General features: G+C 29.4%; 5 protein-coding genes across 11 annotated transcripts; 3 read left to right on the top strand and 2 right to left on the bottom strand.

The window, feature by feature from the left end:
* Positions 1 to 16,594: 16,594 nt before the first annotated feature.
* Positions 16,595 to 19,657, top strand: LOC107405404 (probable aquaporin TIP-type RB7-5A). The gene is made up of 3 exons (XM_048464442.2): positions 16,595 to 16,925; positions 17,987 to 18,237; positions 19,127 to 19,657. The coding sequence occupies exons 1-3, from the start codon at positions 16,799 to 16,801 to the stop codon at positions 19,499 to 19,501; spliced, it is 753 nt and encodes a 250-aa protein (XP_048320399.2). The 5' UTR covers positions 16,595 to 16,798; the 3' UTR covers positions 19,502 to 19,657.
* A 15,427-nt stretch (positions 19,658 to 35,084) lies between these two features.
* LOC107405401 (VAN3-binding protein) lies at positions 35,085 to 38,246 on the top strand. 4 transcript variants are annotated; one of them, XM_060818190.1, is made up of 7 exons: positions 35,085 to 35,242; positions 36,003 to 36,409; positions 36,494 to 36,836; positions 37,294 to 37,470; positions 37,561 to 37,610; positions 37,720 to 37,774; positions 37,853 to 38,246. In XM_060818190.1, exons 2-7 carry the CDS (start codon positions 36,146 to 36,148, stop codon positions 38,089 to 38,091), a joined length of 1,128 nt encoding a protein of 375 aa, XP_060674173.1. In that variant the 5' UTR covers positions 35,085 to 35,242; positions 36,003 to 36,145; the 3' UTR covers positions 38,092 to 38,246. The 4 variants fall into 4 exon arrangements, with proteins under 4 accessions (XP_060674173.1, XP_060674172.1, XP_048319325.2 ...); XM_060818189.1 differs by having other exon boundaries at positions 36,494 to 36,872; XM_048463368.2 differs by having other exon boundaries at positions 35,111 to 35,134; positions 36,494 to 36,872.
* A 420-nt stretch (positions 38,247 to 38,666) lies between these two features.
* Positions 38,667 to 42,177, bottom strand: LOC107405403 (formyltetrahydrofolate deformylase 1, mitochondrial). 2 transcript variants are annotated; one of them, XM_060818191.1, is made up of 8 exons: positions 41,885 to 42,177; positions 41,593 to 41,705; positions 41,092 to 41,245; positions 40,925 to 40,998; positions 40,666 to 40,825; positions 40,232 to 40,330; positions 40,030 to 40,116; positions 38,667 to 39,040 (listed from the first exon to the last, which is right to left on the bottom strand). In XM_060818191.1, the coding sequence occupies exons 1-8, from the start codon at positions 42,038 to 42,040 to the stop codon at positions 38,894 to 38,896; spliced, it is 990 nt and encodes a 329-aa protein (XP_060674174.1). In that variant the 5' UTR covers positions 42,041 to 42,177; the 3' UTR covers positions 38,667 to 38,893. The 2 variants fall into 2 exon arrangements, with proteins under 2 accessions (XP_060674174.1, XP_024924826.3); XM_025069058.3 differs by having other exon boundaries at positions 41,092 to 41,242; positions 41,885 to 42,111.
* A 129-nt stretch (positions 42,178 to 42,306) lies between these two features.
* LOC107405400 (uncharacterized) lies at positions 42,307 to 43,110 on the top strand. Of its 2 annotated transcripts, none has more exons than XM_048463963.2 (3): positions 42,307 to 42,461; positions 42,575 to 42,727; positions 42,873 to 43,110. In XM_048463963.2, exons 1-2 carry the CDS (start codon positions 42,456 to 42,458, stop codon positions 42,725 to 42,727), a joined length of 159 nt encoding a protein of 52 aa, XP_048319920.1. In that variant the 5' UTR covers positions 42,307 to 42,455; the 3' UTR covers positions 42,873 to 43,110. The 2 variants fall into 2 exon arrangements, with proteins under 2 accessions (XP_048319920.1, XP_048319919.1); XM_048463962.2 differs by having other exon boundaries at positions 42,308 to 42,461; positions 42,575 to 42,723.
* Positions 43,111 to 44,200: 1,090 nt separating this feature from the next.
* Positions 44,201 to 50,558, bottom strand: LOC107430284 (phosphatidylserine decarboxylase proenzyme 1, mitochondrial). Of its 2 annotated transcripts, XM_016041116.4 has the most exons (12): positions 50,281 to 50,558; positions 49,606 to 49,694; positions 48,887 to 48,940; positions 48,696 to 48,761; positions 48,195 to 48,255; positions 47,943 to 48,052; positions 47,588 to 47,841; positions 46,921 to 47,027; positions 45,978 to 46,045; positions 45,379 to 45,456; positions 44,786 to 44,908; positions 44,201 to 44,451 (listed from the first exon to the last, which is right to left on the bottom strand). In XM_016041116.4, exons 1-12 carry the CDS (start codon positions 50,522 to 50,524, stop codon positions 44,296 to 44,298), a joined length of 1,410 nt encoding a protein of 469 aa, XP_015896602.3. In that variant the 5' UTR covers positions 50,525 to 50,558; the 3' UTR covers positions 44,201 to 44,295. The 2 variants fall into 2 exon arrangements, with proteins under 2 accessions (XP_015896602.3, XP_060674171.1); XM_060818188.1 differs by lacking the exons at positions 44,201 to 44,451; positions 44,786 to 44,908 and adding an exon at positions 44,927 to 45,060.
* Positions 50,559 to 50,939: the final 381 nt, after the last annotated feature.

Raw genomic sequence — 50,939 nt, 5'->3', positions numbered from 1 at the left:
ATTTTTGTTTTGTTGTTTTTTCTTTTAAATGAAGTTTACATTTGATATTATATTTCTATTCAAATGTTAGGATTTGAATATTCCTCAATTACTGCATCCTACAAAGGAAATTGTTTGAGTGGGCTTTCCTTCTACAAGAGTGGATGCAAGGTATTTGTTTAGTTAAATATTAAAGTTTCATCTTAATTGTAATATGTTTATATTTCAAATGTTGATATAAATGTTAAGGATTTCAATATGGATGAAGTCTTTTTTTTATTTCATTTCATTTTATTTTATTTTTTTATGTTGTCAATTTTTATTGTATTATAAAATCAGTTTGGTTGGAAAATATAATAATTTTTTGTCATTTTTATTGAATCATTTGTATGCTTATATGAGATTATATAAATTGCAAAACAAAACATAACTTGTTTTATGTAGTTAACATCTTTGTAGGCAAACAATCTATTAGTTATTTTGAAGTCTATCTTTGGTCTTATCCCTTGATAGCAAACTAATTATGAATTGTTTTTGAAGCCTATCTTTGGACTTATTCACTAAGAACTTTTTTTTTTTTTGGGTTGTATGTAAGACATAATTGCACAACCCAATGATAAGTAGTAAAGTAGCACTAACTTCTGCACTATATTGGGTAAGGCAATTATTGTCAGATGATGCATGAATTTTGTAAAACCTTTTGAAACTTTTACCATGTGAATTTCTAATATGTATGTTATATCTATATATTTTGTTATGGTAGTAAAATCATTTAGTGACAAGCATAAAATAGAATATAGATTTTCTTGTCAATATTGAATATTAACTATATAACATCTTTATATTCCTTTTAGATTTTCATATGATATATTTAAGATAAGAGTTAACAAGCCAAAAAAATGTTAATATCTAAAATATTAATTTTTACGATGAAATCAAATAAGCTTATCATACAACAAAAAAAAATTGAAAACTTGTAGCTTCAATGAGGTTATGATGACCATCTTCATTCTTATATAAATATCATAATTATATTCACTTTAAATTGCATATATTCATAATTATATATATATATATATATATTATATGCATAATTATATATATATATATAATATATTTATATATACAACAATCATTTTCATTAGCATGAAGATATTCTCTTTTAAGTTATTCCATATATTTTTTAGAATAATAATTATGATATAACTCAATAAAATTCAAAATTCAAAAATTTACAAATTAAAATTATATTTTACGTAAAAAAAAAATTTATGTAACACTATTGAACTATGGTCCATGTGCAACGCACGTGGCCAACACCTAATATATATATATATATATATATATATGTATCCATGACCGTTATATTGCTAGGCATATAGTATCATAAATCCACATGTCAAATGAATCATATAACAAAAATATTATTTATCCCTTTAAATTTATAGTTGGAAATACAATATAAATATGGCATATTATATGTAAATCATACATATATATATATATATATATATATATATATATATATAAAAGATAATATGAACAATAAAATAATCAAAACATAAATATTGATGCAAAAATGATTATCATATAAAGTTATATAGCAGTAAACCATTCATTTATTAAAACTTTTCAAATATCAAAATTCACATCTTCACCATGAGCAAGTCAAAATTTGGAAACATTTAAAAATTTGCCAAAAATCACATAAAATGATAACTTATATATATATATATATAAACATATATAATTTTGTAGCCATAATTTATCAAAATTTTCAAAACCATAAATTGTTAATTTAACATGCCTAAAAATATTTATATAAAATTAATCCACTCATAAATCATAGCTTCCATCATAGTGTCTAACATATAATAAAATATTTCTTAAGTTTTAAAAATAAACCAAAGATATTGGTATATATCTAATGTCCTAGAATAACTTTACAGCTTTTTAAAATTATTAAAGTTAGATAACAAGAAGTCCAATTATACTATAAATCATTTGGACTAAGTACTAAAACTTGGTTTTTTTTTTCTCACTCAAAGTCCAATTTTATAAAATTAAAATTTTTGTGGGTTATAATAATGTCTAAAAACACAAATCCAGCTCAATTTGGTATAAGGTTGTTTAAACATAGTTTAATTTTATCCAATATTAAACTAATTGACCTAGAATAGGAAATTAATCAAATGATGTCTAAAATTCACATATTTTATGTCGATGGAGGGCTATGATATGGGAATTATATTGATCTACTCACCCTGTTCTAAAAGTATCATCGGTGACTGAAAATCTCCTTAAAATTTTGATCAAACTTGATATTGATAGATCTCTTAAACGATAAAGAATGTTGATATGCAGAGATCATATTTGAGCTTAAAGAGTGTAAGATAGTGGGGATAGAGGTCTGATTTGAGCACGATTGGTGATGACTGACTATGAAATTTTGACCAAGGTTGCAGTAGCGGGGGGGGGGGGGGGGGGTGACATAGTGGACTGGTGCATTTATCAATGCATGGTCAGGAAATAGATGAAAGCTGGTAAATCCAAATTGGCTATAGTGGTGGATTAGGTCGACTGAGCTCATGATTTGCTAGGATTTTGGGATTTTTTTTGGGTATTTTCTTAATTATCTATTGTTGAGAACTTTTCTCCATGTATTTATAGGCTTTTGGGTCCATTACATGACAAAATCTTGAATTGGTTTGAACATATATATATATAATGCTGGTATGCCAAAATTTTTAGAACCTTTTTTCTTTGGTAATTCAACAAACAGTCACCCCTCTAACAAGAAAAGATATAAATATGGAAACTTCTCTGCCATTTGGATTGAAGTTATGGGGTAAATATAACTTAGAATTAAGCATATTGTTAGTTAACAAACTAACATTGACAAGCTTTACATAATGGAATAAGATTAAACGTCAAAGTTCATCTTTAAAGAAAAATTAAACTTGATCCTATATAAAAGTCCAATTTAATCAAATTTGATTAACCCTAGTCAAACCGCTGAAAAAATATTCAAATTCAGTGTGTTTTTTTGGAATCAGTCATCACATAAATATAATATATATTATAATATAATGTAATTTCCAAATAAGTAATTCATATACATATGATATGTCAATTTTAGTAATTGTAAAGTTTATGGCGATTCAATTTAATAAGTTATAAACACATATTTGTAACATTTACAAATTACAACATTTTTATTAATATAAATTACCAAACTCATTATTGATTTCTTTTAGCACAGTAGAAGCTTATTTTTTATTTAGCACGGCTACAGTTGAAAATCCAAACATTACCAAACTAAGTTTCAATATTTTTCTATGCTCTAGTTTTTCACATAAATGCTTTAAATTGATTGTTACTTCAATATAGTTTTTGTTCATTTTTTCATAATTTACCATAACCCAAAACCAAGCCATAAATAACTATTTGCTTTTTGTTTCTAAAATAATAACATCAATGTTGTATATGCGTTGCAAAAAATTAGCATGTGCTTGAGTTTAATTTAGGAACAAAGAAAAGGTGTATGACTTTATTCCACATTTTCTAGAAAAGTGCACATTAGAATTGAGTAAATATTTCATTAGTATGTCTTATGGAATTTTTATTTGTTATATATATATAAATTTTTATATTTAATAAATTATTAATTTATACATCCATTGGATCATAAAATTTTGTTATAAAAAGTTATTATTTTATGTAGTTTGTGAGGTTATTAATTGAGTGTAATAGCTTAAATTGGGAACATAAGGGTCTGTTTGGCCACATGTTTTTAAAACAGTTTTCTGTTCTGTAAAATAGAAAATTTTTCAAAACAAAAGATTACCTGTTTGACCATCCGTTTTTAAAAACAGTTCTAGAAAATAAATGAAAAAAAAATATGATATTTTCACGTATATTGAAAATAATAAAATACATATTATTTTAATTTATTTTGTTTATCATTTTTCTTTAGTCTGCGTTTTTCTATCTTATAGAGAGAAAGTTGTAGAGAGAAAACATTACTTCAATTCTTTTGAATATCTTAGAAAAAGAAAATTGTAGAGAGAGAAAAATAAAATATTATGCTTTGATAAATGTATGCAATTAAATTTTCTTATTCTCTTATTTTCTCTTTTTTTTTAATAGAACAAAAAAAAAAACAATTCTTTTTTTTTTTAATCCTTTGTAAGTTACATCAATTATTTTTTATTATTATTTTTTATTTTCCTTTCCTTCGTTATATATCTACTAGTTTTTTATTTTTTTATCTTACTTCTTTTATCAATTTTTTTTTGGGGCAAATATTTCTTATATCAATTATTTATTTTTCTATTTTGTTCTTTTTCCTTATTTTCAGTTTTTTCCTTATCAAATATTTTCTCTCTCTCTCTCTCTCTCTCTCTCTCTCTCTCTCTCTCTCTTTTCTACTTTGTTCTTTTTCCTAATTTTCTATTTTTCTTTTATTCCATTATTTTTTTCTTATATCCCATTTCTATCCGATTTTTTTTAACTTTTACTTTTTCTTTTTCATTGTTTTTCTGTTTTTCTATAAGTTATTCTTTTTTTGTCCCCCTTATCTCCATTTTTTATTTCCCCTTATCTCCCATTGTACTTATTTTTTTTTTCCTTTTTATTATTTATTTTGGTTTTACCTTTCTTCTGTAACAGTGTTAAGAAGGTCTAAACATATGGCTTGACTATGTTGGTAACATATAAAAATTAGTAGTTTTATTATTATGCTAATATGAGATTTTATGGATGTTTATAGTTGGAAATATTATGTTAGACATGTAGAATTTAATTTTTTAATTAATGAAACTGTAATCTTTATTTTTATTTCCTATTATTTCATTCACACCCCTCGAAATAATTTCATCTACATCCCCTATAATAGTCCCATTTGTAATTTTCAAAATCTGAGAAGTTACATTGAAATTAATGCAAACCTATAAGTTTAGATGAAATATTCCCAAAAAAATATATAACTATAAATATTATATATATTGTTAATCAATTAATAATAATTAAAAAAAAGTTCAATAGAAAATAAATGTTACATTATATTTTGATATATATTTTTATATATATAATTCATTAATATGTGAATGCATTAATATATATATATATATATCTATAAATATTATAGCTATATATATTATATATAAGGTTCCTCGTATGTAAAAAATAAAAATAAAAATAAAAAACAAAAAAGTTCATTTTATGTTAAAAAAAAAAGTAGAAAAAATGAAAACTTTTTAAAAAAAAATTTAAAAATTGTTTAGTCAAACATCTTTTCTGCTTTTTAATTTGAAAATTGTTTTCAAGTATTAATGGCCAAACACTCTTTGTTCTCATTTAGTAGCAGAAAACAGTTTTCTATTCTTTATTTTGAAAACAATGCTTCGCAAACAGAAAACAGAAAATATGACCAAACAGGCCATAATATTTTATTATTTAAATGAGATTACAAAGTGCATTTCTAATGAGGCTTATGTGGGTGAAAGATTGACAGTCATAGAGATTGCAATTAGTTTGGTGTTGCTTTGATTAAGAAAGAATAAGTAAAAACTCTGCTAAAGCAACAATTAACATTTCAAACTTAGCTTGAGGTTGTTGTGAATTATGAAAGACATAAGCAAAATCTTTGATGAAGTAAGAATTAGTTTTTCTAACAATCTGATTAGTTTTTGATAAATTATTATTTTAAAATTGCTAAAAGTTACAAAATTAGAGTTTGAGCACCCTACTTAACTGTTTTAATTATGTATAATGATTAAAATATATATGAATGATTATTTCTTAATAATGTATATATATTTTATTACTATATATAAATGGATAAAAAAGAATTTTATTATTGGTTGAAGTAAATAATAGTAATTTTAATTTTGAAATTCTGATTATGTTAGAAGAAGAATTTGAGAAGTTATTCTTAACTACTTCACAGATTCTAGCTTTTAGCAGGGGTATATTATTAAAGAATCTAAAATATGTAAGTTTACTAAACATTGCATTTAATGAAAAATCCTCCTATAAGTCAAAAGTGGCAATTTAAAAGCAACCTTAAATATACACTAAATTGAGGTGATATAAAATCTAAAGTTAATTTTAAAATTTTTCTTCAATGGTAATATGTAAAAAAATATTTATAACTGTTAATTAATTAATATATATTTTATAAAGCTTTTTTTATTTCTTTTAAAAAAATTGATTTGTTAAGAAAAATTTTATTTTTAGGAAACCTGAGAATGTTTGGTAGTGCTTTTATAAATATGTATTAACTTTAATAATGTCTATTCCATATTAGCTTAATATTCATTCTAGACATTGCCATCGAAAGAGCAATTTTCTTAAATTACCATTGATATTGCTTATCCTCATCTCCATTAAAGATGCTTTAATTGATTGAACATTCCTTTTTTAGACGAGAATCTTCTCCTCGTCTAAGTTTTACTTTAACTTTTGAAAATTTAGGAACAAATGACAGTTACTACATAAATGGTCAAGATTTATCTTTTCTTTCATAATTCTATTCTTTTTTCTTTTTCTATTTACACAATCTAATGACACATGGAGGCTTGTAAATTAAGGGCCAGGATTTATTTATTTATTTATTTTTTAACTTTAAGAATTTTCAAACACCAGGAAACTTGTTTTAATTAATTAGGATACACTATATCCTTTTTTCTTTTTTTTTCCAAGAGAGTTTTCTTCCTAATCTTAACAACATATTTGTAAAGAAAATTTATAGTTGAAAAAAAATCAGAATTTCAATAAAAAATTTACCCACTAGAGATTTGTTTTCTTCCTGTTTTAAGTTCTTAACATTTTATTCAAAACTCTAACAAGTATTTTATGTATCAAGGTTAAAAGAACCTAAATTATTCTATCAATTAATTAGTTGTTTGAACCTTTATTTTTTTCCCCCTAAAAACAAGACTTTCATTATATAAAATGACTACAAACATGAAGTTCTCTCAAAATTACCCATGGTACCACTTTTTTAAGTGGGCATGTGAAACTCTAAAGAAGAAGTTAGAAAAAAAAAAAAAAAAAGAAGAAGAGGGAAAGAAACTTATGGTTAATCAAGGAAAAGAACAAAAAGAAAAAGTGAGATAAAAAAAACAAGTTTTATATATTAATTGTTTTGGTTTATTGAAAAAAAAATTAAATTGAAATCATAAATATATGTATTAATTACAAACACTTATTGCAAAAAGAAATTTATTTGGAAGTTAATGAGAATCGAAAAGTTCAATTTTAACCATACAATTGTTGAATTGACACGTCACCAAATTCTCAAAAACTTAGATAAAGCTTAGATTTGGAGCAGATCTTGCTATCATTTTTTGAGATTTTTCATTAGTTTTAGTTAAGGATGTCAATTTGTCTTGTTAGCCCCAATTTGGCAGGGACCCACCTATAATGAGGCAAGAATTACACAATTAAATGGGAAATCAGAATGGGAACAAGGCAAAAAGCTTTGCCTCGGGTCGAGGTCGGGGTAGGGCATCCCCACCTTGTTTATCCTGGCAAACCCAAAAAACATTGAAAAAGAGGGTAAAAATCTATGAAAGAGGTTTGAGAAAGAGGCTCTTGCTAGTTTGCTACTCTTTAAAACCCTTAAATATGGCAATTTGTCTGACAATGGCGTGAGGTTGGCTTGGTCTTCTTTCTTAACATTTTCTGATCAAAGTTTTGGCGATTTCAACTTTGTCAATTCTAAATCTAGTGGGTAACGATTTATGAATTTTCCCTAAACTAAAAAAATCTTCGAATTTTCCTAATATCTTCCATCACGTCATCTATTAATATGCAATGACTCTTTCATTTTTTGTCAAGACCTATCAAAATTCTTACTGGAACCTTAGATAAGCCCCAAATGAGGGAATCTTATCAGACTTTCCTATAGAAAATTCCGCAGCATCTACCCTAATGGTTAGACATATCCCAAAATTCCCTATATAGAAAGCACATTCCAAAAAAATACTATCTTATTCCTCCCACCTTATTACAAAGATTTCCACAAAAATAGCACTTCAAAAATAAAATAATAAAGGAAACAGGTACAATATTAAATAAATAATAATCATCCAACATACTATACAGAGCATACTAGGATTTATAACAAGTACAGAATTTAATACAACACAGATATAAGAAAGGAATATTAGAATAAAAGAAAGGAAAGGGAAAATATCTTTTTGGGACTCAGCAGTGGAAAAAAAATGTTGAGCTCACCCGCAAATGGTTAACACCTACTACTCCTGGACTTACGAAAACAGATTTAAAAACAGAAAAATAATGAGATGCTAATCATTTTGAAGAGTGACCCAAATTACTACATAAAATATAATATAAAGAAATAAAAATACATGATAATAAATAAATAATTATATAAGTAAGTAAATAATTTATAATAAAATAAATATTTATTTTCTTCACTAAAACCCTCACCATTTCACTCCGTTTGAAAAATTTCTCTTTTTAAAATTATTTTCACAAAACCTAAATTTTTACATACCCCAAAAATCAAGAAAATAATATAAATTGGTAACAAATTATTAAATTTAGAAAAAAATATCATAAGGTAAAATAAGATCATAAAAATTTTTTTTATTAGAAATATTTAGTACAAAACAAACTTGACATTAATATATAAAATTTTGATTAAATTAATTAAATAATAAAAGTAATATTTTAATTAATTTGAAATAAAAATAAAAACACATTTTAAAACATTTGTTTTGAAAAACATGGAAAAACAACATGATGCACCGCACTATATATCAAATGGTTTAAAGTAGTATCTGGCATCCTAAATACAATTCTGATGGAAAGGCTAAAGAGAAAAACCTATCTCAAGGCTTTGATGCTAATAGTCAGTCATCCCACTGCTAAGGGGGGGAGGGGGACAACTGATGCTCATTGTATAACATACTTGTCAATTCTCAAGCCTATAGCTATTATAAAATGGTCATACATACATGCGGGTTAATCAACAAATACAATATAGAACAATAATATTGCATGATGCATCTAAAAATCATAAAAATTTATAATATCATAAATACTAAAATTCACTAAAATACCATTGGCTTTAGCACTTTTTTCCCAAACCCCGTAAAATTTCACATTTTCTTTTAAACCATCATTATAAATCCAACAATTTAATTAACTCAATTTTTACCATAATAAATCCAAACTCATAAATATTCAAATATACAAATATATATTCTTAAACACAATAAATTAATATAATTATTTTTCTTAAAACCTCAAAAATTAATTTTTGCAAAAATTAGATTAAATCACAAAACTGATTTCACGTAAACATATTTTAATTTGCATAATAAATTTAGCAATAATTTAACACAATAATTTTTTCTTAAAACCATAAATATAAAATTTATGCAACAAATATATTAAAATCACATAAAATCTAACAATAAAATTAAATAATAATTTAAAAATTTTAACATATACACAATATTTTTCAGAATTTTAAATAACACAAAAATACATATAATCAACAACACGAAAATAATTTTGGAAAAGGACCACTCACATTGAATGCATGGATTGCTCGAGATCCTCCACAGATCAGTCTCATGGTTCACACGAGTGCCAAAAATATCAACAATATGATCAGTATTTTACACATGCATAAATTGGTACATGGTAAATGCAATCTCAGAAAAGCTTTATAGGTCCATAACTTTTTAACCAAATATCCAAATTAAATGTACTACTAGTCTATGAACTCGTATTGATAAGTACTTTACAACTATATATAAGTTAAAACCAAATTTTACAAGAATAAAAAAGTCAAACACGGCACCACTTGGATAATTTGAAATGCAACTTGTTTCGCTTATAACTTTCAAACCATAGCTCCGTTTTCTATTTACTACTAGTCAACGAACTCGGGTCGACGCATACTTCGCAATGATGTCTCGGTGAACATGAAAATCCATCCACAGCAAAAAGTCAACTACAGTGCCTACTCGATCAATTCTTGTCAACTCCATCGAACTCAATCAATGCATGAAAAATTTTGGTGTACTTCAGGATGGGGTGTTACATTTTTATTCTAATTCAGGTATTCAACTTGCTTACCAATGAATTTACCAAAAAGAAGAAGAAATTTTTTTTTTCCAGGTGCACCAAACGACAAACCAAAAGATATATGAGAATTTATAGTGGTGAAACGAGAATTTTAATCCGCCCTGTTTCCCCACTAAGGAGTCCTTATCCCACCCAACTAAAAAAATCTGAGATACAAGGTGGTTACGGTTGAGGGCACCTCAACCCCGCTCCACTTCATTGCCATTCTTAATTTTGATTAGAAATGTTTATAAGGCTTGAAACACATTTTGAAAATTATTTAAATGCTCTTACAAACAATTTTTGAGACTTAAAAATCGCTATTAACTTTTCGAAAGCAGTACAAACAAAGTCTTATATACCAATTCAATAGCCAAAATAATTTGTAATTATTTATAAAAAATTATGGTTTATAAAAAAGTTCCAAAAAAAGAAAATAATATAGTTAAAAACATAAAACTTTTTTTCTTTTGGTTAATGTATAGTAGGAGACATGTCCATAAATAATAATAAGAAGGGTAGATATTACTATAATCCTCTCTATTTTATTATTTTCAACACTATATTCCTGTTCTGAATATTATTAGTACAACCCAAATATTTCACTTTTTTTTTTCCAATATAGCATAATTTTTTAAATTCTTAGCAATAGAATTAGAATTTGACCCATTTACCTTAACTAGAACTTTTTTTTTTTCACTTCTATAATTTTTCTTCTTTTTAATTTTTTTTTATTTCTAAGTAATTTAAAGAAAAAGACAAAACATACACATCTAAAAATTGCAAAATCTTTAAAATAGAAGTGTTAAAATTCCCTCCCCAATATATCAAAAAGAGAAAAAAATAAATAAATTAACAAGCTATATATATAACTATGCTTGTCCCCAACACAATTTCAAAAAGATATTCTAATTAAATTCATATAAAACTATCTCTTTTTTCTTGAGAGAGAGATAAAGTAAGAGAGAGCGGGAAAAAAAAAAACCAATTTACTATGAGTTGCTTTCTTTTTTTTTTTTCGGTTGAAAAGTCATTATGAGTTACTAACATTGAATTAACTGAAAGATAAATGGGTAAAAATCTAATACCATCGCTAAAAGTTTTAAAAAGTAGTACTATATTGAACCGAGAGTGAAATTTGAAGATACTTATATTTTTTATAATAAGAATGTAATATTGAAAAAATAAAAAAATAATAAAGGCTTTAGTGATATTTATCTTGTTGAGACCTATATAAAAACCTTCCAAAGAAAATGAATCGCTGTACAGTCGTCAAACATTAAAGCTGTAATACTAAATTTTTGCATAATATGAAATCCTATACTATAATTCAAACTATTATTAGCAGAAAAAATCAACTAATTTGTTATCTTTCCTATACAAAAAATTTACTAAAACCTTAATTTCAATATTTTTCTAAAATTTCTATACAATCCTCTACAATACCGAAGCAGAGCCGAAAAGAATTTTTTTTTTTTTGGGTGCAATGAAAGAGTGAAAGATGAAAGGTTTAAATACCCTGTGAATGCACCATCCAAATAACTTCCTAAAACAACAATAGACTTTAATCTAACGAAAAAGAGGTCTTATTTAATAAATTAATAAAAAGAAAAAGCTACATTTTGTTCTACTCGTCTGCATGGTTAATGTACGAGAGGATTGAGTCCTCAAATTGCACACTTTTGTCGTCGCCCAGGAATGGCAAAATGGCTTGCTTGCCTTGAATTCCGTGAGCATCCGTCCTAAATGGTGCAGAAATTCCCTGTGAGAAGAGTTTAAAGAGGGAAGCTTAAGGCAAAGAGGCGGCCTGTATCCCCCATATATATTTATTTAAATTTTTATACCAGAAGATGTAATATCCTTTTCAATACTATCACTTAGAAATAACATTATAAATATATATAGATCGTATTTTTATTTAAATATATTAATATTGATATATATATTATAAATTATAAAAAAAATAAATTTAATAAGAAGAATATGTGTATTTGACTTTAATAAAATTATTATTTTTATTAAAATATATAATATTTTTTAAAAAAATTATTAAAAAAATAAAAAAATTAGGGATTTAGGTTTTCCCACACTATCCTGTTTTCTCCATGGAGAATCTCCATTCTCACCCTTTTTAAATATAAATTGAGTATAGGGTGGGAGTGGATGAAAAATTAGCTGGTGTGCCAAGGTACGAGGGAGGCCGGCCTGATTATGCTCCATTGCCATTCCTCTCAAGCTTTTAAAGGCTTCTTTTTTTTTTTAAATTAATTAATTAATTTAAAGAAAAGAAAAGGCAAAAAAAAGAAAAAAAGAAAAAAGAAATGCAGGAGGGAGCAATTATAATCTTACCCAAGATGTTAATTGACATTTTTAGGATCATAATAAACATGCTAATGGGCATGAATCATCATTCAGCACTAGATATATTATCTGACTTTTTCTCTCTCTTTTTTTTTTTTTTTGGTATTTAAATTTTTGTTTTTTATTATTTTTTTTTCAAGTGGGACATATAACCAAACTTTATATTTGAATTTTGTTATTTATCCTAGTTGATATTAATAAATGCAATTCATTTGTTGACATGATGATCATTAATAGGTTGCATTTTTTTTTTTTTTTAAACTAAGAACCTAGAGAAAAGTATGCAGATTTTTCTTATACTTTGGTCTCTTCCTTTATCTCCACCAAACTATTTTAAAGAAAATTCCTTAAATTTTTTTTGGTTTTGAAATTCTAATGCGCATCCTTTAAGTTATGGCAGCATACTCCAATATTAAATGTGATTAGGTGAACATGGAGTGCCGGGAATAATGTTGTTCTAGTGCTTATCTATATTCTTCCTCCGTATAGACATGATAATGAAAATGTCAATGTTAGCTAAAATGTAATTCTCACATATTAAAATAAAGTTAAATTAACGATCAACAAGTTTTTGTAAAACTTTAAATAAAATGATTCCCTTTAAAAAAAACTTTAAATAAAATAATTCAAATAACAAATAAAGAAATTAATGATGTATATATAAACAAACTAAAATGAGAATAAATAAGATAATATAAAATTTCAAGGTTTGCCATGGCATTAAGGATGAAATATTTTATAGTAATAAATTATGAATCTATTTTTTTATCATTTACAAATATTTTCTTCTTTATTCTTGTGTTTAAACCTCCTCTTTCACAATTTTACAGTTATAGATATAAATGATTTACCATTCCAACTGATTTTATTTGACATAAATTATGAATCCACTTGAAAAAAATATTTAGAAATTTATAGATTAAAAATTATAAAGTTAATAACTACGAAGAATAGAATTAAAATGGATACTGCTAGATTTTGACTGCAAACTGGTATGGCAATAATTTGAAAGTCAACCAATATTAAAATACAATTGTTATCTAGTGGGCTACGGGTAGCTTATTTTACAATGTATGATAATGATATGATATAATATTAAATGGAGGCAAAAAAAAACTATAACAATTTTATTTATTTATATTTTTAATTTAGTGTAATTTAGATCTCTTAATTTATTACCATTAAATAATTCATTTTATCTCACTAGATTTTTAATAATAAAAATATTGTAAATAAAATATTTTCATATATTATTTATAGATTCTATCATTAGATAACCAATCATAAGACAACCTAAATAGCCTACTAAATTATAATTTAATAATATATATATTGGGCTATAATTATAAGTATTAACATATATATTGAAAGAAAATTAATAAAGTATTTGTATGATTAATGTTGACACAGACAAACTTTTCTCATTGCAGACCATGTAACCATGTAATTTAATATTATTCTTAATAAATTAGGGAGGGAATATTTTAGCACCCAATTTTGAACCTATAATCTCTATTTGATTCAAAGTTTTTTTTTTTTTTTTTTTTTTTTTTTTTTTTTAACAAAGTTGAACTTTATCAATACATAAAGAAAAATAGCTTTGATATTAGGTTGTTTTCATATAACAACTTTAATTGAGGGACTTTGATTTTTTTTGTTTTTTAAAGGATTATAATATATACTAAATTAAAGGGGAATGGAATTTCATCTATGCTTGATCGAAAGCATGTTCTCAATGATTTTTACTATTGAGCCAAATCTAGTTCACAAGGGACATCGACTTCTTATGCTTGGATCTTGAATTTAGCCTTTATCACTTGTTTTGCGTCATGAAAATCAACTTTAAATTAATTAATATCCAACCAGCCTTCATTACTTACTCAACCTCGAAATCAATTTTCACCTATAATGGGCCTCTTTTTCAGCTGAAGATACATCATAATCTTAGCCAAACGAATAATTTTAAAAATAAAAAAAAATCATAAACTCGACTTCAAAATTGGCTTTTTCATTACTCAAAAATCATCAGAATTGGATATTAACAATGTGGATTAATATGTTAATGTAGGTATTTAGATGCTAACAAATAAATTGGTAATATACTTGGATTTCATCTAAAAAGAAAGAGGTTTGAGTATCACTATTGCAAAATCCAACAATATAAAGATTTGTATACTACTATTGTCTAAGTTGGATGGTTCCATCGTTTAAAAGTACAAGAGTATGTGAGCCTCCTTCTTTTAAACTTTTAATTTTTTACTGAAAAAATGCTATAAGATGCTGGTCATAAATATGAAAAAGTACACAGCATTATTGTGCTTTTTCCTGTACAAAATAAAACACCATTAGAATATTGAAGCTAGATTGCCCAGTGGACAACCAACTACTACGAGGTCAATTTTAATTATTATATTTATGCCAAGCCTAAATGATTGACTAATAAAGCAGAACTTTGAAACCCAGCCACAATTGCATTTTAATGTTATCCTCAAATTAGTGATCAACTAAGTAATACCACCTACATCATCATTATCCATTAGCTAATTACAACTTGTTTCTATAAAAAAGAAATAGAACCTAGCTGTGCATGACGTTAGAAGTAATTTACTTAAGCTTCTAAAGTAAGGTAATGCTATTGAATTTAGATTCCAGTAATAGAAATAAAAAGCATAAGCTCGTTACCCGGCAAATAATTTGACTTTAAATATGACATATTTTTCATTTTTTTTGTAAAAATATTATTTATCATCATTGATGAATAATCACTAATGAAATCTTTGTGTTAAATAATAATTTAAATAATTATCATTAAAGAATTCATCTTTAGAATTTTAAAATAAAAAATAATAGAATTAAATATTTCAATTAAAATTGATAAAATAAAATAGTGTATTATCACTATTGGTGATAAATAATAATTTTTTTAATGAAAAATTAAAATGTTTTCATCATGTTGCTATATTTAAATTTTTAACCTTCTAGAGAAAACAGATGATATTAAAAATATGAGTAATATTTGTACAACATTAAAATTAATCAAATTTGGGTTGGCAGGATATGAAATAGCCTTTTATTATTTGTTGAAAAATAATGCATATGGAGAAGAAGAAACTCAAATCTTGAAAAAAATAAATAAAGAAAAAGATAAAAAGAAACTGAAATCAAATACAAATAAATTAAAAAGTAACACATATAGCTTGTAAATATTTTGTTTCATTGAATAAAATGATGTCCAAATTTCGATAGCGTGTGAAACTCAAGGTATGAATAAGGTCAGATCACTATATTTTACTTTTTTAACTTATCGCATGATTTGCACTTTATTGCATAAATTTTAAATATCAGGCATTATCTTTTTAAATATTCTATTTCTATTAACGAAATGGATAATTTCAGTGGTTCAATATTCTATTTATGCTTATGAAAATATGAGTTCAAATCATAAAGGATAAAGGGGTTTAATATTTTACCACTTAAACAAAAAAAAAATATTACTAACATTTTCTTCCTATCTACATTATTATTATTTTTTAGGAATGTTTGTTTTAGATTGGACTAAATCAACACAAAAGCAATACTTCAGAGGGAAATATTATGATTTTTAAAATTGAAAGGGCAACATAAAAAAAAAAAAATACATAATAGTTTAGAGGACAAAATGTATCATACCCTTTTTATTACAAATAAACTCAATTACCAAAACTTTATTTAATAAACTTACCAAAAGTTTGTTTAAATAATTAAGGAACAAAATTTGAGAACCATAAAATGTGAGTATATATATATATATATATATAAACTATATATATATATATGTTTTGAGAGAGAGAATAAGAGAATAAATTAGTGCCCCTCTATAACGTCAACGTTATTGTTATTCTCATCAAATAAAATAGTGGGCGTTTACGATGAAAATGAAATTGATACCTCAGTCACTAAACGTAATAGGAACTCATTTCAACTAGATAATATTCTAAAAGAGCATGCTCTTCAATATACATAAGTGTCTATCTGTTCCTAATTAATTATTAATTACTACTTTAATTAAGTTGTCTTTATCCTCATAATGCCAATGATTTATCCTCAAAAAATAAAAATTTCAAAGGCGGTTGGTCGGCTCCCTATTATATGATAGCAATGTAGAATTGTGGTCCATATGGTCGGTGCCGGCGATAGATGGCCATTTTTCTTCTTGCATTATAGAAATATTGGCTGCTTTCTATGCACTATTTAAGCCTTGCCTTAATAAGCAACAAGCACCTTAACGAACGCCAAAGTTCAAAGCTAGTGATCATTTGGCCTTTGAAAACTCTTTCTCTCTTTCACTCTCTTTTTTACTGAGCCAAAAATGGTGAAGTTGGAATTTGGTAACTTGGGTGACTCTTTCCGTTTTGGCTCACTCCAGGCCTATTTGGCTGAGTTCATTGCCACTTTGCTTTTTGTATTTGCTGGTGTTGGATCTGCCATTGCTTTTGGTAAGACTTGCTTATAATCATTGAATTTTGCCTAATCAAATATATACCAAAGTTTTTATAGCATATATGACTTCAAGAGACATAAATGAAAAAAAGTAGGAAAGGAATTTTTATTTTCAAAATAGAAATACTGTCTTTCTTTTTTTATTTTTTTATTTTTTTATTTTTTTATATATAATTTGAATTGTTTCTGACAAAAAAAAAAAAAAAGCTTTAACATTTTGGTAATGAACAAAAAAAAAAAAAAAGCTTTAATTTGTTCTCATTATATGTTCTCTTTGTCATCACGTTATTCTCTATTTTCTCTCTTCTCTCAACATATTCCTCTCATCTTTAAAAATATTAATTACTTTAACCTTCCCTTTAAGAAAAAACAAAACTAAAATTTATTTTTAAATGTTCAAAAACTAAAAACAATAATTTTTCCAAAATAAGGGACTCGGAAGAGTAATTTTAATGGTTCTTAAAATTTGGATTTTATACAAGATAATCAAATTTTGATGAAAATTTTTATAGCGATAGTTAAATTCGTAACTCCATTAAAAAAAAAAAAAAGAAAATACTTTTGCAAAAATACAAACAAAAATATTTTTAGTAAAGGATTTTGTTTTGTTTTGATCTTTTTCAAAATATATTGGGCTTGTTTACGAGAAAATCATTTCAAGTTTCCTTTTTTTTTTTTTCCCCCCCTCTGTTTATATGTATATATATTTTATTCATAAGTACGTGCTCACCTCTATGTATTCTCTCCCCTCTCCACGTATTTACCATTTCTAGAATTTATTTTGTGTATCTATATATATATATATATATCTACAAGTACACACACATACACATACACACACACACATATATATATATATATCTATATATATATATATATAACTACCTTATTGTTTCCAAAGAATCTTAGAAGAATTTGATGACAAAATTTGGATTCTATGCAAAATAAAACAAAACAAAATTGATGAAAGAGTTTGTGTGTTTGTTTGTTTGGTTTTTTTTTTTTTTTTTTTTGGATGAATAACTTGAAGGAGGTGTTTGATACTGTATATGTGTAGACAAGGTGACGTCTGATGCGGCCTTGGACCCGTCAGGACTGGTAGCAATAGCTGTCGCACATGCATTTGCACTGTTTGTAGGGGTCTCTGTGGCTGCCAACACCTCAGGTGGCCATTTGAATCCAGCTGTCACTTTTGGATTGGCAATTGGTGGCCACATCACCATCCTCACTGGCATCCTCTATTGGATTGCTCAGTTGCTCGGTTCCATTGTTGCCAGTTTGCTCCTCAAGTTAGTCACTGAAGCCGAGGTATAATATTTCTTCACAAAATATGATTTTTTTTTTCAAAAAATTTATTCCTTAATTTGGTCAAAATTCAATATTTTAATAAAAAATAAATTTTAAATGGTATTTGAAAAAAAAAAAAAATAGTTTGCTCGTCAACCATTTTTATAATTATCAACTACAAATTTAACTATCCTTTTGAATAACCTAATAGCAAAACCTTTTTTATTTTTTTATTTTTCAAAAAACAAATATATTATTTGTCATTAGTGATCCATTGCCTATGCCTATAAACCCCTAGAGCAATTTAATTTGATTAATATTAAGAGTTCACTTTTTTTCAATTCTAAAAAGATAAGAAAGATTTAATTCAACAAAAAACAATAATAATAATAATAATAATAATAATAAAAGATTTAAATGAATTGTTGTAAGAGCATCGATTCATATAGTAACCATTCCCAACGGTGACAAACATCATTAAAATTCATTTGGGATTGATTTCTATACATTACTTATCTTTTATGATTTAATTTCTCAACAATTACTAAATCAATGATTCTTCTAAAATTACGAAATAAGTGATTTTTTAATTACCAAATTAACAAAAAGTGATTTCAAATCTTTTTGCCAAATAGTATAGAGATTGTTTTTTATTTTCTTGAAAGTGATTTTAGTCATTTTAAAACTACTTCTAAACGGGCACTTAGAGCTCGTGAATGATTCTTGGAGACCTAAAAATACTGTAAAAAGGGTAAAAATATTTCTTATGGTGTTTGGTAAAAATAATCTAAAAATCATTTTTTATAATTTTGTTATAGAAAAATAAACTATTTGGTGATTCTAGAAGAAGAATTAATTAGGTGATTCCTGAATAAAATTACTAACTTTGTGTAAACGTTGGGATTTATAGAATGTCCCAACCCATAGTTTGGCTGCAGGATTGGGTGTAATTCAAGGCGTGGTGTTTGAGATCATCATAACTTTTGGATTAGTCTACACTGTCTATGCCACAGCTGCAGACCCTAAGAAGGGTTCGCTCGGAATTATAGCACCAATTGCAATTGGGCTTGTTGTTGGAGCCAATATTTTGGCAGCCGGTCCATTTAGCGGTGGTTCGATGAACCCGGCTCGTTCATTTGGACCAGCTGTAGTTAGCGGAGACTTCTCACAAAACTGGATCTATTGGGTTGGTCCATTGATTGGTGGAGGTTTGGCTGGGCTTGTCTATGGTGACATTTTCATTGAATCTTATACTTCAGTTCCACCTTCAGAAGAGTATGCATAAAAATCATATTTAATAATTATGAGCTTTGGGTTTATGAAGTAATTTTCTTGAATTTTGGGCTCAAGCATTTGTGTAGTTTTGTTGTTGTCCAGCCAAAAAAGAATTTGTACCTGTTAATAAGAATTGTAAATGATAAAATACATTTTGGCTTTATGATTTCTTTTTCCTTGTTTCATCATCATTGTTCATGTGACTTGACTAATGCTATAATTTTATTATTTAATTGACGGAGATGGTAACTGTGGAGATTAAACACAATTTTTAAATGACATCATTGCAACAAAAATGAGCGTAGTGCTCAATTATTTAATTGACAGAGATGGTAATTGGGGAGATTAAGCACAATTTTTAAATGATACCACTACAACAAAAATGAGCATAATGCTCATAAAGACTAACATCCAAGTGTCCATCTTAAAAAGCTTGTTCACAATGATTAGTAGATATGCCATGGAAAAACAAAAACAATAAATTTTAGAGAAAATGGTCATTTAAAAGTAATTATAACCTATGCACTAATTGTGTGACACAAATAATGTTATAAAGAGCGTCTAAACTATTTTGAGTGTGGTTTAAAATTGGCCAAACATGGGATTGACCAAATTTAATAGTCCATGGTGCTAGTGCAGTGTGCAAAACTCACCATAAAAAGGTTAGGAGGAGTGAACAGTTAATCTAATGGGCATTAGAGCTTTCTTCTTTGGTAAAATGTTGGATCAAACTATATTATTTTTATTAGAATCTATATAGAAATTGATCTAAAATTTTATTCTTCTCATAATGTCTATACATCCATAATGTCTATGCACCCAAACATACACCATTATTAAAATCATGGTACATATCATCATCTTTTGCAAATGTATTTGCCTGGTAATCAAGTACAACGCAATCTCTCTCCATCCATATCTAGTCATAGAAAAGAAAACAATACAATATAAAATAAATCAATTATTTAAAAAATAATAATGATAAAAGTATCAGCTTATGTTCATACTGAGATTTTAAAATAGCTTATGTAGAATGCATATACACAAAATTTCCAATGTTACTTATATACATTGACAGGACTCACCTCAGGAATATTTTTAGGATCTTTTCGATAGCTCCGCCTAGTGAAGTTTCATTGGACAATCTCTAGAGAATATTCAATGGAACCTCACCTAAACCGTGAACAAACAACATATGTTATAACAAATAATACCTTGATATAAAGATAAGCCACAACAGCATACAAATTCATAAATATGGTCCACAACTTCAATGTATCATATTAAAGGCTATAATTACATATATATAATAGGGTCACTACATTGTCCAATATTTAGGTCAGTGCATTCTAAGATTCTTTGTAAAATTTAAAAATACAACTGATACAAATAAGTCTAGAAACATAAAGATAATTAGGAAAAAGATAAGTACTCTTGCTGCTGTGGGAACCACGGAACAATAGGTGATGCGTGATATAGACTGTCAACTAACCGCCTGAATTTAGAGAAACAAATTTGAAAACAAATAAAATATGAGATAAAGATATCTAAGTGAAAGTCATAATACAATAAAAAAATAATGTTTTATTTCTGTAAAACTTTCTTTCAAGACCTCTTGTTCCACACTTTTGAAAGTTTTTCCGTTTAAAATTATTTTACAAAATCCAAACTTATATCCCAAATCAATATCATAAAATCGATGCTCAAATAGTATAAAATCAATGATTATTAAAATATTATAAATTAGATTAATCATGATATAAATGTTGAGCATAAACTAATATAAATATAATTTAACAAAATAATTATGAAAATGCAGTAAAATCATAAATATCAGAAAACCGATGATATACTCAAAAGCATTAACAATGTATCATATGATATACCTAACGCTACCAAGTGGTGCACAGTGTCCCGGAGCACCACTGGATACTAAAAGAAAGAAACATTTGAGATGAATCCACTTCATGACCCTCAATGTATGAAAAATATCGTGACAATTATAAATTTGTGGGATGAGTCCAATCCATGACCCTTAGCATACTATTGGCATTTTGGCAAGCTTGTGCGCTATAATATAATATTGAACTAAGATACTAGTATTATATGATACACCAATGAAAAATAAAAAATACAATATCTATAAACAATCTTTGTAAGATCATACTTTCCAAACAATATTGTACTATAAAACATAATTTCATATTCAAATCCAATTATTTATCTAAGTGTTTCGAAAAATTTCAAATCATCAATTTATACCAAAACATTAATACCACAATGAAATATATATCACCTCAAACCATTTTTAAACACATAAAAATATAAAAGACTTAGCCATGCTTAAAAATATACAGTTTCTAATCCGCTTTCTCAAAATCAATTATTTTTCAAAATATTTAAAACTTCAATTCAAATACCAAAAATATTTAAATATCATGATACACAAGTTCACTATGAACTCATCTGAGTTTGAAATTATTTAAAATCTTATCAAAAATCGTATAAAATGATAACACAGATATGTAAAAGCAAATATTCATATAAGTATAAAATAAACATTTAATTCAAACGATATATACGTAAAATATTCAAACCACATATATTTTATATTGGTATACCTAAAACTATTTAAAAAAAATACACCATTCGCAAATACCGCTGATGCTCACTCATGTTCTTCCGTAGGATTGCCTTTAGGCTCAATATAGGTGCTTGTAATATAATAAAATATTTATCAGGCTTTAACAACTAGACCAAAGAAATTGGTGTATACCAAATATCCTAAAATAATTTATACAACTATAAAATTATATGAATTAGATACCGAGCGGTCCAATTATATCGTGAACCCTTAGGACTTGATATCCAAAGTTGGGATTTTTCACTCGAAAGCCAATTTTACGAAATTAAACTTTCTAATGGGTTCTATTAATATCTAATTACCCTAGTCCAACCTTATTTGTCCAAATACTATCCAATTTAATCCAGTATTTAACTAATTAATCAAAAAATAGAAAAATTATAAAATGATGTTCAAAATTTATAAATTTTACATTAATGGAAAGCCTATGGAATGGGTAATAAGAATTTAAGCTCACTTTAGTCCAAAAATGTTATCAGTGGCCAAAAAACTCATCGCAAAACTTGACTAAAAATCTTGTTGATAGATCTCTCAAACTGTGAAGAGTTTTCACAAATGGAGCATGGGAATGGATTTAGAGGATCCAATTTTTGTTGTTTTTTTTTTTTTTTGGGGAGAGGAGGAGTATGGGTCAGCTTGACATTTGGCCAACCCACCGAAAAGTTGATTGGCTCCACTGCGACTTTGAATGGCCAATCCCCACACAGCCAGTGGCGGGTTGCTAAGAAATCTTGCCAGCAAGGTTGTCTAGAGGTGGGCAATGTACATTGCCAGTGTGTGTATATAGATGGTGGTCAGAATTTGAGAAAACAGCTGCAACCCAGTTAGTGCTCAAATAGGTTCTGGTCAATCCACCATGGGTCTTGGGAGAGGTTTCTTGAGTTCAGGGAATAAAACATGTATTTTGAGATTTGTTTTTTATTAGACATACTTCCTAACATTTATATATAGTCTTGGATTACTAGCAGAAAAAAATTCGAAGCTGGTTTGGATACTGATATAATATTGATGTCTAAAACTTCCCAAAATAATAACTTTTTTATCCTTAATTCAAAATTTGGCATGCTACCAATCTATAAATTTGTATTAATGTGCTCTATGGAATGGTATGCCAGTCAAACTAAAAATTAACCATATAAAGATTCAAACTCGAGACCCAACAATGGTCCAATTGGTCAAACCCAGTCAAAGTTTCAAAATTTTGGGCATTTTTCAGGATGAATGTTACAATCTACCCCCTTATGAAAATTTTATCCTTGAAATTTCATACCTTGTTATTAAACATGTAACATTGCTTCTCCACATTGTCCAATCATTTGCAAATCCACACAGCTCTAACTTTCTTAGAATCCGAGAAATTTCTATTAGTAGAAACCACTTGTTCTCAAAATCTTACTCAATCCAACCAAGCTCACATTTGGAGAACACTAATGCCACAATGCAAACTACTAAGCAGTTAGATTTCAACCTTAAAATTATAACACTTTTCATTTTATAAAATGAAAGTCAACCCCTCGAATACTACAACAACAATATAAAACAACTCTAAACCTCCACAAGTAATCTAAAAATAAAAACCAACCTCTGGTAGAGTGATCAGCAACCAATCCACCAAAACTTTAACAGTAGTAAGAAGAAACTATCAAACTCCTAAATAAAATCACGCAAAACATATATTTCAATATCAGTCCTAAAGTCATCTCGTAATCATCAATATCACTCTTGAACAACTTATAACTCTCCCAATTTGTAACTAACTCCCAAAATTTATTCATGAAATTAAAGGAAAGTTTAGTACTTAAGTTTAATTTCCTCAAATCAAATACAAGTGACATAAAATTAAAACTGAGATTGTTCTTTTTGCTTCCAATTGCACGCCTCCTACTTGCAATTATAAAATCCATGTTCCTTGCTGATTATCCAATTTTCTTAACCTTGATAAACATCGTTTTTTTCACTAAATACATCAAAGTCATAAAATAAAATTTCTTGTACTTATTCCAATAGAAGGTTTCAGATTGCTTATAAAAGCTAATATAATCCTCGAGATTATTAACTTCAAAAAGTAAAAATCCAAAAAAAAAATAAAGTCTGATTCCTTTCATCATCCCAAATATCATTCTTGAGAAAATCTTAAATTCTTCCAATTTCAAACAGACTCCAAGAATTCATACCTCGAGCAATAAAGAAATTCAAATCTTAATTCTAATACCATACCCAAATACTATGAACTAATTACTAGATGCGCAAACTACAAGAAAACATTCATTACTTTATTATATTCTAGCTATATCCAAAAATCCTATTCTTTAGAAGGTTAAGTTATCACCAAGAATATCAACCATCTTAGATCCATGAAATATCGTTAATATAAAACCCTCAATCTCCAGAAAAACAAAATATCAGAACAAAGATCTAAAATCATCAACAAAAGTAAATAATACAAAACCAACTTATGAAATTCTCAACTTAGTTCTTAACAACTTGTCCTACACAAGATCAACAAAATATATCAACCATTCTTGGTCTGTTTCCATGAAACACAAATAAGTACCCTTAAATATTTGACTAGATCAAAGAACCCTCTTGTGGGCATGGAAATTTCCAATTGACACCTAAAAGGAATTGGAATCATCCCGACTTATGTAACATATTCACGTGAAACAAAAGAATGCGTGGTCTATGAGCCAATAAAATACGTGCATCACTATCAAGCATAAATAATATACTTGTCACAACATCGAAGGTGATCTGTGCCTCCTACCTAGTCATAATATATACCTTACCTCTAATAAGTGGTTGTCCTTTTTGACCTTTGCTTTTGGCTATGCATGCAGACTGCTATCTAGTGTTGGTATAACCGCTTAAAGTCTGGCCTGCTTGTGTATCCTATATTTTTGTACCCATCAGTCTGCTGAAAATGAGTTTGCTAAAACTAAGCATCCGATGTTGAGGCTCTTGCTTGACTATGTTCTTGATAGGGACAATTTATCTTAAAGTGTCCTGATTGTTCACAATGAAAGCATGATCCATTCCATTGGCACGGTCCATCATGAAACTTACCACAGAAGATACAAGAAGAGCAGAAACTGCCTCAGCCTGTGAATCTTTGGAAATGGCTGTTACCACTACTCATTGTTCGCTATCTTGAACACTGAGTGTGTCCACTTCTCTGGAATCTATTGTCTCTGGAGCTATGTCTGTATCCTCTCCATCCTCCATTGTCTAATGATCTCAGCTAAAGTTGCCCCTTTTAAACGATGTTGTCTGAGGGTCTCCAAAGGCATGCCATCATCAATCGGTGCTTAACTTGTGTATCAAAGTTTGCCTTTCTACCTCTAGGGTAGCATTTCTCGTAGATTGATATATGGGGTGAACTGCACTTGAGATGCTCAATTCTATAGGCTCGATCAAACAATCAAGAAAACTTCTTGCTGACTTCATCAAAAACCGAGTTAGGGTAGAACTTTGATAGCTCCCTGAATCTTCGCTCATACTTAGAAATTGTTATGCTACCTTGAATGAGCGTCTCAAACTCTAGCCTCTTAGTCTCAACAAAGGCTGGAGGGTAGAATCTGGTGTGAAATGGAGTTTTGAATTGTGCCCAAGTATGATGTCTCCTGGTCCTCTCATAAGTCCACCACTTTCATGCATTTCTCTTTAGCATGAAGCTAGCTATCTTGATGCTATAACTACAAAATTTCTCACGATGTGGTAGTATACATCTCCATTAAAAAAAAAAAACAAAAAATCTATACTCACAAAATAAATCTAGTATCATTCTTTGTTTTCCCTTGCATACCCCAAATCCAATTTTGACTAAATCTTTGCCAATGTCTTAGAATTTTTGACGATTTTGAAGACGCTAGCCACCTACTAAACTCCATTGAAAATGGATTTAGGATTTTGTGTTATTTAGCTTAAGGGTTTAATTTGGTTTGTATGAAGATCATTGTAACAATATAATAGAATTATATAAACAAATTAATTGGAGAGTTTGAAATACTTAAAAGATACATAGAATAGAAACGATACTACCATCACACACATTAAATAAACTTATTAAAATATGCCCCTAATTCCAACATATCTAGTCATATTCTACAATAAAATTCAAAATATAGAATTAAAATTTTTAAAAGATACATAGAATTATCAACAATCATATTGAGTATCTCTTTTCACTAATACCTAATTATCATATCATTTTTTTTAAATTATCATAATCAATTTTTTTCATCACATTTTTTTTACAACTAAACAAAACTTTAAAAAATACAGAATCAAAGTGTGATTGAGAGAAGAAACCAACAAGCTTATGAAATTGAATAGTTGCTAATCAAACTTGTAGAGAATGGTTTCGATATGAAACAGAGATTGTACGGCCATTTGCATTTGAGTTAAGGCAACCAAAAAACTTAGCTTCAATTTCTAGTTGCAAATTCTAACATGCATAAGCCAAAATCACAAATCAAACAAAATTAACACAGAACAAAAAAAAAATCACAAATCGAACAATTGTAAATTAAAATTTCTACAAAAAAAATGGAAAAAGAATTTACTAATGCAAGAAAGCGTAAAGCTAACAGAAAGATGTGTTCATCAATTGGTCATGTGTGGAGCCATGAACCTAGTGAAACCGATCAAAAGAATTCATAGAGAGAAGCGTAGCTGATCAAGAAGGATTCGTAGAGAGGAAGTGGAGCCAATCAAAAAGATTTCACAAGGAGGAGAAAATCACAAGGATGAGACAAGCTTGCGAGTCGTTTTCAAAAATTGTCCAATGAGTTCTAGAGAACCCTCACTTTTTACAATGGGAAAAAATAGTCTAATGATCTTTTAAAAGATTGGATAAGGACCAGATTGTTTTTTTTATCTAGTCCAATAGGAATAAAATGCCACCAAATACCAGGCTGGACTGAAATTTTCTAAAATCCAATCTAGTCCTCCTCTATCCTATATCCCAAGCAGGTCGTTAGGGTTTATTTCAATTATATCTCTTGAGGTTTACAATGATTAAAAATCAATCTCTTAATTTGAGTATAATTTCATATATATTGTTTATTGCTTTAGCTCCTTTGTTAGATTTAATAAAAGAACAATAAAGTGTGGAAGCAAGAGTTGAAACAAATAAACTCACAGTTTGTTCGATATGTTGGTATTGCACAATAAGTGACAATCATTTTGTCCTTTTCTCCTCTATGTATCTTGTAAGATTAAAAAAAAAAAAAAAAGAGAAGAAGGAAAATATCTATAAAATTTAAAAAAAAAATTCTTAAACATAAAAGAATAGAACCTAAAATACTTGAGATCAATAAGTTCTTTCAAAGTTCCTTTTCATGGTTATATATATTAATAGATAACCAAGTTTGGTAATTAATTTTCTTTTAATTGATATAAATCCAAATATTTTTCTATGTTCATCCTTCTTAATTTGGTAAAGTTTATGTGGGATTTTAACTCTAATCTTTAGATAAAATAATTATCTATTTAATTTTATTTAGTGTAGAAACGGCTATCAATTAAACGCCATTTAAAATTTTTTTTGTTTTGTTTTGTATGTTTAAGCCTTTTAAAGCCGATTCTCTTAACTGGTAAATTTTGATTTGGTTAAAATGTTGCCAAATGATTTCCTTATGGTCTAAATCAACATGGGCTATAACCAAATGGTTCAAATTATTTTAATTTGTTGGATTAAATATTACAAAGGCCCAAAATGGATAGCTAGGTAAACGTGGGGCTATAAACAAATGATGCTTGTTTTTTGAAATAAATTAATTTGTCTAAATAAGTTTTGAATAGACATTTTAATTTAAAATTAATTGGTGTTCAGTCCATCAAAATAAGAGGATGCCAATTGAAATTCATTTGACATACAATCCAATCAAATGTCTAATAAATTTTAGAAGGGTTATTAATTACCAAATATTTAAGTAGTCCAATAAATTAAAAGGAGCATCAAATAATAATCCAAAAGGGTTTTTAAATTAATAGCCAATTAAAAATCCTACTTAAATAAAAGGATAGTTGTTTTCAAATGACAAACTATGAATTCATTATTTGGTATAAAGTTCAACCTAAATCAAGAGTTGCTAAGTAATAAGTTCAGGAAACTAATATTGTTTGATTACCTCTACCAAATCAAGGGTGGTCTAACAAATGCTAAAAGATGTTTGTATATAATTGAGACTTTGAGGGGTGCCAACCTAGTTGGAATGTCTCTTTATTTTTGATGCATAAGCCTTTTAGTTTAAAATTTAATAAAATTATTTGCTCCAAATTTTCCAAATCAAATAACCTAAACAAATCAAATTGGTTTATAAATTAAATTTCAAAAACTCTAAAGTTTTCCAAAATTATTTCAATGAACTATAGTCGACTTTATTTTGCAAAGGATATGTAGGCAGCCTAGTTTAATGCTAGGTGCAGTTCAAATTTTCATGTTTCAAAATTAAATTATGATTTTTATCAATAAAATAATAAAATCTTTTTGAGAACTACAAGTGGCTTGATCACTTTAAAATAGGTATATAGGTAGTTTAGTGGTTCTAATTGAGTGCAATTGCAAAATTATTTTGAAAATCATTTTCTCCTAAAACATAATTAAAATCAAAGGGTGTTTCCTTATAGCAGAAGAATGTAATTAAGGATTCTATAGTCTTGAATGGGCCGAACCTTAATTTAATAAACTGTTATACTTCTAATGGAGTATATTTGAAACATTAATTTGTGAATTTTAAATTTTTCGCAATCAATCATTGAGCAAAATCGAGTAGGACATTGGAGATATGCATCTCATGATCATATCCAACTAGATATAAATCCCATAGCCTCCATCATTTTTTTTTCCTTAAAAAACCTCATTCCATATGATCATATGCTTTACTCATATCAAGTTTAACATCTATTAAATAATCAGAACATGATTTCTCTTTCCCTTTCATATGTATATGCTCAAAAGCTACCAAAATATTATTTGTACAATTTGCCTTTCGAGAACAAAAACACCTTGTTCTTAAGATATTAGAACAAGAAGAAATCATTTTAATCTGTTTACTATTGTCTAAGCTAATATTTATAAACGATAATACATAAAGTAATAGACTGAAATTTAACTACTTGTAATGGCTCTTTAACTTTTGGAATTAAAGCAATAAGTGTATGATTAATAGTACCGATATCCCCATTATTATTTAAAACCTCAAGACAAGCTTTAGTTACCTTTGCATCTACGATTGACTAGTAATGTTAAAAGAATAATGTTGACATACCGTTTGAGCCAAGAGCTTTAGCAGGGTACATTTAAAAAATCCTATTATTGATCTCATCTCTACTAAAAGGATGACCATATGTTGCATTCATACGGTCTATTACTTTACCATGAACTCCATAAAAAATTGCTTCATCCATTGTTGTTAAAAATGGACGATTCACAATATGAATCGTCCAATTCGTATCGAGATGGATGTAAAATGATATACATTATTTGTTTGAATCGATTTTTGGATTAATCACACATTTCACAGAATCAAATCGGATGATTGGATTGAAGCATTGATTCACCGATTCGTTGGCAAAGTTGCAATACTCTATCCCAGATGCGATTCAAATTGGAAAACTTGGAAATTAATTGGACCAATCGAAGAAAACCCCAGTCCAGGCCTTGAGAGATCATACAAGACAACCTTGGCTGAGCCAGTGCTTTCAGACAATTACGAGGGAGTTGTGGTTGCATTGCTGATTTTTTTATTGATGATTCTCACAAAACTGTATTTTTCTCCCCATAAATTGTACTCCAAACTAAGCCCAAGGGAAATTCTCTAATTGCAAATTGCTTTAGAACAAAGTCTATTGGAGAAATTTTGAAGAAGATGATAATAATCTATCGGAGAAGTGGATAAGAAGACGATGATGATACATGAAAGAAATTTATTATTGTTTTATTTATTTCTTTTTATTTTATTGGTTAAAGAGAACAAACAACAATTTTATTATTATTTTATGATAAATTGATAAGATAGCTTGATTTCTTTCAAGTCCATGAGGAAGTGGAATAAAAATCCTTATTAATATTTTAAACAAATAATAAAATAAGATGTGCATATAACTACATAAACCTAGTTTATCTAAGTAGTAAGGTGATAACAGCTAGTATAAGATATTGCCTTTGATTATCGCCCCCTTCAATATTTTGGTAAGCAAACAAATTTTATTTTTCTTCCCTTTTTATTTTATTTTTATTTTTTCGTTTAAGGAAATATGGTAGATAACCAAAAAAGGGAAAAGTAGTGATCCAACTTGGGATTATTGTGAAAAACTAGAGGAAGGGAAAAAAAAAAAAAAGATTGAGGTTGAAGTGTATATATTGTCAAAATTATTATTGGAGAGGTATTTTTACAATAAAAATTCATTTAGCTAGTACACGAAAAGATGTTGCCCTATGCATGAAAGTTCCTAATGATATTTATGATTTATTCAAGCAATTGATAGATGGAAATAAGAAAAAAAATGATGAAGATGATTTGAAAATGAGGAAGATGAACATGGTAAAAAAAAAAAAATTTATGATGGATGCTTTTATTAAATGTGGTAAAAAATCAACAACTACTACCTTAAATACTAAATGGAAAAAAGGAGATAGAGATAGTTTTTGTTTAGATAGTTGTAGATTTTTTTTTTATGCAAACGTTCTCTTTTTTAATTTAGTAAAAAGTCTTTATTTTACAGCTATGTTGAATTCAGTTTCTTTATTTGGTCTAGGTTTGAAACCTCCATCTTACCATAAGGTTAGGATTAAATATTTGAAAAAAGAAAAAAAAGAAATAGAAACAATTAACAAGGAATTATTAGAAAAATATAGAATTAAATGGGGAAAAAAAAAAAGGATGCACACTCATAGCAGATGGTTGGACATATAGGAAAAATAAATCTATTATTAATTTTTTAGTTAATAGTGCAAGAGGGACAATGTTTCTAAAAAGTGTTGACATTTCACGTATATTTAAAAATGCTAAAAATTTAGTTGAGCTTATTGATTCTGTAATATATGAAATTGGTGAATATAATGTAGTTTAATTAGTGATAGACAATGCATCAAATTATGTAGAAGCTGAAGAATTTTTTATGGCTAAAAGGAAAAAAAATATTTTGGTCTTCTTGTGCAACATATTGTCTAGATTTGATTCTAACTAATATTGGAAACTTATTCATATATAGTGATATAGTGTCTAAAGCAAAAAATGTTACAGTGTATATTTATAGGCACTTTTGGATTTTTAACCTGATGGGAAAATATACTAAAGGAAGAGAATTACTTAGAGCTGCTGTGGCTAGTTTTACTATTTCTTATTTGACTTTGAGAGGTTTGGAAGAGAATAAAATTGGACTAAATGCAATATTTGGTTTTGAAGAGCAAAAAAGCAATTATTATAAAAAATCAGATGGTAAAATGGTTACGAATATTATTTTTGGTGATAAAAAAAAATTTGGACATCAATTAATTATTGTTTGAAATGTGTACTCCCATTAGTAAAAGCATTGAGGCTTATGGATGGAGACTTGAAACCTATCATGGGTTACACCTATGAAGCAATGGACCCTGCAAAAAAAAAAAAAAAAATTGAGCTAATTTTGATAAAGTTCAAAAGCATTATAAGCTTATTTAAGATATCATTGATGAAATATGGGCATTACAACTTCACAGGCCGCTTCATGCAGTAGCCTATTTTCTTAATCCAAGTTACAAGACAATTTTATTTTATTTATTATTTAGTGATTTATTTATTTTTTTCTATAGTATTCTAGCTATTAATTATAATATTTTTATGACTTAATTAATTAGATTTAGTTATTTTTCTATTTTAATTAATTATCATACTTGAATTGAAATGCAGATTTTAATATTCTCTTGAATTTGATGTAGATTATGAAGTAAAAACTCGCTTTTATGATACAATACAAAGAACGTGTACTAAACCTAAGTTAAGAATTATAATTGATAGATAGTTGGAGTGATTTCAGGATGCAGAAAATATGTTTGGTATGGATATGACTATTCAAATTAGAAATATAAAGCAATTAGGTAAAATATTAAATTTAGTTATTGGTAGATTATATAAATTAAATTATACATTAAATTTATTGTTTTCAATTTTATAGCTTTATGGTGGGAGTGATTTGATGAAAGTTGTAAAGAACTTCAAAATCTTGCCATTCGAATTCTTAGTTTGACTTGTAGTACCACTAGATGTGAAAGATACTGAAGTACATTTAATCAGGTATAGTATTTTGTTTTTAAAATATTAATAAATATTATATATGGTGGTTTAAATATTAATATCGTTTTTTAAATAGGTATATTAAAAAAGAAGAATTCATTTGGAACAATTAAGATTAAGTGTACTTGTTTTGTAAAGTACAATTTTCAATTAAAGAAAAAACATAAGAAAAAAATATTAGAAGGTAAGTTCCATGACCCTATCCACCTATCAGATTTAAAATCTGATGATAAGTGGATTACTAAAAAGGAAAATTCAGTCTTGCCTTATGGTACAAGTTGGATGAATATCACTGAAAGTTTTGAACTAGGAAAAAGAAGAAAATAGCGAAAAAAGAAAAAAGAAAAAAAGAAAAGGTAGTCGTAGTATATAAACAATAAGTATTTTATTTTTTGTAAAATATTCACCAACTAGTAACATAATATATTTACTTATTTGTAGGTTCAAAAGATCTTACAAGGTAAACAAATAGTTGATATTGAAGAAAATGATAGTAATGATGAGGAAGCACAAGACCATTATATAGATAGTGGTGATGACTTGGGGGATGATGATGATATTGATGAATTTGAACATTAACATTATTTATAATTTACTACTAACAATTAATTAGATTTTTTTTTTCAAAAAATAGTTTACATTAAAATTTTATTTTATGGATGTAGCTACTATTTTAGAATTTATATGTTGAATTTAAAGTTAATAATTATGTTTGAATTGATGAATGATAGATTGATATTACTATAATTTATTATTGTTGTTATTATTATGGATAGATTTAACTCATTATTAGATATATTACTATTATAAATAATACAAATTATTGATTATTATTTCCGACTCGATTCGATATGTTTCGTTTTATGATATATTGTTCCGATTCAATGAATAACAAGTGTATCTTACGATATACACGTTTTACAATTTTAATAAAACAATTTACATTTAGATTCATGATTTGACAATATTGACTTCATTTGTAGTAGAACATGAAGATGAAAACAAAATTCAAAATAATCCTCAAAAACAGCAGAAATATCACCCAGCATTGTTCATAATTCCAGAGATAGCATTTTTTATTTTTTTTTCTTTTCCTGCTAGCTACTTGCAAAATTATGAAAATACTGGGTATTTTTGTCGCGTTTACCTTCAGCTTCATCCTTTTTTCTCGTTTATCTCGTTTATGTTGTTAATTAGCTTGTTCATGAATAAAAACAGTAATATAAGTTGTTCGTAATTGTTTTTAAAAAGAAAAAAGGAAAAAAAGAAAAGAAAAAAAAAGAAAAAGAAAGTCTGTTCGTAATTATGCGGTATGAACGTGGGGCTAATTGAGTTTTCCAATTCATCGGATTATTTTGGTATAAAAGATAAAGTTGCAAAAGATAATAATTTTATTTAAAAAAAAAAAAAGATGGATGCTTTATTATTTTGCAATATTTTATCCAAAGGAATATAAATTTGGATGAGTTGGAATCTTTTGGTCGGTAGGTGTTTTTGATTGAAGGTTTGACAAGAATAATACAAAACCTCATATGTGTATATATATATACACACACACACATAACTAAAAAAATATATAATAATAATAATAATAATAATAATAATAATAATAATAATAATAATAAAAAATAGGTAGCTAATGGGACAGCCTAAACTTAGCTTAAACTGTGTAATGTTGCCCAAAACATCGAGTCACACGTCTTGGAATTCAACCAAAAACAAATTGGACGTTTATATATCTCATCACTCACATGGCATTGTCGTCTTGAGCATTAATTTGGTGTGTATGTATGTAGATATATGTCTAGCAGCAGTCTTTCTTGATTAGTTCTTGAGAAAGCCACTTCTTTCTTTGGTTCCTTCCTGAAAGCTCTTATAGAGCCCCACCATACCAACTTGATAATTTAACCTTCCAAGATTAGGACATTTTTTTTTTTTTTTTTTTAGTTCAATATCAAAAAGAGAATATAAATATGCACAAACATTGTAGAGCTCCTAGCTATATTTATTAGGAACCCAAAAAAATAAAAAATAAAAAAGGAACAAATTACCGGTACAGCTAGTCTAGCTATTGCAATTTGTACATGCATGTACCTTTAAAATGGTGATAATCACACTGACATGAGATGTGTTTCTTATATTATTTTCTTTATCAATGTGAAAATAATTTTTAGAAAAAAAACAAAAAAAAAAAAGACTATTGCTGGTAAGACATTATGGACTCATTTGGGATGTTGAACTGTACTAAGATTGACTGAAACTATTTAAAATTTTTATCAGACCAAACATTAGTTAAGAATGCATGGCTTAAGTTCCCAAAATCCAGAAATCAACAACATGATGTCGGCACGTCATCAGAAAAGAACAGATTTTAGGGGTCTAAATCTCACAACATAGTATAATTATCATTACAAATATTTTATTACCGTTTTAGAATTTGTCTCCAGGCTTTAAAGAAATAAATAAATAAAATACTTGCTTTCCTGTTGATGTTTTACATGCTCAAATGATCAAAGTAAAAAAATAAAGATATTCTTCTTTTCCTCCAACAGAGCATTTTACTTATTTTTATTCTTTTGAGAACCTTTGCCATGGTGATGGTACATTGTATATATATGTAGTTAGCCATATATATACATACTACTTAAGTTAACCATATACATATATAATATATATTGTTCATACATACGAGTTTCAAAACCGTCCCCACCGTCCAGTAAAGGTTTGTGCATGGCCATCAACTTGCTGGTCTTTCAGGCTCCTTTCCATTTAAACTAACAACCACCGAAAGTTTAATAGCGCGCTCAACCCACAAAAGAAGACGACCATGGTTATTTTTTTTTTTTTTTGTGTTTTTTTATTACATTGACATTCATATAATATATATTCAAATGCTTTCTCTTATAGATATTAGCGCTAGCTTGCATGGGTGTTAAGAAACCGCACCCATTTCTTCAGGCATGTGTTTTGTCTCTGTTCCATAATTTGTAGTTGAACTAGTTTTTCGAGATTCGTGGCTTTGTTTGGTTTCTTATTTATTTTTCTTCAATTACTTGTTCTTTTTTATCTTAATGAAATTCCTACCTGAATTCATGGGAGTTTTCAAAGCACAAGAAATTGGGTCTGCGTTTGTTTAATCTCGCTCTGCCTCCTTGATTCTAAGTCCTTTTTTGTTGTATATAATCAGTTTGTTTGCAAAAAGGGTCGTGGGTTTGTTCTTAGTAGACTAGCCTTCTTGGTTTGGAAGGTCAGCAGAGCAGGTGTCTTTCTCATCTGGGTTTAATTCCAATATTTCTGAAACTTTCTGTTTGAGAAGTGTTTGTTTGAATTGCCTATAGTCGTATTAGAAGCTTCCAAGCCTTAGTTTGTTCTCAGTTGTGTCTAATTTCATCTATTTGCATTAATTCCATAAAGCTTTTCTTGTTTTGAAAACTGGGTATTGTTTGTATAGCAATTCAAAAGTTCTTTGTACCCATTTTTTTTTTCTAGGGATTTTTTTTTTAAAATTTTTTTAAGATGCTTGCTTTGTTGTTGGTTTGAAAGTCCTATACTATAAAATGCTAACCTTTTCCTTCAATAAATTTTTACAGGAATAGTCAAGGTAAGTCAAACTTCGAATTTTGTAGAAGGTGTACAAAAAAAATACATTAGCCACCATAAATGACTGGAACAAGAGCTTTTTGATTGCTTAAAGCAAGTTTCTATCTGTGGGAATTCAATAAACATAGTTAGAATGGGAAGTGGTTATTATTCAGCTCGGAAACCTATTTCTTTTCATGGACTGCTCAACGTAGAGGAAGATGAAGAGCTAAAAATGCGGCCATTCTTGCCTGCTATACCGCAACCACAAACACCGCACGAACCTATGGAATTCTTGTCCAGATCATGGAGTCTTTCTGCTTCAGAAATTTCAAAGGCTCTTGCTCAAAAGCAGAAACAATTTATCCCTGAGAAGAATCCTGATACAGTCCCAGAAGCAGTTGTTTTACCACCAATAGTAAATAATCCATCTCCGACTCTCAATATACATGTATTTGTTAAAAATTGCTAGCTACTAACTATATATGTTCCTTTTTGGCAGTCAGGCAAGATCACAAAATCTGTTCCCACACGAATGGCGGGATCAATCGTGAAATGGTTCCACCATAAGGAGTCTAGTAACAGCACAATGAAGAAGAAAGACAGGGCAAGGGTAGAAAATGCAAGAGTGCATTCTGCTGTCTCCATTGCTGGACTTGCTGCAGCCTTGGCTTCTGTAGCTGCAGCAGAAAACTCAAGTGGTTCAGGGTCAAAGATGAATATGGCTTTGGCCTCAGCTACTGAACTCTTGGCATCACATTGCATTGAAATGGCTGAAGCAGCAGGAGCTGATCATGACCGTGTAGCCTCCGTTGTTAGATCGGCGGTTGACATCCAGAGTCACGGTGATCTTATGACTCTCACTGCTTCAGCTGCAACTGGTGCTTGCTTTTGTCCTCAAATTTTTTGACCTTGCAAAATGAAATTCACTGTTTCTGGAAAAATTTAATCAATAAATTGATAATTATATATATATATATATATATATGGAAGATTCTGTACAACTCTTGATTAGCTTTTGACAAACATATCGTCTTTTGTTTTTTGGGGTCTCCGTGAAATTTCTTGTGAAGTAAACCTGAAGCAAAATTGATTTTTTTTGACTATTTGTGTTGTACAATTGTAACTTACAAATCAATGAACTGATTAATGAGTGTTTCAAAACTTTTAGTTAGTACTTGAAATTCACATGTATCGAGATCCACTCCGTGTGTGAAAAACAGTCACTGCTAGAACATAAAGAAATCTTGCATAGTATTTAGCTATTGGTCGTTGGTTTATAGGGAGTGCTTTATTTTTTAGCATTGCGAGGAGAAGCAGCTCTGAAAGCAAGATTGCCAAAGGAAGCCAGAAAGAATGCTTCTATAAGTCCCTATGATAAGGGAATGGCTGAAACTAATCCAGCTGCTGCTTTTCTTAGTCAAATGGAGGAGCAAGGATCTCTCTGTGTGGGAGAGTTATTGCAACTTACTAGGAAAGGTAAGTTATCGAATTTGACACATTTTTACATAACGAAGTGTCACATTTTAAGCAGCTAAAATTAAATTACTCCTTACTGGAATTCAACAGGAGCTTTACAATGGAAGCGTGTCTCTATCTACATCAACAAGAATTTTCAGGTAAATAAAATCCATAGTTAGTAAAAAAAAAAAAAAAAAAAAAAAAAATTGTGGAAGAAACGTCTGGCTGCCAAACTAAAATTGCAAGTTTGTTTCCTTGTCTTCGCAGGTCGTAGTTAAACTCAAAAGTAAACATGTTGGAGCCTTCTCCAAGAACAACAAATGTAAGCATTTCTTTCATGTAGCAAATTCATGTTCTTTTCGTCTCTACCTCACATCTAACCATAAAATTCTGGTAATAGGTGTTGTTTATGGAGTTTGTGATGAGACCACTGCATGGCCGTATAAAAAAGAAAGGGAAATTACAGAAGATATCTATTTTGGGCTCAAAACTGCACAGGGTCTTCTAGAGTTCAAATGCAAGAACAAGATCCACAAGCAGAGATGGGTTGATGGGATACAAATCCTACTTCGTCGAGTCAGTTGCATTGAAGCAACTGAGTGCTCTTTAGGGTTCTTAAGTATTAGTAATAGTATATGATTTTTGTGCATATTTAGCCCGCAAAACTAGGACAGAAACAAAACCTATGTATGCCTGACTTCTGTTAAAAGTGAGAATACAAAGAGATTTAGAAGAGATGCAAACTCTAATAGCTGTTCTGTTTAATCAGAGAAAGATGGCCAAGTTTTACTCGAGTGCTGTATGTTCGTCTACATTAAAATTTCATATTGCAAAGAATAATTTGATGGAACAAGTTAAATGAATTAAGAATATGAACCATATCTTTTTTCAAATTTTTAATTTCTTTTACGGCATATTTGGATAATGTTAAAATTAGTGGGAATCTAATTTTTTTGGGAAAGTGATAGTTTTTTTTTTTTATTTGGATATTTATTGTGAAATGGAAAAATGTGAACTCAGGAAATTAGATTCTTACCAATATATAAAAATACGTGGGAAAGTTATTCTCACCTAATAAATGTATCATTTTAAAAATTTCAGAAAAAATAGTTTTAAATTTTTTTAAAAATACATATTTATCCTTAATTTATTATACAATATTAAATTTATTTACTTACATATCCTAACTTTCCTATTACTCACCAAACATACCAGGAAAAAAATTAATTCTCAATAAACTAAATCCCATAAATCAGTTTCCTTCTCAACTTTGACACTTTGCAAATGGAGCCCTTACTGCACAATACAACAACAAATAAAGGTCAAAAGTTCTACAGCGTGCAGTTTATAATTCTATCAGTAAGTGAATACCAACTTAAACTGAACAATTTGAGTTTTGAACGACAATAGACTGAGCACCTTTAAACTAATTTATGCTTTTTTAAAATACAACAGTCTTATTTTCCTCGTATGGCAACACTCGTAACTCGCAATATGATTTAATAGCTTTCGAAAGGCATTGCTTCTCCAGGTTCTCTGATTTCTGCACAAAACTCTGCAAGTTATCTCTGTGAGAAACTCTCTCAACCTACACAATGAAACTAGAGGTGTTATAAGCTGTTTTTAAGGTAAAGAACCCATCATCAATGCATCTTTGATCATCATGCATGGTAAACTAACTGCCAGGCACCAATATCTACACTGTCGACAGAAACTATTAACAACAACAAAAGTCTGACATATGCATGGCTGGAAGCAAAAACAATGACTATCTAACCGGATTTTAGTATGATGAAAGCCCAGGTTGAGTGACTCATTCTACAGCAAGTACATATTGGCAGTTCCATATCATATGAATTGTTCAGCTGCACAATCTTTTCATAACAATTAAAAAAGCTAAGTAGAAAATAAGATTAAGATGGAAAAGAAAATCCCTATATAAATCTTCCTCCAATTTTAAAGTGGAAACACCTTTAAAATACCAGAAAGATTATGAATGAGAACAATTGACACAATAAATTTTGGCAACGTTAGGCTTTACATTTTAGGAAGTTTCTAAACTATCTCTATAAAACATGAACAAAGAGATACACCATGATTATTAACTTTCCAATATCAAGAACAGTTTAATTTAGTCTTACCGAATTGTGACAGAAGCTTATCAACCCAAAATATGTTGGTAGAACTTCATTCATGAAAGGTAAAGAATATCATCATTGAATACAAATATATCACTTCTTCCTACCATTTTCTGAAAACACTATACATTAGTTTTTCAAAAGCTATACTATAGGGATTCTAACTTTACAAACTCATCTAAACATGCTGCGAATAAGCCCATCCCATTTTTGACATATTCATGAGTAGGTATTACTTCCATCTACCACAATGAGCTGAATTCTATATAGGTCATTCATACAAAAACAGAAATGGATGTAAAAGATCAAATCAGAAAAGGTGAGAATAATCTAAGGTGTAAACAGTTAGCCTAAGAATCTATGGTAAAGCCCTAGAAGGATGTCAATGACTAAGCAGTTACAACCACTAAAAAGTAACAATATAAAGTTCTATATTCACCATCTGTTCTATGATAGGCCCTTCATCAAGCTCTTCTGTCACAAAATGACTTGTTGCACCAATTAGTTTCACTCCCGCATCAAAAGCCTGCCAACATAACCTTGCAAATTAAATATGCCTAGACAGTTAGGCTGGCAGCATGAATGTATTTCAGAAAGTAAGGACATCTTCATAACTCATGGAGAAGGTAAGGAATCTAAACCTGTTTAGATGGATGCCCACCCTTAAATGATGGCAAAAGGCCGTGATGTATGTTAATTACATCCTTACCATAGCTCTTTAAAAAATTACCAGAGAGTATCTGCAGAAATTAATTGGAGTTATAGTTTTTGAATCCTACACTAGGTAATTTATGCTTAATTTTTCGGTAGAAAAGGTAATATGTGCATAATTGAATACGATGAAGTACCAAATTTATTTTCACTTTCAAGTTACAATAAGGACAGACAGCAAGGACAGTGACATATCACAAAGCTCCCAATCCATGTGACTTATAGGTTAAAGGAAGATCATAGGAAGAAACTTGTTCACCAATCTACACCTCAAAGTTCCAAGGATAAAATTATTACTAACTGTTCCTCTAAATATTTGAAACAATAAATAAATTTGCAAGAACCTAGAACTAACTTGATTTACCTGCATGTACCTGGCAAGAACTAAAAAATCAGTATTCTGGACCAACTCCAACATCTGCCCTTCGCTTTTATCATCTTTGTTTGTGCACAAATAATGGTAAGGAATACCGTGCCTTTCGAGAAAGCGAATCACATGGGTGTTTGGATCTCTATCATGATTACTGATTAATAACAAGTAAACGAATATGCATTAAGAACATGGTAAAACCTCTTATAACCATAAACTATTACATAAATTGGAGACATACATAAAACCTGACCTTATTACACAAGTTATTTCTACCGGAAGTCTTCCATCCTGCCATTGATGCAATAAATCAACCAGGCAATGATCCTGCAGTAAGAGAAACAGAGCTTCAAAATGAATAGATTAATTCTTTTTTAATTGAAAAAAAAAAAAAAATAGAAAGACAGATTTTACATTGACCTGTTTTGAAGCAAAGATAGCAATTTTATATTTCGGGTCTCGATCTGGCACCCGAACTACAGATCTGATAGCATTGAATGTCTTCGAGAGCTTAGAAAAGTCTTCATCCATTTGCAGTCTTGACCATTTTAAAGGGTCAAAAATAAATTCACTGCTAAGTTTGCAAACAAATTAAATTTTTTTCGGTCAGAATGGTTCTGCAAACATTATGCTCTTGGATTACATATTAGTTTTTCTACTTCTATCACCGAAATACAAATCGTATAGATAATAAGCTTTTTATTCAAATAAAAATATCTATCTATATATATATATATATTTATATACATACATATATACATACATATATAGTTTCATAACAAATGAAGAATCCATAATATTCACTTTACAGCAGCAGAATTCATTTTGGAACAGAAAACCATTATAGCACATTATTAAATGGCATCTATCAAGTTTCAATCTCAAGCTCTGTTAAACAAACAGAACCTAGAAAAGTTATACCTCCTAGAATAGAAGACGTGCTTTTTTTCGGGGACGAAAACATCAGCACCTAGAATGTTTCCACCTCTAGAAGCAATGCAATCCGAGAGCTTGGCCACAATACCAACTGCATCCTATCACAAAACCCAATTCAAATATGCCCACCACTCAACGATTCCCACGTTTGGTTTCCGAGAAAATCAAAAAATAGAAAGGAAAGCATTGTGCCTTCCAGATTTGTTGGGAACCAAATGGAAAAAAAAAAAACAAAAACAATAATAATAAAAAAAAAATGTGGAGAGAAAGAACTTACGGGGCAATGGAAGACATGGATTCCATAAGTAAGGAAGGAAGGCGATGAAGAATCGAAGGACTCGCCGGGAAATCTCAATGATTTGAAGGACCTGTTTGCAAATCCAACAAGTTTGGAGAGGTTGTTCGGTGAAGCAGCTCTTCGGACGACTGTCATTCTCTCTCTAATCTCTACGCCAGCAACTTCCACCCACCCAAACAAACTTGGCGGCTTTTGCGCCTTATTGTGCAAAGCTTACGTCATAACTCTACGACCTGCCGTTTTTTACTTTAACAATCATACGACGTGGCGTTCTAGTTTCTGATGAAACTTTCATCGAAATTACAAAAATGCCCAAGTTAAAACACAAGAAGATTTCGCCACGTGGCAAGATCGAACCGATTGCGCGAAGTTTCGGTATGTCAGGCAGGACCCAAACGGTGAATCCTCTACTTGTTGTCGGACTCGGCGAGAGAGGCAGATCGTCCACTGAAGCCCAAGGGCGAAGTTATTCTTCTTCTTCTTCTTCTTCGCCGTTGTACGGACACTCATTCAATCTCTGTCTCTCTCTTCGGCTCCAGTGCTATAAGAAATGCCTGTAACTCTCTCTCTCTCTCTCTCTCTCTCTCTCTCTCTAGTTTTTATGTATGCAAGTTTATTATGGATCCAGATCTAACACAGATTGGGGGTTTTGATATGATGCGGGTGCAGTTCAGAGGGGTGATAGAGGTGGAACCTCCGAGCCCACTCAGATACATAATCGGAGCGGTGATCATGATGATCGGAGTTGTATTACCCGTCGGATATATGATGTTCCGTAACAAGCGTGTTCCAAGTTCCTCTGCTTACTCCAAACAGACGTAGGTGTGCCTTTTTAAAATTTTTACAATTTCGAATTGGGTTTAGATTTCTCATAATTTTTCTTTTTTTTATATTTTATTATTGGGGTGGAATTAATTTTGCTTCTTTTTTTTTTTTTTTTTTTTTTTTTTTTTTTGGGTATTTGCAGGAACAAAGTTTTGATATAGAAAGTATAGAGAAAATAGGAGCTTTTGGGATTTGGGTTCTTTCTGGGTCATTTTAAGCCATTTGACAAAGATGGAAAGCACAAGATGAAGAGGGATCTATCAAAGTAACAACAAAAAATGTAAATTGTCATTCATACTTCGATTTGTTTGTCATTCCTGGAAATTTTAATTCAATTTTTATAAGAATATGATTGTGCTTGTGCCTGGATTCTGACTTTACGCTATGGTTTTTATCATGGTGCTTAGTTGCCTAAGCTATTCTCTTGAAACATTCTTTTTAAAAAAAAAAAAAAAAAAAAAATGCTTGCTCTGTGTTTTATTCCTTACTTTTTGTGGGTAACAAAGATCTGGGTTGGGTTTCTTTTAGTATTTTTGGTCATTGCTTGAGATTATAGTATGTGAGATATGATTCGAAGTTTGTTGTTACATTGTTAGACAAGCTTATAAGTTAAGTGAACAATATTGAAATTATCTTATTACGAGGGATTTTCAAGTTGATAGTAGATGCTGGAGTTTTGTAGTATGCTTATACTATGAATATCAGTGAAAGGACTTTTCATTTTTTGTTCGATTTGGTTTTAGAAGGTGAACTACTGAAGTTAAATAGTATCTGTGTAGATACCAAGATATGGTAATGAAGTTGTTCATAGGCTCACCCAAAGAGGCTTGTTACATTTCCATAGTTCATTATTTAAAATGTGAATGAGAATGGCTTTTATAGAGCACATCATCATATAGGGATGATTGAACACGTTTAGTGTGTTGCTGGAGTTTATTGAAAGTGTTTAAAAATATGTGATTTACCCATAGTTATACCACAATGCATTGGTGTATTCTTAAAAGGCAAAATGCGAAGGTGCTAATTTTCCTTTGATGTTAATTGTTGGAGCCTGTTAGAGAGCTCACCACTGGATCTACTGATTGGTAATTGGCTTACATATCAAGTTATGGTTGGAGTTTGTAGAAGAGGATGTGGTGTAGGATTGATTTGTTTATGATTGGCATTCTACCATGATAGAACTATGAGCGACATTTAGATGAAAAATAAAATAAAATAATAAATAATTGAAGTCAGTTTTGGTTTTCAGATTTTTCATGTTTCTATATTAGTGCTTAGTTTTTAGAATCAAGTCAAGACATCTTGTCAGAAAGACTTCATGAGTCGAGCATCCATTGCTGATGAAAAGGAGCACCCACTTTTCAAGTTTCTTATGAACCCTTTCTAAGTTTTTTTCGTTTGCAAGGAGAGAACAAGTAGAAAAGATATGTTATAATTTGAAAAAAAATAAATTGAAAAAAAACAAAAACAAAAACAAACCACTTCCTTTGATTGATGTACTAAAATAAATCTCAGCTGCAATTTACTTTATCAATGACTTTGTAATGCGCTGTACAGAAGGTATGTTAGTTGCTACTATCCCGCCACCTTCCCAAGGCTTCTCCGACTCGAATTTTGTCTCCTCGTTGAATACAAAACTTGAACTCTGACGAGGAATCCTTGTTTTTCACTGGAGCCTGAAAGATGAGCACCACGGTTGATCCCATGTGGAAAGAAGCTACCTGAACGGATAGAAACAGATAACCCATTATATAATACATAAAGCAAATACGAATACACTTGAAATCCATACATTGATGAACCGGCTAATCTAGAATCGAAATATGCAAAACTGAATGTTTGTTTCTTTTTACGCAATTGCAACGATATGTTTAATAAGGTGTTAGACCAGAAAGCTAGAAGAAATCAAACCCTAAAAATAAAATTAAAAAAGAAAAGATAAAAAAGATATCCCAGTTTAAGATTCCATGCAGATTCTTCTTCTGCTTCGAAACTTATATACACAACTAAAATTGGTCGTGGATTTGAAATGGTATAATCAAGAGAAACACAAACCTCATCGCCTTTCTTAACAGTCATTCCAATTCCTTCAGGCTCATATAACCGTTCTTCTGGAGGCTCAGCCTGCAATAACTTCCCTCTTTGCCGATTTGTCTGGAGCTCTGGTTCAATTGAAAGCTGCCACGTGCACAGCAGGTACTAAATTAAACCATGTAAGCAGGTCAATCAAAAGAAATGAGTTGACTTGTTTACAACTAAGTTATTGCAGGTTAGTTCAATTGAGACAGTTTTGTCGGTGTGAGAGAAGTGTACGAGTGACCGATCATTCACTGCAGAAAGTTGTTTACATTAATCGTTATCCCCATGATCTGAGTCACAAAAATGAATTAAATGGGACAATTTTTTTTTCCTGGAACATGTATTTACTGGATACAGGAAGTCATGCACAAATTCCGTATTGACCTTTTGTCCATACCCTGAACATGTCTTTTTTCATGCTAATTTTTTTGTTTACTTTTAAGGTTGAATTCTTTATAATTTTAAGCTACTAAATGCTGATGTGTGCAACTCCTTTTTATAATTATTTTCTAAAATGTACACCGCATTATTTCTTGGTGAGTTGTATAATCTGCAAAAAGCCACTCAACCTTAATTGAACCAATATTTGTTGCACCAATTGCAGCAATTGCCATAAACCCTTCTGGCCATAGACCTTCAAGCACAACCTGGAATAAAAGAATCGCAGAAACAATCATTGAAACCGATATTTATCCAGAGATTATAAAAAGATAAAGACACAACTAATCATGTTAGCCAAAATACACAATTTTTTATTTATCAGAGAAAATATTCACGACATTCAGAAATATTTGAAGGGAAAGAAAAGAACCAGATCTGAATTAAAACAGTGAATTCAGGAGAGCCATAAAACCTTATATTGAATTTGATATCTACCAAACAAGTTACTGTTATAAAAATGCACTCAATGATCCAAGAAAACCTTCAGAACAAGGGAAAAGGGATTTCAAAGCAACAAAGGAGTTTTCAATAGGTAAGCAAAAAGTAGGGACAAGCATGTTGACATATTGAAAAATTAATTATACAAGGTCTCTACATAATTACTAGAACACACTACCTCTCAAATTGTGTACAAGAATTTCAATAATACCACATATAAGTATTACAATAAACATGACCATTTCTTCAGCCATTTTCATCTTAGAATAAACAAAGAAAATGGAATTACCCTTTCGTTTTCAATATAAAGGTTTCTGATAGTTCTTGCAGCACGTTCATTCACAGGAAATAGGTGACCTGCAAAGTAGTGTCATAAAATTACAACTATCAGAGAAAGAAGATTAATCAAAGTATTAAAATCACCACTAATCATTAATACTATGAAGCTAAAACTAACCAATGAGCAATAAACTATTAAATTTTTGCATCCAAAAGACAAACTGCTTTACCTTTTGACTAGCATGTGAGATCCATGAATTTCAGTGGCCGGGTTGTTTACACTAATATGCACTAACAGCTCAATTGCCAGATTAATATTATTTTGCTTTTTGAAAGTTCTTATCCTGAGCATTAAAAATTTAAAACTAAATTTTGATGGACTATAGGCTATAACTACGATTTGCAGAGAGTTTATGAGAAATTATAAATCCTATGCAAATTTACATGCTTAACAGAATACCATTGATCAACCACAACAGATTGTAAGTAAAAGGCTGTGGAAGATGGAAATTTGTTACACTTTACTTGTTTATCAAGGAATCCAAATTCTCGAAGACCCTGTTTACACTCAGGTTCCAAATCATTGTGAATGATATTATCATTTTATGAACAAACATACATTAGTTGTCCCCCACTTAGCTAAAGTACTGCAATTTTTGTATCAAGAGGATTTTATAGATAATTCACTTTAGCTTTCCCTAACTTATACTCCATTCATATTGAATTATTTTATGCCTTCTTATCCGTCTACTTCAACACTATCTGTCATAACCATTACCAACCCCCTATAGCAAAACAAAAACAGAAAGACCGAGTAATGCAACCAACAAAGTTTCAGAAGAAATAACTACATTGACAAGAGACACATGCACTCCCAACAGGGGACAGATTAGACTAAGTGAACCAGTTCCTCATGTGTGCAAGGAACAGTGCTTCCTCAGAAATAACCATACCTGAGAAATGCCGGCGAATAACAATATTCCAATCAGCTGGCGAATGTATGCGATGATAGTCTCCAGGCTTTAAATAAATTACACAGTAAAATAGACCTTTCATGGGACTGCAATGAATACAAATCAATAATAATAATTTTTATTTAATCTGCAATTTGTTTCATTGATTGCATATGAACAAAAAATTCAATGTGATGTACAAATGAATAAAAGTACAATTGTAAGAGAAACCAATAAATTGCAGCACAAAAATTAGGCATATAACACATGCAAGGAAAAATAGTATGTAAATTGAATGAACTATAACATTTTTTTTTTTTTTAAGCTATCCTTTATTTCATAATTTGACTAAAAAAGACAGATAATAGAACAGATCAAGAACCAAATGAAGATTTTAGAAAGGCTAGTACGGCTGCCAACCAATCCATATGGTAAAACCATAATCAGAATCATCATATAGAAAAGCATTATTTGTCAAAAAAAAAAAAAAAAAATGTCTACTAGCTAAGCAAAATATGAAACATACTTGTGGTATGATCTTTCTAATGAAAACTGATGAAAGATAATTAATGTGTGCCAGTTCTGTCAAACAAGCACGTCCATGTATTATGAAAACATAATATCAAAGATGTCTGACAGAAGAGATAGACAGGTATTATGATATTACCATGCCGACATAGGATCCCAAAATTTAGGAGAAGCCAGTGAAACTCTCCACCAAGACCTCTTACTGTTCTCTCTCGAAGAGTTTTCTGGTTCACCTGTTTCTCCATCTGCATCCACTGCAGCCACCATAGGAAGGTATGAGCTTGCACCAAGAAGTGAAGAAACAGAATAAGAAAACCCTTTGACTTGCTCGATCATAGCTCCTGCTCCTTTTATCTCTCCAAATCTTAAGATTGTACCATCAACCGGACTAACCTAAATTAAATAAGCAGTCATAAGGATTATGTTGTAGTTAGCAATGCTTAGTCCGAAAGATTCGACACAAGAAGATCTCTTCCAAGTTGGTTACCAGTTACCAGACATTGTGGGTCAGGATCAAGAGGCCTGCAACCTTCTTTCAAGGTGCGAACAAAGAACTCTTGTAAAGTAGCATATCCATCTAAAGGCAAAGCAACTTCTTCCAAGTCTAAAATTCAAACAATACCACATTTTAAGATTTGGTCTAGCAAGCATGTACTTTATTGCTTTCTATTAAAACCAAACATTAACAACTACAGAACAAAATTATTTATTATACAAAAAGACTACAATAATATAGACAGTCGTACTTGTATGGAATGCCCGAGCCCAAGCTCTATACACATGCGGACGTAGCCAGACAGGAATCTCCTATAAGCAATTCATTATAGTAGGCAAAGTAACATGATATTCTAAAAGTAACAAATACATACAAAACATACAGAAAAATAACGACAAATATAAAAAGGAAAACAAAAATAAAATAACAGAGAAAATACAGATTATAAGTTAACATATGTGTAAAGAAGAGGAAGGACAAGTCACATGATAATCAGAATTAGCAAATAAGAACATGAGTTGAATCATAAATTTATTTGAATTTCCATTTTCCCACACTCTAAGTACTAGTACAAGATGTAAGATTGAAAATATATTTAAATCTGGTTAACAAGTGGAACTCCTTTTTTTTTCTCATTTACAATTTTTAAGCCCACAATTAGTTAGAACTCCTAAGTGGCATACTCTACCAGGATATTATTGCTTATAAGAAAACTAAATTTATCAGCCTGTAGCATAGGAAGACCACTCACCATGCTTGTCAAGTAACCCCAACATCTGGAAATGGAGCGTAGAGGCAGCAATTGTAGGTAAGTAGCCTAAAGATGGTAAGGAAAATGTAAAGTTAGACATGAAACTACCTGTGAGACTGAAACATCAGAGCCATGTTATATTAATGAAATCATGCCAATAATGAAAACTAGAGGGTTAGTACTACTATTACTTTTATATCAGGTTGGAACTCAGATTCAATTCCTTTCTCCCGTGCCTCTTCAACCTATATCCACAAAAGATTTAGCAATGAACAACCAGGAAAATTCTAGTGAGGTTCATAAATGGACATGGTCACAGAAACTAGGTGCACTTAAATGTAAGGAAATAAAGAGAAGAATTGATTGTTATGCAACATACATCTCAAAGGAGCATGTGAAAATAAGACATAGGATACAAATTGGTAAAAACCCTCCAGTGGACAAGAAATAATAGCTGCTGCAAGAAATATAACCAGAGATACAAAATTCTAACCAACGTGGTCATGGAGAAAAACTAGATTCAAAAAAAAAAAAAGAAAGAAGAAGATTTGGTGAAACAAGTTAAGCAAAAGGTTATTTACACTGGAGCAGAAGGATTGCATGCATTGCTCACAGTGGTCAAAAAGACTACGATCTATACACTTGGATATGTCTAAAGAGGCATTTCAAAACTATTGTTTTGACATCTGCAGGTGGCAGGACATAATTACTGGTAATGATGACTCTTTTATGAAGAAAAGGAGGAAAATCATAGCAGGTGGTTCACACTATATGGTGCATTACTATAGGAATGCATATTTAAGCATGGGTCAAAACCTATGGAACAAACATTTCACTTAAGTCCGATGAAAGAGAAATGCAAGAAAAGAAAATAGCATTAAAACTCAAGTAAATTATCTATCTTGCATACTTTTTTGTCATCATACATACGACGAGCATGAAGAACACTCAGCATAAGTAACGTAGCCACAGTTGCACCAGGCACCAAAAAATAATGACCTGCACAAACATTTAGTAAATTGGTTTAAGCTTTAAGTGTCCCTACAAAAGAACTTGAGAAAGAACAATTTCATTGTAGTCATAAATATTGTAATCATAAATTCTTAGTTTTAAACCAATACATTTTCCCCCACTCCGCCCTGTCTTTTAAAACTCATTATGTTATTAAAAAAAAAAAAAAAAAAAACAAAAGGTTAGAATTTAAGAAAAAAGGGCCAACGGTACTGCAACGTACTAAAACAGAGACCCAAATATTGCTTACTTTCTTCTCAATTTTCCCAGGAAACAAATAATCATGGAAATCAGGTAGCATTTAACTCCAAACACTAAAGTTCTAGCTTGAAACCAATACATTTTGTCCCACTCCACTCTGACTCTCAAAACTAATAATGTAAAAAATAATACAAAATTAAATTTTTTTTTTTTAACAAAAAAAGTGCCAATAGCACTGCAACAGACTAAAACAAAGTACAAAATATTGCTCATCTTTCTTTGTGAATTTTCTCGAGAAACAACGAAAACAGTAAAGCATGAAACTCCATAACAACAAAGTTAGGTCAGATGGAGAAGTGAGGGACTGACTGACCTTGGGAGCTGCCACTGCCGCCATTGGAAGAAGCTCGAGATTGCGTGGCTCTTTGGAACTTTTTAACGAAGGAAGTGAAGCAGCGGTGCTGCTTATGGAGGTAATTGCGGTGGACAGGGCGAGGAAATACAGGGAATCTCTGTGAACCCCCAAATTTCATCTTTCTATGATGTGGTAAGAGTTTTGGGACACTCTCAGCAAGGACCTTTGTCTGGACAGAGTCGCTTGGATCGCAATTTTGCATTCTGGCTTTTCAGTTGTACCCGACCCATTCGAAGGCCCTCTGTTAACTTTTTTATTTATTTTTAATTTTCAGTTTTATTTCCCCTCTAAAACATTTTTTTTAAGCCATAAACATAATATAAAATTGCTTTTTTATTAGAGGTTCACTTTAACAAAATTATCCAATTAGTATGGAAACAAATTTCAGTCAAAATATATTTACATGTGTATATATGATATCGAAACAGATTGCTTACAAAAAAATAAAAATATATCTAATTAAATTTTTTTTCTAAAACAAAATTGATAAAAGAAATAAAGCAAAAAACCATATCCTATTGATATTATTTTAGCAGCTTTCCATTTTCTTCAATTTTTTTCTCCATTGCTTTTGATTTAGATAGATACTATGTTATAAATAATGAATATGATCATTC

The sequence above is a fragment of the Ziziphus jujuba genome, chromosome 6 (genome assembly GCF_031755915.1).
Source record: "Ziziphus jujuba cultivar Dongzao chromosome 6, ASM3175591v1".
NCBI lineage: Eukaryota > Viridiplantae > Streptophyta > Magnoliopsida > Rosales > Rhamnaceae > Ziziphus > Ziziphus jujuba.
The sequence above is the reverse complement of the archived record's forward strand: the minus strand, read 5'-3'. Positions and strand labels throughout refer to the sequence as shown.

What these genes read in the sequence shown, in the direction of transcription:
- LOC107405401 (XM_060818189.1), top strand. Translation starts at nt 36,146, where the DNA reads ATGGGAAGTGGTTATTATTCAGCTCGGAAACCTATTTCTTTTCATGGA. An exon ending in CAGTTGTTTTACCACCAATA is followed by an intron (nt 36,410 to 36,493) that starts GTAAATAATCCA and finishes CCTTTTTGGCAG; the next exon opens with TCAGGCAAGATCACAAAATC. An exon ending in CTTCTCCAAGAACAACAAAT is followed by an intron (nt 37,775 to 37,852) that starts GTAAGCATTTCT and finishes TTCTGGTAATAG; the next exon opens with GTGTTGTTTATGGAGTTTGT.
- LOC107405403 (XM_060818191.1), bottom strand. Translation starts at nt 42,040, where the DNA reads ATGACAGTCGTCCGAAGAGCTGCTTCACCGAACAACCTCTCCAAACTT. An exon ending in CTATCTTTGCTTCAAAACAG is followed by an intron (nt 40,999 to 41,091) that starts GTCAATGTAAAA and finishes CTCTTACTGCAG; the next exon opens with GATCATTGCCTGGTTGATTT. An exon ending in GGCCTATCATAGAACAGATG is followed by an intron (nt 39,041 to 40,029) that starts GTGAATATAGAA and finishes TTCATTGTGTAG; the next exon opens with GTTGAGAGAGTTTCTCACAG.
- LOC107405404 (XM_048464442.2), top strand. Translation starts at nt 16,799, where the DNA reads ATGGTGAAGTTGGAATTTGGTAACTTGGGTGACTCTTTCCGTTTTGGC. An exon ending in TGGATCTGCCATTGCTTTTG is followed by an intron (nt 16,926 to 17,986) that starts GTAAGACTTGCT and finishes GTATATGTGTAG; the next exon opens with ACAAGGTGACGTCTGATGCG. An exon ending in AGTTAGTCACTGAAGCCGAG is followed by an intron (nt 18,238 to 19,126) that starts GTATAATATTTC and finishes TGGGATTTATAG; the next exon opens with AATGTCCCAACCCATAGTTT.
- LOC107430284 (XM_016041116.4), bottom strand. Translation starts at nt 50,524, where the DNA reads ATGCAAAATTGCGATCCAAGCGACTCTGTCCAGACAAAGGTCCTTGCT. An exon ending in GTATGTATGATGACAAAAAA is followed by an intron (nt 48,941 to 49,605) that starts GTATGCAAGATA and finishes TTGTGGATATAG; the next exon opens with GTTGAAGAGGCACGGGAGAA. An exon ending in CTGTTAAGAAAGGCGATGAG is followed by an intron (nt 44,452 to 44,785) that starts GTTTGTGTTTCT and finishes CTATCCGTTCAG; the next exon opens with GTAGCTTCTTTCCACATGGG.